Source organism: Astyanax mexicanus, chromosome 10, assembly GCF_023375975.1.
Source record: "Astyanax mexicanus isolate ESR-SI-001 chromosome 10, AstMex3_surface, whole genome shotgun sequence".
Taxonomy (NCBI): Eukaryota; Metazoa; Chordata; class Actinopteri; order Characiformes; family Acestrorhamphidae; genus Astyanax; species Astyanax mexicanus.
Window position 1 is genome coordinate 14,458,308 of NC_064417.1, and position 72,089 is coordinate 14,530,396.

Here is a 72,089-nt window from a genome sequence, read left to right on the forward strand (position 1 = left end):
TGTGTTGCTGTATTTAGAGTTTAGGAAAAGTGTCTAAAGTACTGATAAACGCTTCTTAGCAGCTGTAAAAAACTGTAAAGAATCTTAGTTAGACATTTGAAAACAAGCTAAAATGAAAAGGTACAAACTATTTTTAAATGGTACGGAGTAGAAAGTAAAAATGAAGATGTAAAAATAATTATTCCTATAAAGTGTAGATAACCTACATTTCTACTTAAGTAAAGTAACAAAGTATTTGTTCTTTATAATTTGACACCTCTGGAAATAAATAGTTCTTCTACAATAAGAGAGAAGGATAAAAAGAGTGTGTGGCAGTGTTCAAATAAAAGTAAGGATTATTTTTATATTTGTGTATTTTAATTGTGCACATATGGAACTAAGGCTAATGACATTTATAATAACATTTTTCTAGAGTTTGACAACAATGTCATGTCCCTACCTTGCTCCTTTTTTACTGAATGACTGCCACAGACTATTTTTGTCTACACAGTAGTTCTATATAATAAATATCACTCAATTACTTAAAATGTACTTAAAAAAACAAACGTGATGCATTTCTGTAATGTCACTAGCTTTTATTTTTTTCACAGTGGTTGCACAGTGATTGACTAAAGAAAAAATGGTGTCTAAAGTACTGGTAAACGTTTTCTTAGCAGCTATAAAAAAAACTGTAGTAGGAAATATGTGTAATGCTTCTGGAGGACATTCTTTAATGTTTAATGACCTGTTCCAACATAAATGTTTTTATTTGTATAAGTAAGTACTTTCTTTTGATTAATACCTAAAAAAATGTATACATGATTTTATTATGCATTCTAAATATACTGGTTTGCACTACATACACTCCGTTTGTTATAATGTCTATTTTATTATACCACACAATATACAGGATTATGGTAGCTGTAGTATGTATTTAGAATTCCTGATGCAACACTGTTTGGGTTAGAAATAAAAACTGGATCTAATAGTGTGTTTTTCTCCGTTGTAGCATGATTAATAATCTGTGTGAATCCTTTTGATTGGAATAAGTTTAGAATGGGTTTGTTCATGTTACTCAGTTGATCTTCATTAAAGTCTCCACATACCACAGCAGGTTTGTAGTCCATGATCTCCAGGAAGTTCAAAAGGGCATCTAGGTTTTGCATGAAGTCTGTAGTTTGGAGGTCTGTACACAACTGCAATCACAACCTGTTTTGGAGAATCAACCTTTAATAGCAAAAACTCCAGATCTGTGACATTCTGCACATATTGCACTGGACGGGCCTGAAGGTGATTTTTAACATAAATGGCAACCCCTCCTCCACTTTTGTTGGATAGATGAGTGTAGTTAGTGTAGGAAACATGTCTGTTACGCTGATACATTCTATAACCATTCAACTGAAGACAGTCAGGAACAGCAGAACCGGTCAGATGAGTCTCAGTCAGACACAGAACATCTGATAGGAGGAGTTCATGATGGGTTTTGATATCTTCAATATGACTCTGTAGACCCTCTGTGTTGTGATGTATTATCTTCAGTGTTGAGCTCAGATTTGGGTCTCTTGCAATGTGCAGAAGTGGCTGGACAGTACACAGGTCAGCTTTGGGCATGTTCTCCAGTGCAGCGCTGATTTCAGGATCACAGAAAATTTTCTTTTCATCAAAGTCAATAATGTGTAGTCCAGTAAGTGATGTAGTTCTGCTCAGTGCAACAAAAGCCATGCCTGGTTCAAATATTTTCTTTAGTGACACGACAGCAGAATGAGTTGTCATTCCCTGAACTTTATGAACAGTGCATGCAAAGGCTAACTTTAAAGGAAACTGTCTTCGAACTGTTCCTTTCTTTTTCAGACTTTCCTCTTCTCTCTCAATGTAAACGAGATTATCAGTTTCTCCAGGTACTTTATTGCGGTGTTTCCTTCCTGCATCAGCATTATCCAGCTCAACACCGATCATCTGAACCACAGGAACACTGTTACAGGTCTGTGTGATTATTTTAGCCACTTTACCAAAAGATCCATTCACCAGCCCAGATTCTACATCAATATTTCTGGTGATCATCACTCGTGCACCAACTGCCACCTGTAGTCTGTCCATTAGATCACCTTTCTCTCCTTTAAAAGGGGCACCCTGTTTCTGCATCTGTCCTGATCGAGGGTCTTTCTTATAATCCTCTGCATCTATATTAGTGATATCTGAAAATCGTGTGGTTATGGCTGCTGAGTTAAAATCATCCACCTCTTTATTAGTAGGAAATATGTGTAAGGCTTCTTGGGGACAGTCTTCAATAGGTTTAATGACCTGTTCCAGCATACATCTGTCAGCATCAGTCAGAGCTTCATGTTTCTGTTTCACTCTCAGTCTGTTCAGCAGCTCAGCAAAGGCAAGATCATCTTTCTGACGCATGATTTCAGTCAGTGTGATCATCTTAAAGTGATCTCTCCAGAAGTCCAGCACATGATCCTCATACACACACAGTGGCCTGGCCCTTCCTAGTGGTGGTAACTGCTGGAAATCACCGACAGCCATAATAGAAATGTTACCAAAGGGTTTATCATTTCCCTTAATCTGCTGCAATCTCCAATTTACATAGGCGAATAATGGTTTAGACACCATGGATATTTCATCAATGATCATGATCTGTAAATTAGAAAAGTTTGCTCTGATCTCATCCAGACTGTTTCCAAGTCCCTGATATGGAGGTTTCAGGCTTCTCGGGAGTTTCAGGAGTGCATGGAGTGTTTTTCCATTAATGTTATGACTGGCACAGCCGGTAAATGCACTCAGAAGCACTGTGGGTTTGGACATATCAGCTTCCTCTCTTACACATGGCAGTTTCTGTAAGATTTTGGTGGCCTCTGCAAACACAGACTTAATAAGGTGACTTTTTCCTGTTCCTGCTGTTCCAGCTACATAATAAAAAAACGGTTCTGGATTTTCATTCTGCACTTTTCTTTTACACCAATCCCTTATCTTATAGAACACAGCAGCTTGTGTCTCATTCAGGCTCTGATACATTTTTCTGATCACTGCAGGATTCACCTGTGGAGCTTCTATTACAGGCATGGCTGTTCTGTTATCAGATGTGGATGGAGCGAAATCTGGAACATCATCTGCTTCAGTTATATCAGTGGGATCTGTGGGTTCTTGCTCAATCATGCACTCTAATCTGATCAGTTCATTTGTTGGAGCCAAGTTAGTCCAGGCATCTTCAATAGGACCATTCTGTTCAAAATTCTCAATGGCCTTATCAATAGCTTCACTGTGCTTTTCATACTTCTTTCTGTTCTCATTTACAGTGGTGTAAACACGCTGCAGTGTGTCTGTTCCTGGGAGTTTAACTGAGGCAAAGGCATAAAAGGCTTCATACGTGTTGAACTGAGCAGTTTTAAGCTGTGAGCTGCTGCGGTGTGGCAGGTACAATTTTAGTACTGTTCCATAAAATTTTTCTGGATGTTTCTGTTGTGAAAAACGTGCAAATCGAATGATGGCAGGCTTTCCTCTGGTTCGCTTTTTGATGTGTCCCATGTCATTCTGCAGTGGAAGTACATTTTTACCCTTTCTCTGATCTGCATAAACAACCCGATATTCACTTGCAAATTCAGCCATGCACATGTTCTCAAACTCTGGTGTTTCAGGTCTGGCCATGTACTTTTCTGCTAATCCAGTCATCCACACATTCTCATCATCAGGGGCTTTGTCCTGTAAGCAGCTCATAGGCAGACTCATCTTTACTGCATTATCATCAGTGGGTATGAAAATCACAGCACGGGATGATGATTTCAGTTTTAGACTGCAGGTTCGAGCTACAGCTTCCTGTGCACTGACTTCTCTGTTTTTAGCATAGGCATGCATCACCTGTTTCATGCTTTCTTTTTCAGATGTGGTGGGACACATTTCTTTTATCACTCCTTTCAGGTATTCACTCATCTCATGTTCACCTTTTGAGATGTATGACAGAATGTACATTATACAGGTGTATGGGTTCAGGATGAACTGTATATCCATGTTGGCATCCCAGGCTCTGAGCAGCAATGGATTGTAGCCGTTTACCCAGCAATCATTTGGTTCAAGTTGCATTATAACTACACTTGCTGAACTGAGACTGTTTACATTGTCTTTGTACTCTTCGTACGTCATTTTTACAGTTTCTAGCAGCTGTGTGATGCTTTCAAAGTTCTGAGTCTTATCATTCAGCAGATCCCACACTGGCTGAAGCTTTGATTTAGCTTGTGTCACAGGTTCATCTTTTTCTGCACCTTCATCATCTGAGTCAGTGTCAGGGGGTGGTCTGGGGCGTGTAATGAGTGTTTTCATCATGGGGGGTTTAGGAAATCCAAACCTGCAGTGTTTATTATTCTTTTTGCATGATTTAGAGTGATTTCTGCTGTGTGTTTGAACTTCTGAGACAATTCTGTTCAGTTCAGGGTCTGTGTTTGGGTCTGGCAGTTTGCATGAGACGTGTCTGTCAATGAAATCACAAACATCCTGATCTTGGTCATTCTCAAACTCTGGAGCACCTTTTACCCAGAATAAGCAGTGAATGTGTGGAGAGCCTCTCTGTTGGAACTCAACGCGAAAAAAGAAGTCAACGATCTGACCAATGGGCTGAGCAGGAGACTGAATAAGGTTCATAAGAGCTTCTACACGTTTCTCAAACATGCGCATGGCTGTGACAGGATTACTGCGCAGTATCTCACATTTCTCTGACCAGTCCAGGGATGCAAAGTCCACAGATTCACCTTGCTGTGCTTTAATTGCTGTGATCACTTCGGGCCATCTCATTTCTGCAGCACTGAATGTACAGAAGAATGTGGGAGTTCCTAATTGACGAAGCATTGCAAAAAGGTCTCTGAGTGTTTTCTGCCAAAAGGCTGGTGTCCCACGAAGGGGTTGCATAAAACGGCTTCCCTCATTATTGTGTATGAGTTTCTCTAATTCACGTTTGTCCTGTAAGAGTGCACTGTTGATTTTCCGGCCTTCACGTGTCACTGATTTTGCTTTTCTCAGCTGGATTGACATGCTGGAAGTTGCTTGATTCATTTCAGTAACAAACTGAGCAAAGAAAATGTAGTTTGTGTCTCTTGCAAAGCGATTATCAGCAGAAAACAGCCTGGCATTAAAATATCTGCTGGGTGAGAGAGCTGTGTGTCTGTCTGGTTCATCAAATGTGTTTTCACCTGTTGGAAACTGAACAGGAAAAGCCATTGCTTCCAGTTTAGGAACTTTAAACATGCTTACTGGATTGTTTTTCTCAGCTGGGGCAATGCAAAATATTCCATCATTGAATGACAACAGATGCTGACCGAGATCTGGAGGTTGTAGACATGTGTCTAATGCAAGACCTGTGTTCTGTTCTGTGCTTTCAGCCTCATTATCTACATCATGTTCACTCTCAGGGTTCTGCTCTACTGTTTCATCATTGTCAGAGTTCGTGTTCAAGTCTAATTCATCTTCTGGAATATCATCAGCATTTATTTGGTCTGGAAAATCATCAAATAATTCATCCTGCTCCACATTGTTTATTACAATGTCTCTGTATTCAGAATGGATTTCCTTCAGTTTAAGTAAGGCAGACAGGACCTTCTGCATAGATATGGTCTGGAACTGATAATGGCCTGAGTAACACAGTCGTCTTTTCAGCTTTACTGTGAGCCGAAGCGATGGAAGGCATTCTCCCTTTACTCAAATTATCATGACAGCTGTGGCAGATCCACTCATTTTTCATTTCTTCAGGTGCACAGCTATCAGGACACTCAGAGGAACAGGTGTGAACATATTTTCCAGTCAAGCAAGTTGAAGTTATTGCTGGATTTTTTTGATAGTTTGTGTGATCACACAGACGGACCTGATCAGAAAATAATGCTCTGTGACAGACTGTGCAAATGTAACTTGGACCAGCTTTTATAATTTCCTTAAAATGAACTAGAGCTTTTAACACTTGTGGATTCAGGCTTTCATTGTTTAGTGACTGTTGTGTTTGTAATGGTGTGTTTCCCTGTAGCTGGAAACGGTTTAGTCTGTATTTCCTCTGTATTTGTTGTGCACAGTGTATCTTGTGTAAGGCATCACGTCTAGATGCTCTGTTTTTTAACCGCAGTAAACATTGTTCTCTGTGATTTATCCTGAAATGCACATCAGTCTGGTGCAGGCTTTTAAATTTCAGTTTCTTCTGCTCAGAAAAATTGAGATCGGTTCTGTATCGATAAGTAAAATACTGTTTCTGTCTTTGCCTGAAAGCCTCATCTTTTCTGTAGCTGTTTGTAATGTACTGTCTTTGTTTTTCTCTGTAATCTGGGTTATTTCTGTAGCTGTTTGTAACATACCGCCTTTGTTTTTCTCTGTAATCTGGGTTATTTCTGTAGCTGTTTGTAACATACCGCCTTTGTTTTTCTCTGTAATCTGGGTTTTTTCTGTAGCTGTTTGTAACATACCGCCTTTGTTTTTCTCTGTAATCTGGGTTATTTCTATAGCTGTTTGTAACATACCGCCTTTGTTTTTCTCTGTAATCTGGGTTTTTTCTGTAGCTGTTTGTAACATACCGCCTTTGTTTTTCTCTGTAATCTGGGTTATTTCTGTAGCTGTTTGTAACATACCGCCTTTGTTTTTCTCTGTAATCTGGGTTTTTTCTGTAGCTGTTTGTAACATACCGCCTTTGTTTTTCTCTGTAATCTGGGTTATTTCTGTAGCTGTTTGTAACATACCGCCTTTGTTTTTCTCTGTAATCTGGGTTATTTCTGTAGCTGTTTGTAACATACCGCCTTTGTTTTTCTCTGTAATCTGGGTTTTTTCTGTAGCTGTTTGTAACATACCGCCTTTGTTTTTCTCTGTAATCTGGATTACATTTGTACCTGTAGGTAATGTGCAGTTTTGCTTTGCTTTATACACTGAGTTTATTATGTAATTAAATTTCACAGACTTTTGCTTCGCAAGTTTGTAATTTACATTTTCAGTGTAAAACACTCGACTGCGCTGTTTCATCTTTTCTTTGAATTTGGGATCATTTGCATATTTGCTTGTCCGGCTTAATCTGTTCTTCACTCCCTGTGTCTGTGCGGACTCTTTTCTCTTAATGTGTTTTTGACGGTAATAAAGCCTTCTTTTTTGAGTTTTGGTTAATTTAGTCACAGGTTGTGGCACAGATTGGCTAATGTCAGCCTGCAGATCAGGACAGGGGTCTTCTGTTATTTGATTATCAGTAGCTTCTGCAGCAGTTGCTGTGTTTATGTTCACAAAAGACACGGGGAGGAGCTCATACTGATGATAATCTTTCAGTTTAAGACACACCTGGTACAGTATTAGTAATCTTTCAGTCATGTCCTCTAAATTTGCAAATGTGAGCATCACAGCAGTACCTGCATTCTCATCAGCTTTTAGTCCATCAGGTGTTCTACAGTGAGGATCAAAGAACCCGAATCTACCTGAGCGATCTCTGAACACAGCAACACACGTTCCTCCAGTGATCAGCAGAGCATCAGTTACATCACCTCTCAGACAGTTTAGTGCTCTCTCCAAATTCACATACTCATCCATCCCCTGACGGGCCTCATCTCTCAGAAATCCGTATCTCTGTGGGTGTTTAATAACACTATAACACTGCGTGTCTGTCTCTACTGTACAGGGAAGCTCATCAGATGCCAGCAGGTTACTCTGAAACCTCCCTTCATTCAGTAATGTTTGTTTAACCTGAGTATAAACAGCATCACCCTGTGTTAATATCTGGTCAAGGTTTAGGCTGGTCAGGTCGTTATTTTCACTGTGTACTGCTAGAAATGTAAGTGAATTACAGGTACACTGAACTCCTCTACTAAACAGCTCATAGCGGTCATCGTCTTGATTATGAAATGCACAGACTGTGGCCACGTGTGTACTAACGTTGTTTACCGGCTGTTCAGCACTTTCGGGTTTTACCTTTGCTGCCTCACGTTGCTTTGCTGCGACGGCTTTCTTGCTTTTCTTCGGCATTTTTTTAGTTTTAACAGTATACCACAGTAAACCTTGATATAAAAAATGTAAATCTTACCCAGTGAAATGTCCAAGAAGTTCTTGCAATTTTATTGTTCACTACTCAAATATATTGTTTAGCTACTTTTGCTTGATTAGTTTGTTACTGCTGTATAGCAAGTACCTCAAATAACAACCTAATAAAATGTCCACAACTATATGAAGTGAAATGGGTATAATTTTCTGATTGAAGAACCTTTACCCAGCTGAGATATATATCCCTTACAATGTTTTTTAAATAAAGAATTTCAGTTTTTTCCAAAGACTATGTATATTTTTCCTCAATTTAATCAAATTATTTTTCACACTTACAAAACTCAGTACCCAAGATATATAACAACCTAACAAAATGTCCAGATCTTACGCAGTAAACTCTGAAATGTCCAAGACGTTCTTGCAGTTTTAATGTTGGGTACACAAATATATTGTTTAGCTACTTTTGCTTGATTAGTTTGTTACTGCTGTAAAGCAAGTACCTCAAATAACAACCTAACAAAATGTCCACAACTATATAGAGTGAAATGGGTATAATACCTTTTCTGATTGAAGAACCTTTATGCAAATTAGATATATATATCCCTTACAACGTTTCGTTAAAGACTATGTATATTTTTCCTCAATTTAATCAAATTATTTTTCAAAACTCAGTACCCAAGATATGTGTTGGTTCAAGATATCAATTTACTAGAGTCAGTTTCTAAAAGCAAAAATAGTTTCTTATGAAACAACCTTATTTATAAGGCTTAAATAGATCTAAAATATATTCAGAAAAAAACTTAGTATCCACACACAATATTTAATATAACAATAAAGTGTACATATAATTCAAAAACAGAAGGAATCCAATCCACAAGCAATATGCAGTCTTTAATAAATGAAAGTTGGATTAAAATTACGAATAAGCAATAAAATGGCAAGGAAATTAACTAAATGTAATGATGTGGATGTTTGACAGTCTTCAAATGCAGATAAGGTCCAGATGGAGATGGTCTTCAGCTTCAGATAGTCTGCTTCTTTAGATCACCAGAACTGAAACAAATCACAAGAAAATACTAACAGGATAAATAAAGAAAAAGGTCTGTTCAAAGGATTATCTTGTCACAACAGTGTTTTTAAAGGGTTCCGTTTTCAGGGGGTTCAGTTTTCACAAATGTCTGTCTTCAAAGGGTGTTTTGTATTCACAACAGTGTCTGATCTCAAATGGTTATGGTTTTACAACAATATTATCTCAAATTGTTCTGTTTTCACAACAGTGTCAGTTTGGTGCCGTTTTCTCAACAGAGTCAGTTTGGTGCCGTTTTCTCAACAGAGTTAGTTTGGTGCCGTTTTCTCAACAGAGTCAGTTTGGTGCCGTTTTCTCAACAGAGTCAGTTTGGTGCCGTTTTCTCAACAGAGTTAGTTTGGTGCCGTTTTCTCAACAGAGTCAGTTTGGTGCCGTTTTCTCAACAGAGTTAGTTTGGTGCCGTTTTCTCAACAGAGTCAGTTTGGTGCCGTTTTCTCAACAGAGTCAGTTTGGTGCCGTTTTCTCAACAGAGTTAGTTTGGTGCCGTTTTCTCAACAGAGTTAGTTTGGTGCCGTTTTCTCAACAGAGTCAGTTTGGTGCCGTTTTCTCAACAGAGTTAGTTTGGTGCCGTTTTCTCAACAGAGTTAGTTTGGTGCCGTTTTCTCAACAGAGTCAGTTTGGTGCCGTTTTCTCAACAGAGTCAGTTTGGTGCCGTTTTCTCAACAGAGTCAGTTTGGAGAAGGACTTTCGGGACCTGTAAAAACAGAGAAATGCAAATTGCACTAACATTAGGTTTTGTTCTAACTACTTCTAACAGCTACTTCTAATAAACTACATTCAGATCAAAGTTTTATACATACATAAATTACAGTCTACAAATTATTTGTCTAACAAATGTAAATCTTAAGGCTAGTGAAGCAGGATTTAAAAAAAGACATACTATTGAATTTTGTAAAGAGTAACATTTAGCTGTTGAATATGGAACAGTGAGCTACAGAGCTGCTATAAACCTAATCTCCCTAATATGATCTGATCAGAGCATTGGCTAAATTGAGAAATATCGGCTGATCACAGATTTTACATTTACATTACATTTAAGGTATTTAGCAGACGCCCTTATCCAGAGCGACTTTACTTTCCTTTAAGATCTTAACATATCTAATTATGAATTATTTAACTGTTAGAATTGATCAATTGTTTATACTTACAAGTGCTTTCTTGTAACGCCACAGCTTTCTTGATCCTGTACAATTAAAAAAGGAAGTAATTAGTAACTCTTTTTGAGCTTAAAGCCACAATAAATAATTTAAAGTCAATTATATGTCAGATGAAAACTTATCATTACAGTACACTCCACAATTTACTGAGTAAAATTTACATTTAAAACGTCTGGCATATTTTCACTGTTGTTAACATTGTTAGTGTGTCAACAGGCAAAAACTTATTTACTTTTAGAATCCGAAAATAAATTAATTATTTTTAACTTACACTGTAACAGCAGTAACTATTTAAAAAAATATTGTTAATAATTAGTTATGAATTACTTTATTAATTTTATTACACGTCTTTTTTAAAGAAATTGGTGATATTTTAAATTGCAATGTTGAGTTAAGATTTAATGACATTTATAACAAAATAGATGTTTAACACCCTAATTTGCTATAATTTAAAATTAACATATAAGGTTTAATGCTGACTAATACAACACCCCTTAGACAGACTTTGGAATATTTTAGTCAAATACATTTATTAAAAATATTTAAAACAGAGAGCTTGTTACTAATTGTATCTGCAGTAGGTTTTGAACAGTGATGATAATAGATAACTCCAGTAAGGAACAGAAACTGTGAAAATATTGTTTAAATGCTTGTAATTGAACATACATAATAATGGAGGAAGATAAAATTTGCAGCACCCTTGCAGTAGTGTTCAGTCAGTCTTTAGAACACTCTGCATTGGTTTAAACCAGATTAAACCAGTTTAAACCAGTGCATGGCAGACTGCAGTGGATGGCTAACTGCTAATGTTAGCTAAAATACTGCCTGAAAAACTGAAAAACCCAATAATTAACTAGCTAGCTAGCTCATTATGCTTTTTTATCTTTTGTTTCTCAAATATTCAGGTGTCTGAGGTCTGTGTACGAGTGTAAATGTTAGAATTCCCTGTATCATTCTGAGGGAGCTAACGCTAGCTAGCCCGCTAACTCTGAGCTGCCTGTTAGCTAGCACGCTAGCAACCTAGGTTTGTACAAACACAGAAATAACAGTATTTTAACCTTTTTTCTAAATAATTCGGTATGATTTATATTTATTAGTCGGATTTCTAACTAAATATACGAAGAAGAAATTAAACGTGGCGTCTTTTGTTGTATTTTCACCTTTATGACACATTAAACTCATTCCAGTGACTGTTAGCCACACCTACCTCAGACCAAGCAATAAGCCGCTCCTCTGCGCGCGCTGCTAGGGCACGTCTGTGGGGCGCGTCCAGTTCACAACATGGTCCCTTCTCCCTACTCCCTATGAATCCTTAATGTAGGTAAAATACCTTTTACAAAGTGTTATTTTTATTTCAGAGAAAAAGGCACTGAGTAACACGGTAATGAGGTTTAGCACTTACAGTTAAACAGTTCAGTGCTTTTCATACAGAAACAGCTTAGCAACCATTTTAACTTTTCAACGTTATTAGTGTGCTTTTCCAAGCCAACTTAAAGTTCGTTCACGAACTTTACCTTTTCTAGTTATTAAGTTGGCTTGGAAAAGCCAACTTATTGTTCTTCGTAATCTTCTTCTTATTAAGTTGGCTTGGAAAAGCCAACTTATTGTTCTTCGTAATCTTCTTCTTCTTCTTATTATTATTATTCTTACGCCTTTTTTTCTGTACGCTACTCCTCCTAGAGCTTTCAACGTAGAATCACGAAACTTTCACGGATCGTAGGACCTATGCCAACTTAGCGTGCTTGTGCTTTTTGGAGCGATTTATCGTACGGTTTTCGTAAAAACTTCGTAAACGTACGCATTTTTTCCCCATAGGAATGAATGGGGCGAAATTTTAAACGTCCGTAACCGCCACAATTTTTGAGATACGAAGACCAAATTTGGCGAGCTTATAGATCTTACCGAGATCTTAAAATTAATAGCAGATTGCGAAGTGATACGACGTACGGTTTTCGTACAATTTTCGTACGAAGTTTTCCCATAGAAATGAATGGGGGGCCCAGAGTTCCATCTCGCACACGAGCAGCTCTGTGCACGGAACCCCTTCTCTCCCCTGCTCCTCCAGTACTGTGAGTGTATGGAGGAGCTGCTGTATGGAGCAGCTATCAGTCAAAAGTTTGGACACCCCGGCACCCCAGCCAGGGCTTTGCAACCACTCTCTCTTTCTCACTCTCTCTTTTGCTCTCTACTTCTCTAATTCTCACTCTCTTTCCCACTCTCTCTCTATTTCTATATTTCTCACTCTTTCTTTTGCTCTCTACTTCTCTACTTCTCACTCTCTCTTTTGCTCTCTACTTCTCTATTTCTCACTCTCTTTTGCTCTCTACTCCTCTATTTCTCACTCTCTTTCTCACTCTCTCTCTACGTCTCTATTTCTCACTCTATTTCTCACTCTCTCTCTACGTCTCTATTTCTCACTCTCTTTCTCACTCTCTCTCTACATCTCTATTTCTCACTCTCTTTCTCACTCTCTCTCTACGTCTCTATTTCTCACTCTATTTCTCACTCTCTCTCTACTTCTCTATCTCACTCTCTCTTTCTCACTCTCTCTCTACGTCTCTATTTCTCACTCTCTCTCTCTACGTCTCTATTTCTCACTCTCTCTCTACTTCTCTATTTCTCACTCTCTTTCTCACTCTCTCTCTACGTCTCTATTTCTCACTCTCTCTTTCTCACTCTTTTCTACGTCTCTATTTCTCACTCTCTCTACTTCTCTATTTCTCACTCTTTCTCACTCTCTCTCTACGTCTCTATTTCTCACTCTCTCTCTACGTCTATTTCTCACTCTCTCTTTCTCACTCTCTCTCTCTACTTCTATATTTCTCACTCTCTTTTTCACTCTCTCTGCGTCTCTATTTCTCACTCTCTCTCTACTTCTCTATTTCTCACTCTCTTTCTCACTCTCTCTCTACGTCTCTATTTCTCACTCTCTCTACTTCTCTATTTCTCACTCTCTCTTTCTCACTCTCTCTACTTCTCACTCTCTCTCTGCTTCTCTATTTCTCACTCTCTTTTGCTCTCTTCTTCTCTATTTCTCACTCTCTCTTTCTCACTCTCTCTCTACTTCTCTATTTCTCACTCTCTCTTTCTCACTCTCTCTACTTTTCTGTCTCTTTCTTTCTACTTTTCTATTTCTCTATTCTCTCTTACTCTCTCTTTATTTCTTGCTCTTCTCTCTACTTCTCTATTTCAGGCTCTCCCTTTTTCTTTACTTCTACATTTAACACTCTTTCTTTTTATCTACTACTGCCTAGCAACCAGTTAGATACACCTTAGCAACCACCTGGAAAACGTTAGCAACTGCCTAGCAACTGCTTAGCAACCACTTTAGAAATGGTAGCAACTGCCTAGCGACCAGTTAGATACACCTAGCAACACCTTAGCAACCACCCCAGATACCATAGCAACATCTTAGCAACCACCTAGCAATACCTTAGCAACCACCCCAGACACCATAGCAACACCTTAGCAACCGCCTAGCAACACCTTAGCAACCACCTTGCAACCACCTAGCAACACCTTAGCAACCACCCCGGATACCATAGCAGCACCTTAGCAACCACCTAGCAACACCTTAGCAACCACCCTGGATACCATAGCAACACCTTAGCAGCCACCTAGCAAAACCTTAGCAACCACCTAGCAACACCCTAGCAACCACCTAGCAACACCTTAGCAACCACCTTGCAACCACCTAGCAACACCTTAGCAACCACCCCGGATACCATAGCAACACCTTAGCAACCACCTAGCAACACCTTAGCAACCACCTAGCAACACCTTAGCAACCACCCTGGATACCATAGCAACACATTAGCAACCACCCCAGACACCATAGCAACACCTTAGCAACCGCCTAGCAACACCTTAGCAACCACCTTGCAACCACCTAGCAACACCTTAGCAACCACCCCGGATACCATAGCAACACCTTAGCAACCACCTAGCAACACCTTAGCAACCACCCTGGATACCATAGCAACACCTTAGCAACCACCTAGCAAAACCTTAGGAACCACCTAGCAACACCCTAGCAACCACATAGCAACACCTTAGCAACCACCCCGGATACCATAGCAACACCTTAGCAACCACCTAGCAACACCTTAGCAACCACCCTGGATACCATAGCAACACCTTAGCAACCACCTAGCAAAACCTTAGGAACCACCTAGCAACACCCTAGCAACCACATAGCAACACCTTAGCAACCACCCCGGATACCATAGCAACACCTTAGCAACCACCTAGCAACACCTTAGCAACCAACCTGGATACCATAGCAACACCTTAGCAACCACCTAGCAAAACCTTAGCAACCACCTAGCAACACCCTAGCAACCACCTAGCAACACCTTAGCAACCACCTTGCAACCACCTAGCAACACCTTAGCAACCACCCCGGATACCATAGCAACACCTTAGCAACCACCTAGCAACACCTTAGCAACCACCTAGCAACACCTTAGCAACCACCCTGGATACCATAGCAACACCTTAGCAACCACCTAGCAACACCTTAGCAACCACCTAGCAACACCCTAGCAACCACCTAGCAACCACCTAGCAACACCTTAGCAACCACCCTGGATACCATAGCAACACCTTAGCAACCACCTAGCAACACCTTAGCAACCACCTAGCAACACCCTAGCAACCACCCTGGATACCATAGCAACACCTTAGCAACCACCTTGCAACACCTTAGCAACCACCTAGAAACACCTTAGCAACCACCCAGGATACCATAGCAACACCTAGCAACACCTTAGCAACCACCCTGGATACCATAGCAACACCTTAGCAACCACCTAGCAACACCTTAGCAACCACTTAGAAACACCATAGCAACCACCCCGGATACCATAGCAACACCTAAGCAACCGCCTACCAACCACCTAGCAACACTTTAGCATCCACCCCAGATACCATAGCAACACCTTAGCAACCACCTAGCAACACCTTAGCAACCACCTAGCAACACCTTAGCGACCACATAGAAACACCTTAGCAACCACCCAGGATACCATAGCAACACCTTAGCAACTGCCTAGCAACCACCTAGCAACACCTTAGCAACCACCCAGGATACCATAGCAACACCTTGGCAACCACCTAGCAACACCTTAGCAACCACCCCGGATACCATAGCAACACCTTAGCAACCACCTAGCAACACCTTAGCAACCACCTAGCAACACCCTAGCAACCACCTAGCAACCACCTAGCAACACCTTAGCAACCACCCTGGATACCATAGCAACACCTTAGCAACCACCTAGCAACACCTTAGCAACCAACCCGGATACCATAGCAACACCATAGCAACCACCTAGCAACACCATAGCAACCACCTAGCAACCCTTTAGCAACCACCTAGCAACACCTTAGCAACCACCCTGGATACCATAACAACACCTTAGCAACCACCTAGCAACACCTTTGCAACCAACCCGGATACCATAGCAACACCTTAGCAACCACCCCAGATCCCATAGCAACACCTTAGCAACCACCTAGCAACCCTTTAGCAACCACCTAGCAACACCTTAGCAACCACCCCAGATACCATAGCAACACCTTAGCAACCACCTAGCAACACCTTAGCAACCACCCCGGATACCATAGCAACCAGTTAGCAACCACATGGAAAATATTAGAAACTGCCTAATAACCACTTAAAAACCATTTGGAATACGTTAGGAATTGACTAGCAACAAGTTAGCAACAGCTTAGCAACCACCTGGAATATGTTCGCAACTGCCTAGCAACCAATTAGCAAACACTAAGCAACGATGTGGACTACATTAGCAACTGCCTAGCAACTACCTAGCAACCACTTAGCAACACTTTACTTTATAAGATAATTATAAGCTTTTCACCATGTTAGCCAAAACTTTTTGGACTTCAACATTTAGCCGAAAGTCAACAGCATAGCAACCACTCTTCACATGCTTTAGACAGAAATATCTTAGCAACCATTTTAACTATTCAACGTTATTAACGTACTTTTCCAAGCCAACTTAAAGTTCGTTATCGAACTTTCCTTTTCTAGTTTTTATTAAGTTGGCTTGGAAAAGCCAACTTACTGTTCTTCGTAGTCTTATTAAGTTGGCTTGGAAAAGCCAACTTCTTGTTCTTCGTAATCTTCTTATTATTATTATTATTATTATTATTATTATTATTCTTACGCCTTTTTTTCTGTACGCTACTCCTCCTAGAGCTTTCAACGTAGAATCACGAAACTTTCACGGATCGTAGGACCTATGCCAACTTAGCGTGCTTGTGCTTTTTGGAGCGATTTATCGTACGGTTTTCGTAAAAACTTCGTAAACGTACGCATTTTTTCCCCATAGGAATGAATGGGGCGAAATTTTAAACGTCCGTAACCGCCACAATTTTTGAGATACGAAGACCAAATTTGGCGAGCTTATAGAACTTACCGAGATCTTTAAATTAATAGCAGGTTGCGAAGCGATACGACGTACGGTTTTCGTACAATTTTCGTACGAAGTTTTCCCATAGAAATGAATGGGGGGCCCAGAGTTCCATCTCGCACACGAGCAGCTCTGCGCACGGAACCCCTTCTCTCCCCTGCTCCTCCAGTACTGTGAGTGTATGGAGGAGCTGCTGTATGGAGCAGCTATCAGTCAAAAGTTTGGACACCCCGGCACCCCAGCCAGGGTTTAGCAACCACCTATTAACTGCTTAGCAACCACTCTCTCTTTCTCACTCTCTCTTTCGCTCTCTACTTCTCTAATTCTCACTCTCTTTCCCACTCTCTCTCTATTTCTATATTTCTCACTCTTTCTTTTGCTCTCTACTTCTCTACTTCTCACTCTCTCTTTTGCTCTCTACTTCTCTATTTCTCACTCTCTTTTGCTCTCTACTCCTCTATTTCTCACTCTTTCTTACTCTCTCTCTACGTCTCTATTTCTCACTCTATTTCTCACTCTCTCTCTACTTCTCTATCTCACTCTATTTCTCACTCTCTCTACGTCTCTATTTCTCACTCTCTCTCTACTTCTCTATCTCACTCTCTCTTTCTCACTCTCTCTCTACTTCTCTAATTCTCACTCTATCTTTCCCACTCTCTCTCTACTTCTCTATTTCTCACTCTTTCTTTTGCTCTCTACTTCTCTACTTCTCACTCTCTCGTTTGCTCTCTACTTCTCTGTCTCACTCTTTCTTTTGCTCTCTACTTCTCACTCTCTCTTTTGCTCTCTACTTCTCTATTTCTCACTCTCTCTCTACGTCTCTATTTCTCACTCTCTCTCTACTTCTCTATTTCTCACTCTCTCTTTCTCACTCTTTTCTACGTCTCTATTTCTCACTCTCTCTACTTCTCTATTTCTCACTCTCTTTCTCACTCTCTCTCTACGTCTCTATTTCTCACTCTCTCTACTTCTCTATTTCTCACTCTCTCTTTCTCACTCTCTCTCTACTTCTCTATTTCTCACTCTCTCTTTCTCACTCTCTCTACTTTTCTATGTCTTTCTTTCTACTTTTCTATTTCTCTATTTCTCTCTTACTCTCTCTTTATTTCTCGCTCTTCTCTCTACTTCTCTTTCACTCTGCTTTTCTGTCTTGCTTTCTCTTTCTATCTATCTCTCTACTACATCCTTTTTCTTTCTCTACTTCTTTATTTCTCGATCTCTCTTTTTCCCTAATTCTCTTTCTCTCGCTCAATATTTCTCTCTACTTGTCACTCTTTTTCTCACATTCTCGGGTGTTCTTTCTCTACTTCTCACGCTGATTTTCTCTCTACTTCTCTATTTCAGGCTCTCCCTTTTTCTGTACTTCTACATTTAACACTCTTTCTTTTTATCTACTACTGCCTAGGAACCAGTTAGATACACCTTAGCAACCACCTGGAAAACATTAGCAACTGCCTAGCAACCACTTAGCAACCATGTGTAATACGTTAGCAACTGCCTAGCAACCAGATAGCAACACCTTAGCAACCACCTGGAAAACGTTAGCAACTGCCTAGCAACTGCTTAGCAACCACTTTAGAAATGGTAGCAACTGCCTAGCGACCAGTTAGATACACCTAGCAACACCTTAGCAACCACCCCAGATACCATAGCAACATCTTAGCAACCACCTAGCAACACCTTAGCAACCACCCTAGACACCATAGCAACACCTTAGCAACCGCCTAGCAACACCTTAGCAACCACCTTGCAACCACCTAGCAACACCTTAGCAACCACCCCGGATACCATAGCAACACCTTAGCAACCACCTAGCAACACCTTAGCAACCACCTAGCAACACCTTAGCAACCACCCTGGATACCAAAGCAACACCTTAGCAACCACCTAGCAACACCTTAGCAACCACCTAGCAACACCCTAGCAACCACCTAGCAACACCTTAGCAACCACCCTGGATACCATAGCAACACCTTAGCAACCACCTAGAAACACCTTAGCAACCACCTAGAAACACCTTAGCAACCACCCAGGATACCATAGCAACACCTTAGCAACCACCTAGCAACACCTTAGCAACCACCCTGGATACCATAGCAACACCTTAGCAACCACCTAGCAACACCTTAGCAACCACACCATAGCATCCACCCCGGATACCATAGCAACACTTAAGCAACCGCCTAGCAACCACCTAGCAACACCTTAGCAACCACCCCGGATACCATAGCAACACCTTAGCAACCACCTAGCAACACCTTAGCAACCACCTAGAAACACCTTAGCAACCACCCAGGATACCATAGCAACACCTTAGCAACTGCCTAGCAACCACCTAGCAACACCTTAGCAACCACCCAGGATACCATAGCAACACCTTAGCAACCACCTAGCAACACCTTAGCAACCACCCCGGATACCATAGCAACACCTTAGCAACCACCTAGCAACACCTTAGCAACCACCCTGGATACCATAGCAACACCTTAGCAACCACCTAGCAACACCTTAGCAACCACCCCGGATACCATAGCAACACCTTAGCAACCACCCCAGATACCATAGCAACACCCTAGCAACCACCTAGCAACACCTTAGCAACCACCCCAGATACCATAGCAACACCTTAGCAACCGCATAGCAACACCTTAGCAACCACCTAGCAACCACCTAGCAACACCTTAGCAACCACCCCGGATACCATAGCAACCGCCTAGCAACACCCTAGCAACCACCTAGCAACACCTTGGCAACACCCCGGATACCATAGCAACACCTTAGCAACCACCTAGCAACCACCTAGCAACACCTTACCAACCACCCTGGATACCATAGCAACACCTTAGCAACCACCTAGCAACACCTTAGCAACCAACCCGGATACCATATCAACACCTTAGCAACCACTTGGAAACCATGTGGAATATGTTAGCAACTGCATAGCAACCAGTTAGCAACCACTTAGCAACCACCTGGAAAATATTAGAAACTGCCTAGCAACCACTTAACAACCATGTGGAATACATTAGCAATTGCCTAGCAACCAGTTAGCAACAGCTTAGCAACCACCTGGAATATGTAAGAATCTGCTTAGCAACCAATTAGCAAACACTAAGCAACGATGTGGAATACATTAGCAACTGCCTAGTAACTACCTAGCAACCACTTAGCAACACTTTAATTTATATAGGTATATATAAAGTAAAGTGTTTATATTACTTTATAAGACAATTATTAGCTTTTCACCATGTTAGCCAAAACTTTTTGGACTTTAACATTTAGCTGAAAGTCAACAGCAAAGCAACCACTCTTCACACGTTTTAGACAGAAATATCTTAGCAACCATTTTAATTTTTTCAACGTTATTAACGTACTTTTCCAAGCCAACTTAAAGTTCGTTATTGAACTTTCCTTTTCTAGTTATTATTATTATTATTATTAAGTTGGCTTGGAAAAGCCAACTTACTGTTCTTCGTAATCTTATTATTATTAAGTTGGCTTGGAAAAGCCAACTTACTGTTCTTCGTAATCTTATTAAGTTGGCTTGGAAAAGCCAACTTATTGTTCTTCGTAATCTTCTTCTTATTAAGTTGGCTTGGAAAAGCCAACTTACTGTTCTTCGTAATCTTCTTATTATTATTATTATTATTAAGTTGGCTTGGAAAAGCCAACTTCTTGTTCTTCGTAATCTTCTTATTATTATTATTCCGCGCTCAAAATTTAATCACTATCTCCTCCTAGGGCTTTTGACGTAGAACCACGAAACTTTGCAGTATCGTAGGACCTATACCCGAATAGGTTGCTTGTGCTTTTTTAAGGGATACATCGTACGGTTTTCGTAAAAACTTCGTAAACGTACGCTTTTTTTTCCCATAGGAAATGAATGGGGGACAACTTTGAACGACTGTGTAGGTAACAATTTTTGACATACAAAGACAAAAATCGGACGGTCTATAGAACTTACCGCGTTCTTTCCGAAAATTTTAACGTTTCGACGATACGTCGTACGGTTTTCGTACAAATGTCGTACGAAGTTTTCCCATAGAAATGAATGGGGGGCCCAGAGTTCTAACTCACACACGAGCAGCTCTGCGCACGGAACCCCTTCTCTCCCCTGCTCCTCCAGTACTGTGAGTGTATGGAGGAGCTGCTGTATGGAGCAGCTAACAGTCAAAAGTTTGGACACCCCGGCACCCCAGCCAGGGCTTAGCAACCACCTAATAACTGCTTAGCAACCACCTTAGCAACCACCTGGAAAACGTTAGCAACTGCCTAGCAACCACTTAGCAACACCTTAGCAACCACCTGGAAAACGTTAGCAACTGCCTAGCAACCACTGAGCAACCACCTGGAAAACGTTAGCAACTGCCTAGCAACCACTTAGCAACTGCCTAGCAACCACCTGGAATACGTTAGCAGCTGCCTAGCAACCACTTAGCAACCACCTGGAAAACGTTAGCAACTGCCTAGCAACAACTTAGCAACTGCCTAGCAACCACCTGGAAAATGTTAGCAACTGCCTAGCAACCACTTAGCAACCACCTGGAAAACGTTACCAACTGCCTAGCAACCACTAAGCAACTGCCTAGCAACCACTTGGAAAACGTTAGCAACTGCCTAGCAACCACTTAGCAACTGCCTAGCAACCACCTGGAAAACGTTAGCAACTGCCTAGCAACCTCTTATCAACCACCTGGAAAACGTTAGCAACTGCCTAGCAACCACTTAGCAACTGCCTAGCAACCACTTGGAAAACGTTAGCAACTGCCTAGCAACCACTTAGCAACTGCCTAGCAACCACCTGGAATACGTTAGCAACTGCCTAGCAACCACTTAGCAACCACCTGGAAAACGTTAGCAACTGCCTAGCAACCACTGAGCAACCACCTGGAAAACGTTAGCAACTGCCTAGCAACCACTTAGCAACTGCCTAGCAACCACCTGGAATACGTTAGCAACTGCCTAGCAACCACTTAGCAACCACCTGGAAAACGTTAGCAACTGCCTAGCAACAACTTAGCAACTGCCTAGCAACCACCTGGAAAACGTTAGCAACTGCCTAGCAACCACTTAGCAACCACCTGGAAAACATTAGCAACTGCCTAGCAAACACTTAGCAACTGCCTAGCAACCACTTGGAAAACGTTAGCAACTGCCTAGCAACCACTTAGCAACTGCCTAGCAACCACCTGGAAAACGTTAGCAACTGCCTAGCAACCACTTAGCAACCACCTGGAAAACGTTAGCAACTGCCCAGCAACCACTTAGCAGCTGCCTAGCAACCACCTGGAATATGTTAGCAACTACCTAGCAACCACTTAGCAACCACCTGGAAAATGTTAGCAACTGCCTAGCAACCACTTAGCAACTGCCTAGCAACCACTTGGAAAACGTTAGCAACTGCCTAGCAACCACTTAGCAACTGCCTAGCAACCACCTGGAAAACGTTAGCAACTGCCTAGCAACCACTTAGCAACCACCTGGAAAACGTTAGCAACTGCCTAGCAACCACTTAGCAACCACTTTAGAAATGAAAGCAACTGCCTAGCAACCACTTAGCAACACCTTAACAACCATTGGGAAAACGTTAGCAACTGCCTAGCAACCACTTTAGAAATGATAGCAACTGCCTAGCAACCACTTAGCAACACCTTAACAACCACTAGGAAAACGATAGCAACTGCCTAGCAACCACTTAGCAACCACTTTAGAAATGATAGCAACTGCCTAGCAACCACTTAGCAACACCTTAACAACCACTAGGAAAACGATAGCAACTGCCTAGCAACCACTTAGCAACCACTTTAGAAATGATAGCAACAACCTAGCAACACCCTAGCAACCACCTAGCAACACCTTAGCAACCACCTGTTATATGTTAGCAATTGCCTAGCAACCAGTTAGCAACAGCTTAGCAACCACCTGGAAAACATTAGCAATTGCCTAGCAACCACTTAGCAACCACTTTAGAAATGATAGCAACTGCCTAGCAACCACTTAGCAACACCTTAACAACCACTAGGAAAACGATAGCAACTGCCTAGCAACCACTTAGCAACCACTTTAGAAATGATAGCAACAACCTAGCAACACCCTAGCAACCACCGAGCAACACCTTAGCAACCACCTGTTATATGTTAGCAATTGCCTAGCAACCAGTTAGCAACAGCTTAGCAACCACCTGGAAAACATTAGCAATTGCCTAGCAACATCTTAGCAACCTTTTCAGAAATGATAGCAACCGCCTAGCAACACATTAGCAATCAAAAGTTTAACCAAAAGTTTTATGATTTCAGCATTTAAACAAGCGTTTTTAGATTTCAGCGTTTAACCAAACGTTTTTAGATGTCAGCGTTTAATCAAACGTTTTTAGATTTCAGCGTTTAACCAAATGTTTTTAGATTTCATCGTTTAACCAAACGTTTTTAGATTTCAGCGTTTAATCAAACATTTTTAGATTTCAGCGTTTAACCAAATGTTTTTAGATTTCAGCGTTTAACCAAATGTTTTTAGATGTCAGCGTTTTTAGCATTTAGCGTTAACAGCATATCAATGACTCTTCACACTCTTCAGACAGAAAAAGCTTAGCAACCATTTTAACTTTTTAACGTTATTAGCGTTCTTTTCCAAGCCAACTTAAAGTTCGTTCACGAACTTTACCTTTTCTAGTTATTATTATTATTCCGCGCTCAAATTTCTATACGCATCTCCTCCTAGGGCTTTTGACGTAGAATCACGAAATTTTGCAGTATCGTAGGACCTATACCCGAATAGGTTGCTTGTGCTTTTTTAAGCGATACATCGTACGGTTTTCGTAAAAACTTCGTAAACGTACGCTTTTTTTTCCCATAGGAAATGAATGGGGGACAACTTTGAACGTTTGTGTAGGTAACAATTTTTGACATACAAAGACAAAAATCGGACGGTCTATAGAACTTACCGCGTTCTTTCCGAAAATTTTAACGTTTCGACGATACGTCGTACGGTTTTCGTACAAATGTCGTACGAAGTTTTCCCATAGAAATGAATGGGGGGCCCAGAGTTCCATCTCACACACGAGCAGCTCTGCGCACGGAACCCCTTCTCTCCCCTGCTCCTCCAGTACTGTGAGTGTATGGAGGAGCTGCTGTATGGAGCAGCTATCAGTCAAAAGTTTGGACACCCCGGCACCCCAGCCAGGGCTTTGCAACCACCTATTAACTGCTTAGCAACCACCTTAGCAACCACCTGGAAAAACGTTAGCAACTGCCTAGCAACCACTTAGCAACACCTTAGCAACCACCTGGAAAACGTTAGCAACTGCCTAGCAACCACTTAGCAACTGCCTAGCAACTACTTAGCAACTGCCTAGCAACCACTTGGAAAACGTTAGCAACTGCCTAGCAACCACTTAGCAACTGCCTAGCAACCACCTGGAAAACGTTAGCAACTGCCTAGCAACCACTTAGCAACCACCGGGAAAACGTTAGCAACTGCCTAGCAACCACTTAGCAACTGCCTAGCAACCACTTGGAAAACGTTAGCAACTGCCTAGCAACCACTTAGCAACTGCCTAGCAACCACCTGGAAAACGTTAGCAACTGCCTAGCAACCACTTAGCAACACCTTAGCAACCACCTGGAAAACGTTAGCAACTGCCTAGCAACCACTTAGCAACTGCCTAGCAACTACTTAGCAACTGCCTAGCAACCACTTGGAAAACGTTAGCAACTGCCTAGCAACCACTTAGCAACTGCCTAGCAACCACCTGGAAAACGTTAGCAACTGCCTAGCAACCACTTAGCAACCACCAGGAAAACGTTAGCAACTGCCTAGCAACCACTTAGCAACTGCCTAGCAACCACTTGGAAAACGTTAGCAACTGCCTAGCAACCACTTAGCAACTGCCTAGCAACCACCTGGAAAACGTTAGCAACTGCCTAGCAACCACTTAGCAACCACCTGGAAAACGTTAGCAACTGCCTAGCAACCACTGAGCAACCACCTGGAAAACATTAGCAACTGCCTAGCAACCACTTAGCAACTGCCTAGCAACCACCTGGAAAACGTTAGCAACTGCCTAGCAACCACTTAGCAACCACCTGGAAAATGTTAGCAACTGCCTAGCAACCACTTAGCAACTGCCTAGCAACCACTTGGAAAACGTTAGCAACTGCCTAGCAACCACTTAGCAACTGCCTAGCAACCACCTGGAAAACGTTAGCAACTGCCTAGCAACCACTTAGCAACCACCGGGAAAACGTTAGCAACTGCCTAGCAACCACTTAGCAACTGCCTAGCAACCACTTGGAAAACGTTAGCAACTGCCTAGCAACCACTTAGCAACTGCCTAGCAACCACCTGGGAAACGTTAGCAACTGCCTAGCAACCACTTAGCAACCACCTGGAAAACGTTAGCAACTGCCTAGCAACCACTGAGCAACCACCTGGAAAACGTTAGCAACTGCCTAGCAACCACTTAGCAACTGCCTAGCAACCACCTGGAAAACGTTAGCAACTGCCTAGCAACCACTTAGCAACCACCTGGAAAACGTTAGCAACTGCCTAGCAACCACTTAGCAACTGCCTAGCAACCACTTGGAAAACGTTAGCAACTGCCTAGCAACCACTTAGCAACTGCCTAGCAACCACCTGGAAAACGTTAGCAACTGCCTAGCAACCACTTAGCAACCACCTGGAAAACGTTAGCAACTGCCTAGCAACCACTTAGCAGCTGCCTAGCAACCACCTGGAATATGTTAGCAACTACCTAGCAACCACTTAGCAACCACCTGGAAAATGTTAGCAACTGCCTAGCAACCACTTAGCAACTGCCTAGCAACCACTTGGAAAACGTTAGCAACTGCCTAGCAACCACTTAGCAACCACTTTAGAAATGATAGCAACTGCCTAGCAACCACTTATCAACCACATGGAAAACGTTAACAACTGCCTAGCAACCACTTTAGAAATGATAGCAACTGCCTAGCAACCACTTAGCAACACCTTTACAACCACTAGGAAAACGTTAGCAACTGCCTTGCAACCACTTAGCAACCACTTTAGAAATGATAGCAACTGCCTAGCAACCACTTAGCAACCACATGGAAAACGTTAGCAACTGCCTAGCAACCACTTTAGAAACGATAGCAACTGCCTAGCAAATACTTAGCAACACCTTAGCAACCACCTGGAAAACGTTAGCAACTGCCTAGCAACCACTTAGCAACACCTTAGCAAGCAACTGGAAAACGTTAGCAACTGCCTAGCAACCACTTAGCAACCACTTTAGAAATGATAGCAACTGCCTAGCAACCACTTACCAACACCTTAGCAACCATTAGGAAAACGTTAGCAACTGCCTAGCAACCACTTAGCAACCACTTTAGAAATGATAGCAACTGCCTAGCAACCAGTTAGCAATAGCTTAACAACCACCTGGAAAACATTAGCAACTGCCTAGCAACAGCTTAGCAACCTTTTCAGAAATGATAGCAACTGCCTAGCAACACATTAGCAATCAAAAGTTTAACCAAAAGTTTTACGATTTCAGCATTTAAACAAGCATTTTTAGATTTCAGTGTTTAATCAAACGTTTTTAGATTTCAGCGTTTAACCAAACGTTTTTAGATTTCAGCGTTTAATCAAACGTTTTTAGATTTCAGCATTTAACTAAATGTTTTTAGATTTCAGCGTTTAACCAAACGTTTTAGATTTCAGCGTTTAACCAAACGTTTTTAGATTTCAGCATTTAATCAAACGTTTTTAGATTTCAGCGTTTAACCAAATGTTTTTAGATTTCAGCGTTTAACCAAACGTTTTTAGATTTCAGCGTTTAATCAAACGTTTTTAGATTTCAGCGTTTAACCAAATGTTTTTAGATTTCAGCGTTTAATCAGATGTTTTTAGATTTCAGCGTTTTTAGCATTTAGCGTTTAGCCAAAAGTTAACAGCATGTCAATGACTCTTCACACTCTTCAGACGGAAAAAGCTTAGCAACCATTTTAACTTTTTAACGTTATTAGCGTTCTTTTCCAAGCCAACTTAAAGTTCGTTCACGAACTTTACCTTTTCTAGTTATTATTATTATTATTATTATTATTCCGCGCTCAAATTTCTATACGCATCTCCTCCTAGGGCTTTTGACGTAGAATCACGAAATTTTGCAGTATCGTAGGACCTATACCCGATTAGGTTGCTTGTGCTTTTTTAAGCGATACATCGTACGGTTTTCGTAAAAACTTCGTAAACGTACGCTTTTTTTTCCCATAGGAAATGAATGGGGGACAACTTTGAACGTTTGTGTAGGTAACAATTTTTGACATACAAAGATAAAAATCGGACGGTCTATAGAACTTACCGCGTTCTTTCCGAAAATTTTAACGTTTCGACGATATGTCGTACGGTTTTCGTACAAATGTCGTACGAAGTTTTCCCATAGAAATGAATGGGGGGCCCAGAGTTCCATCTCACACACGAGCAGCTCTGCGCACGGAACCCCTTCTCTCCCCTGCTCCTCCAGTACTGTGAGTGTATGGAGGAGCTGCTGTATGGAGCAGCTATCAGTCAAAAGTTTGGACCCCCCGGCACCCCAGCCAGGGCTTAGCAACCACCTAATAACTGCTTAGCAACCACCTTAGCAACCACCTGGAAAACGTTAGCAACTGCCTAGCAACCACTTAGCAACTGCCTAGCAACCACTTGGAAAACGTTAGCAACTGCCTAGCAACCACTTAGCAACTGCCTAGCAACCACCTGGAATACGTTAGCAACTGCCTAGCAACCACTTAGCAACCACCTGGAAAACGTTAGCAACTGCCTAGCAACCACTGAGCAACCACCTGGAAAACGTTAGCAACTGCCTAGCAACCACTTACCAACTGCCTAGCAACCACCTGGAATACGTTAGCAACTGCCTAGCAACCACTTAGCAACCACCTGGAAAACGTTAGCAACTGCCTAGCAACAACTTAGCAACTGCCTAGCAACCACCTGGAAAATGTTAGCAACTGCCTAGCAACCACTTAGCAACCACCTGGAAAACGTTAGCAACTGCCTAGCAACCACTTAGCAACTGCCTAGCAACCACTTGGAAAACGTTAGCAACTGCCTAGCAACCACTTAGCAACTGCCTAGCAACCACCTGGAAAACGTTAGCAACTGCCTAGCAACCACTTAGCAACCACCTGGAAAACGTTAGCAACTGCCAAGCAACCACTTAGCAACTGCCTAGCAACCACTTGGAAAACGTTAGCAACTGCCTAGCAACCACTTAGCAACCACCTGGAAAACGTTAGCAACTGCCTAGCAACCACTGAGCAACCACCTGGAAAACGTTAGCAACTGCCTAGCAACCACTTAGCAACTGCCTAGCAACCACCTGGAAAACGTTAGCAACTGCCTAGCAACCACTTAGCAACCACCTGGAAAACGTTAGCAACTGCCTAGCAACCACTTAGCAACTGCCTAGCAACCACTTGGAAAACGTTAGCAACTGCCTAGCAACCACTTAGCAACTGCCTAGCAACCACCTGGAAAACGTTAGCAACTGCCTAGCAACCACTTAGCAACCACCTGGAAAACGTTAGCAACTGCCTAGCAACCACTTAGCAGCTGCCTAGCAACCACCTGGAATATGTTAGCAACTACCTAGCAACCACTTAGCAACCACTAGGAAAACGTTAGCAACTGCCTAGCAACCACTTAGCAACCACTTTAGAAATGATAGCAACTGCCTAGCAACCAGTTAGCAACCACTTAGCAACCACCTGGAAAACGTTAGCAACTGCCTAGCAACCACTTAGCAACTGCCTAGCAACCACTTGGAAAACGTTAGCAACTGCCTAGCAACCACTTAGCAACTGCCTAGCAACCACCTGGAAAACGTTAGCAACTGCCTAGCAACCACTTAGCAACCACCTGGAAAACGTTAGCAACTGCCTAGCAACCACTTAGCAGCTGCCTAGCAACCACCTGGAATATGTTAGCAACTACCTAGCAACCACTTAGCAACCACCTGGAAAATGTTAGCAACTGCCTAGCAACCACTTAGCAACTGCCTAGCAACCACTTGGAAAACGTTAGCAACTGCCTAGCAACCACTTAGCAACTGCCTAGCAACACCTTAGCAACCACCCTGGATACCATAGCAACATCTTAGCAACCACCCTGGATACCATAGCAACACCTTAGCAACCACCTAGCAACTCCTTAGCAACCACCCTGGATACCATAGCAACACCTTAGCAACCACCTAGCAACACCTCAGCAACCACCCCAGATACTATAGCAACACCTTAGCAACCACCTGGAAAGTTTTTAGATTTCAGCATGTAACCAAAAGTTTTAGATTTCAGCACTTAACCAAAATTTTTTAGATTTCAACATTTAACCAAAAGTTTTTAGATTTCAGCATTTAACCAAAAGTTTCGAGATTTCAACATAAAAACAAACGTTTTAAGATTTCAGCGTTTAACCAAAAGTTTTTAGATTTCAGCTGTTAAACAAACGTTTTAAGATTTCAGTGTTTAACCAAAAGTTTTTGGATTTCAGCATCTTACAAAACATTTCTAGATGTAAGCAATTAACCAAAGGTTTTTAGATTTCAGCGTTTAACCAAATGTTTTTAGATTTAAGCGTTTAACCAAACGTTTTTAGATTACAGCGTTTTTGGTATTTAGCTTTTAGCCAAAAGTTAACAGCATAGCAACGACTCTTCACACTCTTCAGACAGAAACAGCTTTTTAAGTTTCTGTCAACCATTTTAACTTTTCAACGTTATTAGCGCTCTTTTCCAAGCCAACTTAAAGTTCGTTCACGAACTTTGCCTTTTCTAGTTAAGTTGGCTTGGAAAAGCCAACTTCTTGTTCTTCGTAATCTTCTTATTATTATTATTATTATTATTCTTACGCCTTTTTTTCTGTACGCTACTCCTCCTAGAGCTTTCAACGTAGAATCACGAAACTTTCACGGATCGTAGGACCTATGCCAACTTAGCGTGCTTGTGCTTTTTGGAGCGATTTATCGTACGGTTTTCGTAAAAACTTCGTAAACGTACGCATTTTTTCCCCATAGGAATGAATGGGGCGAAATTTTAAACGTCCGTAACCGCCACAATTTTTGAGATACGAAGACCAAATTTGGCGAGCTTATAGATCTTACCGAGATCTTAAAATTAATAGGAGGTTGCGAAGTGATACGACGTACGGTTTTCGTACAATTTTCGTACGAAGTTTTCCCATAGAAATGAATGGGGGGCCCAGAGTTCCATCTCGCATACGAGCAGCTCTGCGCACGGAACCCCTTCTCTCCCCTGCTCCTCCAGTACTGTGAGTGTATGGAGGAGCTGCTGTATGGAGCAGCTATCAGTCAAAAGTTTGGACACCCCGGCACCCCAGCCAGGGCTTTGCAACCACCTATTAACTGCTTAGCAACCACTCTCTCTTTCTCACTCTCTCTTTCGCTCTCTACTTCTCTAATTCTCACTCTCTTTCCCACTCTCTCTCTATTTCTATATTTCTCACTCTTTCTTTTGCTCTCTACTTCTCTACTTCTCACTCTCTCTTTTGCTCTCTACTTCTCTATTTCTCACTCTCTTTTGCTCTCTTCTCCTCTATTTCTCACTCTCTTTCTCACTCTCTCTCTACGTCTCTATTTCTCACTCTCTCTCTACGTCTCTATTTCTCACTATCTTTCTCACTCTCTCTCTACGTCTATTTCTCACTCTATTTCTCACTCTCTCTCTACTTCTCTATCTCACTCTCTCTTTCTCACTCTCTCTCTACGTCTCTATTTCTCACTGTCTCTCTCTACTTCTATATTTCTCACTCTCTCTACTTCTATATTTCTCACTCTCTTTTTCACTCTCTCTCTACGTCTCTATTTCTCACTCTCTCTCTACTTCTCTATTTCTCACTCTCTTTCTCACTCTCTCTCTACGTCTCTATTTCTCACTCTCTCTACTTCTCTATTTCTCACTCTCTCTTTCTCACTCTCTCTCTACTTCTCTATTTCTCACTCTCTCTCTGCTTCTCTATTTCTCACTCTCTTTTGCTCTCTTCTTCTCTATTTCTCACTCTCTCTTTCTCACTCTCTCTCTACTTCTCTATTTCTCACTCTCTCTACTTTTCTATGTCTCTTTCTTTCTACTTTTCTATTTCTCTATTTCTCTCTTACTCTTTATTTCTCGCTCTTCTCTCTACTTCTCTTTCACTCTACTTTTCTGTCTTGCTTTCTCTTTCTATCTATCTCTCTACTACATCCTCTTTCTTTCTCTACTTCTTTATTTCTCGATCTCTCTTTTTCCCTAATTCTCTTTCTCTCGCTCAATATTTCTCTCTACTTGTCACTCTTTTTCTCATATTCTCGGGTGTTCTTTCTCTACTTCTCACGCTGATTTTCTCTCTACTTCTCTATTTCAGACTCTCCCTTTTTCTGTACTTCTACATTTAACACTCTTTCTTTTTATCTACTACTGCCTAGCAACCAGTTAGATACACCTTAGCAACCACCTGGAAAACATTAGCAACTGCCTAGCAACCACTTAGCAACCATGTGTAATACGTTAGCAACTGCCTAGCAACCAGATAGCAACACCTTAGCAACCACCTGGAAAACGTTAGCAACTGCTTAGCAACCACTTTAGAAATGGTAGCAACTGCCTAGCGACCAGTCAGATACACCTAGCAACACCTTAGCAACCACCCCAGATACCATAGCAACATCTTAGCAACCACCTAGCAACACCTTAGCAACCACCACAGACACCATAGCAACACCTTAGCAACCGCCTAGCAACCGTCTAGCAACCACCTAGCAACACCTTAGCAACCACCCTGGATAGCATAGCAACACCTTAGCAACCACCTAGCAACACCTTAGCAACCACCTAGCAAACACCTAGCAACACCTTAGCAACCACCCCGGATACCATAGCAACACCTTAGCAACCGCCTTGCAACAGCTTAGCAACCACCTAGCAACCACCTAGCAACACCTTAGCAACCACCCCGGATACCATAGCAACACCTTAGCAACCGCCTAGCAACACCCTAGCAACCACCTAGCAACACCTTAGCAACCACCCCGGATACCATAGCAACACCTTAGCAACCGCCTAGCAACACCCTAGCAACCACCTAGCAACCACCTAGCAACACCTTAGCAACCACCCCGGATACCATAGCAACACCTTAGCAACCGCCTAGCAACACCCTAGCAACCACCTAGCAACACCTTAGCAACCACCCAAGATACCATAGCAACACCTTAGCAACCGCCTAGCAACCACCTAGCAACACCTTAGCAACCACCCCGGATACCATAGCAACACCTTAGCAACCGCCTAGCAACACCCTAGCAACCACCTAGCAACCACCTAGCAACACCTTAGCAACCACCCAAGATACCATAGCAACACCTTAGCAACCGCCTAGCAACACCCTAGCAACCGCCTAGCAACATCTTAGTTACCACCTAGCAACCACCTAGCAACCACCTAGCAACACCTTAGCAACCACCCCGGATACCATAGCAACACCTTAGCAACCGCCTAGCAACACCTTAGCAACCGCCTAGCAACACCTTAGCAACCACCTAGTAACCACCTAGCAACACCTTAGCAACCACCCCAGATACCATAGCAACACCTTAGCAACCGCCTAGCAACACCTTAGCAACCGCCTAGCAACACCTTAGCAACCACCTAGCAACCACCTAGTAACCACCTAGCAACACCTTAGCAACCACCCCAGATACCATAGCAACACCTTAGCAACCGCCTAGCAACACCTTAGCAACCGCCTAGCAACACCTTAGCAACCACCTAGCAACCACCTAGCAACACCTTAGCAACCACCATGGATACCATAGCAACACCTTAGCAACCGCCTAGCAACCACCTAGCAACCACCTAGCAACACCTTAGCAACCACCCCGGATACCATAGCAACAACTTAGCAACCACCTAGCAACACCTTAGCAACCACCTAGCAACACCATAGCAGATACCAGCCAGCACTGCAATCACACTCGCAGTTTCTGTAGGAACTGCAATCTAGTTATTATTATTATTCTTACGCCTTTTTTTCTGTACGCTACTCCTCCTAAAGCTTTCAACGTAGAATCACGAAACTTTCACGGATCGTAGGACCTATGCCAACTTAGCGTGCTTGTGCTTTTTGGAGCGATTTATCGTACGGTTTTCGTAAAAACTTCGTAAACGTACGCATTTTTTCCCCATAGGAATGAATGGGGCGAAATTTTAAACGTCCGTAACCGCCACAATTTTTGAGATACGAAGACCAAATTTGGCGAGCTTATAGATCTTACCGAGATCTTTAAATTAATAGCAGGTTGCGAAGCGATACGACGTACGGTTTTCGTACAATTTTCGTACGAAGTTTTCCCATAGAAATGAATGGGGGGCCCAGAGTTCCATCTCGCACACGAGCAGCTCTGCGCACGGAACCCCTTCTCTCCCCTGCTCCTCCAGTACTGTGAGTGTATGGAGGAGCTGCTGTATGGAGCAGCTATCAGTCAAAAGTTTGGACACCCCGGCACCCCAGCCAGGGTTTAGCAACCACCTATTAACTGCTTAGCAACCACTCTCTCTTTCTCACTCTCTCTTTCGCTCTCTACTTCTCTAATTCTCACTCTCTTTCCCACTCTCTCTCTATTTCTATATTTCTCACTCTTTCTTTTGCTCTCTACTTCTCTACTTCTCACTCTCTCTTTTGCTCTCTACTTCTCTATTTCTCACTCTCTTTTGCTCTCTACTCCTCTATTTCTCACTCTCTTTCTCACTCTCTCTCTACGTCTCTATTTCTCACTCTATTTCTCACTCTCTCTCTACTTCTCTATCTCACTCTCTCTTTCTCACTCTCTCTACGTCTCTATTTCTCACTCTCTCTCTACTTCTCTATCTCACTCTCTCTTTCTCACTCTCTCTCTACTTCTCTAATTCTCACTCTATCTTTCCCACTCTCTCTCTACTTCTCTATTTCTCACTCTTTCTTTTGCTCTCTACTTCTCTACTTCTCTACTTCTCACTCTCTCGTTTGCTCTCTACTTCTCTGTCTCACTCTCTCTTTTGCTCTCTACTTCTCACTCTCTCTTTTGCTCTCTACTTCTCTATTTCTCACTCTCTCTCTACGTCTCTATTTCTCACTCTCTCTCTACTTCTCTATTTCTCACTCTCTCTTTCTCACTCTTTTCTACGTCTCTATTTCTCACTCTCTCTACTTCTCTATTTCTCACTCTTTCTCACTCTCTCTCTACGTCTCTATTTCTCACTCTCTCTCTACGTCTCTATTTCTCACTCTCTCTCTACTTCTATATTTCTCACTCTCTCTACTTCTATATTTCTCACTCTCTTTTTCACTCTCTCTCTACGTCTCTATTTCTCTTTATTTCTCACTCTCTCTACTTCTATATTTCTCACTCTCTTTTTCACTCTCTCTCTACGTCTCTATTTCTCACTCTCTCTCTACTTCTCTATTTCTCACTCTCTTTCTCACTCTCTCTCTACGTCTCTATTTCTCACTCTCTCTACTTCTCTATTTCTCACTCTCTCTTTCTCACTCTCTCTCTACTTCTCTATTTCTCACTCTCTCTTTCTCACTCTCTCTACTTTTCTATGTCTCTTTCTTTCTACTTTTCTATTTCTCTATTTCTCTCTTACTCTCTCTTTATTTCTCGCTCTTCTCTCTACTTCTCTTTCACTCTACTTTTCTGTCTTGCTTTCTCTTTCTATCTATCTCTCTACTACATCCTTTTTCTTTCTCTACTTCTTTATTTCTCGATCTCTCTTTTTCCCTAATTCTCTTTCTCTCGCTCAATATTTCTCTCTACTTGTCACTCTTTTTCTCACATTCTCGGGTGTTCTTTCTCTACTTCTCACGCTGATTTTCTCTCTACTTCTCTATTTCAGGCTCTCCCTTTTTCTGTACTTCTACATTTAACACTCTTTCTTTTTATCTACTACTGCCTAGGAACCAGTTAGATACACCTTAGCAACCACCTGGAAAACATTAGCAACTGCCTAGCAACCACTTAGCAACCATGTGTAATACGTTAGCAACTGCCTAGCAACCAGATAGCAACACCTTAGCAACCACCTGGAAAACGTTAGCAACTGCCTAGCAACTGCTTAGCAACCACTTTAGAAATGGTAGCAACTGCCTAGCGACCAGTTAGATACACCTAGCAACACCTTAGCAACCACCCCAGATACCATAGCAACATCTTAGCAACCACCTAGCAACACCTTAGCAACCACCCTAGACACCATAGCAACACCTTAGCAACCGCCTAGCAACACCTTAGCAACCACCTTGCAACCACCTAGCAACACCTTAGCAACCACCCCGGATACCATAGCAACACCTTAGCAACCACCTAGCAACACCTTAGCAACCACCTAGCAACACCTTAGCAACCACCCTGGATACCATAGCAACACCTTAGCAACCACCTAGCAACACCCTAGCAACCACCTAGCAACCACCTAGCAACACCTTAGCAACCACCCTGGATACCATAGCAACACCTTAGCAACCACCTAGCAACACCTTAGCAACCACCTAGAAACACCTTAGCAACCACCCAGGATACCATAGCAACACCTTAGCAACCACCTAGCAACACCTTAGCAACCACCCTGGATACCATAGCAACACCTTAGCAACCACCTAGCAACACCTTAGCAACCACACCATAGCATCCACCCCGGATACCATAGCAACACTTAAGCAACCGCCTAGCAACCACCTAGCAACACCTTAGCAACCACCCCGGATACCATAGCAACACCTTAGCAACCACCTAGCAACACCTTAGCAACCACCTAGCAACTGCCTAGCAACCACCTAGCAACACCTTAGCAACCACCCAGGATAGCATAGCAACACCTTAGCAACCACCTAGCAACACCTTAGCAACCACCCCGGATACCATAGCAACACCTTAGCAACCACCTAGCAACACCTTAGCAACCACCGTGGATACCATAGCAACACCTTAGCAACCACCTAGCAAAACCTTAGCAACCACCTAGCAACACCCTAGCAACCACCTAGCAACACCTTAGCAACCACCTTGCAACCACCTAGCAACACCTTAGCAACCACCCCGGATACCATAGCAACACCTTAGCAACCACCTAGCAACACCTTAGCAACCACCTAGCAACACCTTAGCAACCACCCCGGATACCATAGCAACACCTTAGCAACCACCTAGCAACACCCTAGCAACCACCTAGCAACCACCTAGCAACACCTTAGCAACCACCCTGGATACCATAGCAACACCTTAGCAACCAACTAGCAACACCTTAGCAACCACCCCGGATACCATAGCAACCACCTAGCAACACCTTAGCAACCACCTAGCAACACCTTAGCAACCACCCTGGATACCATAGCAACCGCCTAGCAACACCCTAGCAACCACCTAGCAACACCTTAGCAACCACCCTGGATACCATAGCAACACATTAGCAACCACCTAGCAACACCTTAGCAACCAACCCGGATACCATAGCAACACCTTAGCAACCACCCCGGATCCCATAGCAACACCTTAGCAACCACCTAGCAACCCTCTAGCAACCACCTAGCAACACCTTAGCAACCACCCCAGATACCATAGCAACACCTTAGCAACCACCTAGCAACACCTTAGCAACCACCCCAGATACCATAGCAACCAGTTAGCAACCACCTGGAAAATATTAGAAACTGCCTAATAACCACTTAAAAACCATTTGGAATACGTTAATTGCCTAGCAACAAGTTAGCAACAGCTTAGCAACCACCTGGAATATGTTCGCAACTGCCTAGCAACCAATTAGCAAGCACTAAGCAACGATGTGGACTACATTAGCAACTGCCTAGCAACTACCTAGCAACCACTTAGCAACACTTTACTTTATAAGATAATTATAAGCTTTTCACCATGTTAGCCAAAACTTTTTGGACTTCAACATTTAGCCGAAAGTCAACAGCATAGCAACCACTCTTCACACGCTTTAGACAGAAATATCTTAGCAACCATTTTAACTATTCAACGTTATTTAACTATTTAACGTACTTTTCCAAGCCAACTTAAAGTTCGTTATCGAACTTTCCTTTTCTAGTTATTATTATTATTCTATAAACTTTTTATAAACAGTTTCTCCTCCTACAGTTTTCAAGCTAGAACCACGAAACTTCACAAGATGATAGAACCTATTGCCGCGGGGTGTGCTTGTGCTTTTCTAAGTGATCGGACCACCAGGGTCCGATCGGTGGTCCGCCAAAGTCAGATTTTTTCCCATAGACTTCCATTCACACTTTTTTCAAACGGCTCTAAAAGTCACAAGTTAGCAACCACATAGCAACCACCTAGCAACACCTTAGCAACCACCCCAGATACCATAGCAACACCTTAGCAACCACCTAGCAACACCTTAGCAACCACCTAGCAACCACCTAGCAACACCTTAGCAACCACCCCGGATACCATAGCAACACCTTAGCAACCGCCTAGCAACACCCTAGCAACCACCTAGCAACACCTTAGCAACCATCCCGGATACCATAGCAACACCTTAGCAACCGCCTAGCAACACCCTAGCAACCACCTAGCAACACCTTAGCAACCACCCCGGATACATAGCAACACCTTAGCAACCGCCTAGCAACACCCTAGCAACACCTTAGCAACCACCCTGGATACCATAGCAACACCTTAGCAACCGCCTAGCAACACCTTAGCAACCACCTAGCAACCACCTAGCAACACCTTAGCAACCACCCCGGATACCATAGCAACACCTTAGCAACCGCCTAGCAACACCCTAGCAACCACCTAGCATCCACCTAGCAACACCTTAGCAACCACCCCGGATACCATAGCAACACCTTAGCAACCGCCTAGCAACACCCTAGCAACCACCTAGCAACACCTTAGCAACCACCCCGGATACATAGCAACACCTTAGCAACCGCCTAGCAACACCCTAGCAACACCTTAGCAACCACCCTGGATACCATAGCAACACCTTAGCAACCGCCTAGCAACACCTTAGCAACCACCTAGCAACCACCTAGCAACACCTTAGCAACCACCCCGGATACCATAGCAACACCTTAGCAACCGCCTAGCAACACCCTAGCAACCACCTAGCATCCACCTAGCAACACCTTAGCAACCACCCCGGATACCATAGCAACACCTTAGCAACCGCCTAGCAACACCTTAGCAACCACCTAGCAACCACCTAGCAACACCTTAGCAACCCCCCCGGATACCATAGCAACACCTTAGCAACCGCCTAGCAACACCCTAGCAACCACCTAGCAACACCTTAGCAACCACCCAAGATACCATGGCAAACACCTTAGCAACCGCCTAGCAACACCCTAGCAACCACCTAGCAACCACCTAGCAACACCTTAGCAACCACCCCGGATACCATAGCAACACCTTAGCAACCGCCTAGCAACCACCTAGCAACCACCTAGCAACACCTTAGCAACCACCCCAAATACCATAGCAACACCTTAGCAACCGCCTAGCAACACCTTAGCAACCACCTAGCAACACCTTAGCAACCACCCCGGATACCATAGCAACACCTTAGCAACCGCCTAGCAACCACCTAGCAACCACCTAGCAACACCTTAGCAACCACCCCGGATACCATAGCAACACCTTAGCAACCGCCTAGCAACACCCTAGCAACAACCTAGCAACCACCTAGCAACACCTTAGCAACCACCCCGGATACCATAGCAACACCTTAGCAACCGCCTAGCAACACCCTAGCAACAACCTAGCAACCACCTAGCAACACCTTAGCAACCACCCTGGATACCATAGCAACACCTTAGCAACCGCCTAGCAACACCCTAGCAACCACCTAGCAACACCTTAGCAACCACCCCGGATACCATAGCAACACCTTAGCAACCGCCTAGCAACACCCTAGCAACCACCTAGCAACCACTTAGCAACACCTTAGCAACCACCCCGGATACCATAGCAACACCTTAGCAACCGCCTAGCAACACTCTAGCAACCACCTAGCAACCACCTAGCAACACCTTAGCAACCACCCCGGATACCATAGCAACACCTTAGCAACCACCTAGCAACACCTTAGCAACCACCTAGCAACACCTTAGCAGATACCAGCCAGCACTGCAATCACACTCGCAGTTTCTGCAGGAACTGCAATCTAGTTATTATTATTATTCCACCTGTTTTTTGTCCGGTTAACTAGTGCCGCAGTTTTCGAAATATCGACTTCGTCCAAAAGAGAAAACGTGCGTACATATCGGGAATGGTGGGCTTGTATACAGCTTTCCGATCGGACTTACGTTTTTCGTAAAAACTTCGTAAGTACGCGTTTTTTTGACCATTGAAAATGAATGGGCAGAACTTTGCACGCCCGTGGACGTCGCAATTTTTGAAATACGAAGATGAAACCAATTGATGACCTGTAGAACTTATTGAGCTCTTTCCGAAAATATGCGTTACGAAAAGTTACGACGTACGGATTTCGTACGATTGTCGTACGAAGTGGCCCCATTGGAATGAATGGGGCCAATCGGAGGACGGCAGCTAGATCGAAGGACAGGTAGCTAGAACTCCAGTACTGTGTGTAATGGAGCAGCTATGGGATAAAACAGCATTAGGTCAAAAGTTTGGACACCCCGGCCCCCCAGTACTGTGTGTAATAGAGCCACGGGTCAAAAGTTTGGACACCCCGGCCCCCCAGTACTGTGTGTAATGGAGCCACGGGTCAAAAGTTTGGACACCCCCGAACGGCCAAAGCAACCTAGCGTGCATAGCTGATTGATGTATTTGCACGTTGCGTAGCAACGTGCAAACACCATTTAATCTAATTTATGCATATACATCACCTAGCAACCACCTAGTAACACCTTAGCAACCACCTAGCAACCACCTAGCAACACCTTAGCAACCACCCCGGATACCATAGCAACACCTTAGCAACCGCCTAGCAACACCTTAGCAACCACCTAGCAAACACCTAGCAACACCTTAGCAACCACCCCGGATACCATAGCAACACCTTAGCAACCGCCTAGCAACACCTTAGCAACCACCTAGCAACCACCTAGCAACACCTTAGCAACCACCCCGGATACCATAGCAACACCTTAGCAACCGCCTAGCAACAACTTAGCAACCACCTAGCAACCACCTAGCAACACCTTAGCAACCACCCCGGATACCATAGCAACACCTTAGCAACCGCCTAGCAACACCCTAGCAACCACCTAGCAACCACCTAGCAACACCTTAGCAACCACCCCGGATACCATAGCAACACCTTAGCAACCGCCTAGCAACACCCTAGCAACCACCTAGCAACCCCTTAGCAACCACCCCGGATACCATAGCAACACCTTAGCAACCGGATAGCAACACCTTAGCAACCACTTAGCAACCACCTAGCAACACATTAGCAACCACCCCGGATACCATAGCAACACCTTAGCAACCACCTAGCAACACCCTAGCAACCACCTAGCAACCACCTAGCAACACCTTAGCAACCACCCCGGATACCATGGCAACACCTTAGCAACCGCCTAGCAACACCCTAGCAACACCTTAGCAACCACCCCGGATACCATAGCAACACCTTAGCAACCGCCTAGCAACACCCTAGCAACCACCTAGCAACCACCTAGCAACACCTTAGCAACCACCCCGGATACCATAGCAACACCTTAGCAACTGCCTAGCAACACCCTAGCAACCACCTAGCAACCACCTAGCAACACCTTAGCAACCACCCCGGATACCATAGCAACACCTTAGCAACCGCCTAGCAACACCCTAGCAACCACCTAGCAACCACCTAGCAACACCTTAGCAACCACCCCGGATACCATAGCAACACCTTAGCAACTGCCTAGCAACACCCTAGCAACCACCTAGCAACCACCTAGCAACACCTTAGCAACCACCCCAGATACCATAGCAACACCTTAGCAACCGCCTAGCAACACCCTAGCAACCACCTAGCAACCACCTAGCAACACCTTAGCAACCACCCCGGATACCATAGCAACACCTTAGCAACCGCCTAGCAACACCCTAGCAACCACCTAGCAACCACCTAGCAACACCTTAGCAACCACCCCGGATACCATAGCAACACCTTAGCAACCGCCTAGCAACACCCTAGCAACCACCTAGCAACCACCTAGCAACACCTTAGCAACCACCCCGGATACCATAGCAACACCTTAGCAACCACCCAAGATACCATAGCAACACCTTAGCAACCGCCTAGCAACACCCTAGCAACCACCTAGCAACCACCTAGCAACACCTTAGCAACCACCCCGGATACCATAGCAACACCTTAGCAACCGCCTAGCAACACCCTAGCAACCACCTAGCAACCACCTAGGAACACCTTAGCAACCACCGCGGATACCATAGCAACACCTTAGCAACCGCCTAGCAACACCTTAGCAACCACCTAGCAACCACCTAGCAACACCTTAGCAACCACCCCGGATACCATAGCAACACCTTAGCAACCGCCTAGCAACACCATAGCAACCACCTAGCAACACCTTAGCAACCACCCCGGATACCATAGCAACACCTTAGCAACCACTTAGCAACACCTTGGCAACACCATAGCAGATACCAGCCAGCACTGCAATCACACTCGCTGTTTCTGTAGGAACTGCAATCTAGTTATTATTATTATTCTATAAACTTTTTATAAACAGTTTCTCCTCCTACAGTTTTCAAGCTAGAACCACGAAACTTCACAAGATGATAGAACCTATTGCCGCGGGGTGTGCTTGTGCTTTTCTAAGTGATCGGACCACCAGGGTCCGTTCGGTGGTCCGCCAAAGTCAGATTTTTTCCCATAGACTTCCATTCACACTTTTTTCAAACGGCTCTAAAAGTCACAATTTTTGAGCTAGAACCACAAAATTCACAAGACATACAGAACTTGCAGAAACGTTTCAGACGATATGCTGATCTCACCGATACGATTTACGGTTTTCGTAAAATTATCGTACGAACTTTCCCCATAGGAATGAATGGGCGGAATGTTGGCCATCTCACACACACCAGCCGATCCTGCGCACGGCCCCCCTCTCTGCCCTGCTCCTCAGTACTGTATCTGTATGGAGAAGATACTGCTGAACACAACCCACACCAGAACCAATACAACACTACACACACAGCACACCACACACCCCACATCACACACAGTCCACACCACACCTTACACACATTCCACACCACACATACCCCACACCAAACACACTCCACCCCACACACTCCACACCACACGTACCCCACACCACACACACTCCACCCCACACACAATTCATACCCCACACCACACACACTTTAAAACACACACACACTCCACAGATCATATACCCCACACCACACACACTCCACACCACACATACCCCACACCCCACACACTCCATACCACACACACTCCACAGCACACATACCCCACACACTCCATACCACACACACACTCCACAGCTCACATACCCCACACCACTCACACTTCAAACCACACATACCCCACACCACACACTCCACACCACACAAACTCCACACCACACACACTTCAAACCACACAAACCCCAAACCACACACTTCCAACCACATACTCCACACACACTTCAAACCACACATACCCCACACCACACACACTCCACACCACACAAACCCCACACCACACACACTTCATACCCCACACCACACACACTTTAAACCACACACACACTCCACAGCTCACATACCCCACACCACACACTCCACCCCACACATACCACACACACTTCACACCCCAAACCACACACTCCACACCACACATACCCCACACCACACACACTTTAAACCACACACACACTCCACACACAGCTCATATACCCCACACCGCACACACTCCACACCACACATACCCCACACCCCACACACTCCATACTACACACACACTCCACAGCTAACATACCCCACACCACACACACTCCACCCCACACATACCACACACTTCACACCACACATACCCCACACCACACACACTCCACCCCACACATACCACACACTTCACACCACACATACCCCACACTCTCCATACCACACACACACTCCACAGCTCACATACCCCACACCATACACACTCCACCCCACACACTTCACACCCCACACCACACATATCCCACACTCTCCATACCACGCACACACTCCACAGCTCACATACCCCACACCACACACACTCCACCCCACACATACCACACACAGTTCACACCACACATACCCCACACCACACACACTCCACACCTGACACACCCCACACCATACATACTCCACCCCACACATACCATACACAGTTCACACCACACCTACCCCACACCACACACACTCCACACCAGACACACCCCACACTCCACACACTCCATACCACACACACACTCCACAGCACACCCCACATACACCCCACACCACACCCTGCACTCTACACACCCCATAAACTCCACACCCAACACACTCCACACCACAACCAGTAAGCAACACCTTAGCCACACCACACCACGCACTCCACACACCACACACGCCCCACACCACACACGCTCAACACCACACACACCCAACACCACACACACTCTACAACCCACACCACAACCAGTTAGCAACACCTTAGCAACCACCTGGAAAACATTGGCAACTGCCTAGCAATCACTTAGCAGCCACTTTAGAAATTATAGCAACTGCCTATCAACCAGTTAACAACACCTTAGCAACCACCTGGAAAATGTTAGCAACTGCCTAGCAACAGCTTAGCAACCACTTTAGGAATGATAGCAACTGCCTAGCAACCACTTAGCAACACCTTAGCAACCTCCCCGGATACCATAGCAACACCTTAGCAACCGCCTAGCAACACCTTAGCAACCACCTAGCAACACCTTAGCAACCACCCGGATACCATAGCAACACCTTAGCAACCACCTAGCAACACCTTAGCAACCACCACAGAAACCATAGCAACACCTTAGCAACCACCTAGCAACACCTTAGCAACCACCCTGGATACCATAGCAACACCTTAGCAACCACCCTGGATACCATAGCAACACCTTAGCAACCACCTAGCAACACCTTAGCAACCACCCTGGATACCATAGCAACACCTTAGCAACCACCTAGCAACACCTCAGCAACCACCCCAGATACTATAGCAACACCTTAGCAACCACCTGGAAAGTTTTTAGATTTCAGCATGTAACCAAAAGTTTTAGATTTCAGCACTTAACCAAAAGTTTTTAGATTTCAGCTGTTAAACAAACGTTTTAAGATTTCAGTGTTTAACCAAAAGTTTTTGGATTTCAGCATTTTACTAAACATTTCTAGATGTAAGCAATTAACCAAAGGTTTTTAGATTTCAGCGTTTAACCAAACGTTTTTAGATTACAGCGTTTTTGGTATTTAGCTTTTAGCCAAAGGTTAACAGCATAGCAACGACTCTTCACACTCTTCAGACAGAAACAGCTTAACAACCATTTTAACTTTTCAACGTTATTAGCGCTCTTTTCCAAGCCAACTTAAAGTTCGTTCACGAACTTTGCCTTTTCTAGTTATTATTATTCTCGCCACGTTTTATAAACAACTACTCCTCCTAGAGCTTTCGAGCTAGAACCACGAAACTTCACACGATGGTAGAACTTATAGCCGCGGGGTGTGCTTGTGCTTTTTGGAGCGATACATCGTACGATTTTCGTAAAAACTTCGTAAACGTACGCCCTTTTTCCCATAGACAATGAACTAGGAGAATTTTGAACGGCCGTGAACGTCACAATATTTAAGATATGAAGCTGAAATTCGGATGACCTATAGAACTTATTGAGTTCTTTCCGAAAATATGCGTTACGAAACGATACGTCGTACGGATTTCGTACAAATGTCGTACGAAGTTTTCCCATAGAAATGAATGGGGGGCCCAGAGTTCCATCTCACACACGAGCAGCTCTGCGCACGGAACCCCTTCTCTCCCCTGCTCCTCCAGTACTGTGAGTGTATGGAGGAGCTGCTGTATGGAGCAGCTATCAGTCAAAAGTTTGGACACCCCGGCACCCCAGCCAGGGCTTAGCAACCACCTATTAACTGCTTAGCAACCACCTTAGCAACCACCTGGAAAACGTTAGCAACTGCCTAGCAAGCACTTAGCGACACCTTAGCAACCACCTGGAAAACGTTAGCAACTGCCTAGCAACCACTTAGTAACCACCTGGAATACATTAGCAACTTCCTAGCAACCACTTAGCAACCACTTTAGAATTTATAGCAACTGCCTAGCAACCAGTTAGCAACACCTTAGCAACCACCAGGAAAACGTTAGAAACTGCCTAGCAACAGCTTAGCAACCACTTTAGAAATGAAAGCAACTGCCTAGCAACCACTTAGCAACAGCTTAGCAACCACCTGGAAAATGTTAGCAACTGCCTAGCAACCACTTAGCAACCACTTTAGAAACGATAGCAACTGCCTAGCAACCACTTAGCAACACCTTAACAACCATTAGGAAAACGTTAGCAACTGCCTAGCAAGCACTTAGCAACCACTTTAGAAATTATAGCAATTGCCTAGCAACCAGTTAGCAACCACTTAGCAACCACCTGGAAAACGTTAGCAAATGCCTAGCATCCACTTAGCAACCACTTTAGAAATGATAGCAACAGCCTAGCAACCACTTAGCAACACCTTAGCAACCACTAGGAAAATGTTAGCAACTGCCTAGCAACCACTTAGCAACCACTTTAGAAATGATAGCAACTGCCTAGCAACCACTTAGCAACCACTAGGAAAACGTTAGCAACTGCCTAGCAACCACTTAAGATATTAAAGCAACTGCCTAGCAACCAGTTAGCAACACTTAGCAACCACCTGGAAAACGTTAGCAACTGCCTAGCAACCACTTAGCAACCACTTTAGAAACAATAGCAACTGCCTAGCAACCACTTAGCAACACCTTAACAACCACTAGGAAAACGTTAGCTACTGCCTAGCAACACTTTAGCAACCACTAGGAAAATGTAAGCAACTGCCTAGCAACCACTTAGCAACCACTTTAGAAATTATAGCAACTGCCTAGCAACCACTTAGCAACACCTTAGCAACCTCCAGGAAAACGTTAGAAACTGCCTAGCAACAGCTTAGCAACCACTTTAGAAACGATAGCAACTGCCCAGCAACCACTTAGCAACCACTTTAGAAATGTAAGCAACTGCCTAGCAACCATTTAGCAACCACTTAGCAACCACCTGGAAAACGTTAGCAACTGCCTAGCAACCACTTAGCAACCACTTTAGAAATGATAGCAACTGCCTAGCAACCACTTAGCAACACCTTAGCAACCACCAGGAAAACTTTAGAAACTGCCTAGCAACAGCTTAGCAACCACTTTAGAAACAATAGCATCTGCCTAGCAACCACTTAGCAACACCTTAACAACCACTAGGAAAACATCAGCAACTGCCTAGCAACCACTTAGCAAGCACTTTATAAATGATAGCAACTGCCTAGCAACCACTTAGCAACACCTTAGCAACCACTAGGAAAACGTTAGCAACTGCCTAACAACCACTTAGCAACCACTTTAGAAATTATAGCAACTGCCTAGCAACCACTTAGCAACCATGTGGAATATTTTAGCAACTGCCTAGCAACCGCTTAGCAACCACTTTGGAAATGTAAGCAACTGCCTAGCAACCAGTTAGCTACACTTTAGCCACGACCTGGAAAATGTTAGCAACTGCCTAGCAACCACTTTAGAAATTATAGCAACTGCCTAGCAACCAGTTAACAATATCTTAGCAACCACCTGGAAAATGTTAGCAACTGCCTAGCAACCACTTAGCAACCACGTGGAATATGTTAGCAACTGCCTAGCAACTGCTTAGCAACCACTTTAGAAACGATAGCAACGGCCTAGCAACCACTTAGCAACCACTTTAGAAATGATAGCAACTGCCTAGCAACCACTTAGCAACACCTTAGCAACCACTAGGAAAACGTTAGCAACTGCCTAGTAACCACTTAGCAACCACTTTAGTAATGATAGCAACTGCCTAGCAACCACTTTAGAAATTATGGCAACTGCCTAGCAACCACTTAACAACATCTTAGCAACCACCTGGAAAATGTTAGCAACTGCCTAGCAACCACTTAGCAACCACGTGGAATATGTTAGCAACTGCCTAGCAACTGCTTAGCAACCACTTTAAAAATGATAGCAACTGCCTAGCAACCAGTTAGCTACACTTTAGCCACCACTTGGAAAACGTTAGCAACTGCTTAGCAACCACCTAGCAACCACTTAGCAACCATGTGGAATACGTTAGCAACTGCCTAGCAATTGCTTAGCAACACCTAAGCAACCACCTGGAAAACGTTAGCAACTCCATAGCAAACGCTTAGCAACCACTTTAGAAATGATCACAACTGCTTAGCAACCACTAAGCAACCATTTTAACTTTTCAACGTTATTAGCGTACTTTTCCAAGCCAACTTAAAGTTCGTTCACGAACTTTGCCTTTTCTAGTTAGCCACGTTTTATAAACAACTACTCCTCCTAGAGCTTTCGAGCTAGAACCACGAAACTTCACACGATGGTAGAACTTATAGCCGCGGGGTGTGCTTGTGCTTTTTGGAACGATACATCGTACGATTTTCGTAAAAACTTCGTAAATGTACGCCCTTTTTCCCATAGACAATGAACTAGGAGAATTTTGAACGGCCGTGAACGTCACAATATTTAAGATATGAAGCTGAAATTCGGATGACCTATAGAACTTATTGAGTTCTTTCTGAAAATATGCTTTACGAAAAGATACGTCGTACGGATTTCGTACAAATGTCGTACGAATTTTCCCCATAGAAATGAATGGGGGGCCCAGAGTTCTAACTCGCACACGAGCAGCTCTGCGCACGGAACCCCTTCTCTCCCCTGCTCCTCCAGTACTGTGAGTGTATGGAGGAGCTGCTGTATGGAGCAGCTATCAGTCAAAAGTTTGGACACCCCGGCACCCCAGCCAGGGCTTAGCAACCACCTATTAACTGCTTAGCAACCACCTTAGCAACCACCTGGAAAACGTTAGCAACTGCCTAGCAATTACTTAGCAACCACTTAGCAACACCTTAGCAACCACCTGGAAAACGTTAGCAACTGCCTAGCAACCAGTTAGCTACACTTTAGCCACCACTTGGAAAACGTTAGCAACTGCTTAGCAACCACCTAGCAACCACTTAGCAACCATGTGGAATACGTTAGCAACTGCCTAGCAATTGCTTAGCAACACCTAAGCAACCACCTGGAAAACGTTAGCAACTGCATAGCAAACGCTTAGCAACCACTTTAGAAATGATCACAACTGCTTAGCAACCACTAAGCAACCATTTTAACTTTTCAACGTTATTAGCGTACTTTTCCAAGCCAACTTAAAGTTCGTTCACGAACTTTGCCTTTTCTAGTTAGCCACGTTTTATAAACAACTACTCCTCCTAGAGCTTTCGAGCTAGAACCACGAAACTTCACACGATGGTAGAACTTATAGCCGCGGGGTGTGCTTGTGCTTTTTGGAACGATACATCGTACGATTTTCGTAAAAACTTCGTAAATGTACGCCCTTTTTCCCATAGACAATGAACTAGGAGAATTTTGAACGGCCGTGAACGTCACAATATTTAAGATATGAAGCTGAAATTCGGATGACCTATAGAACTTATTGAGTTCTTTCTGAAAATATGCTTTACGAAAAGATACGTCGTACGGATTTCGTACAAATGTCGTACGAATTTTCCCCATAGAAATGAATGGGGGGCCCAGAGTTCTAACTCGCACACGAGCAGCTCTGCGCACGGAACCCCTTCTCTCCCCTGCTCCTCCAGTACTGTGAGTGTATGGAGGAGCTGCTGTATGGAGCAGCTATCAGTCAAAAGTTTGGACACCCTGGCACCCCAGCCAGGGTGTAGCAACCAGTTAGCACTACCTTAGCAACCACCTGGAAAATGTTACCAACTACCTAGCAACCACTTAGCAACCAATTTAGAAATGATGGCAACTGCCTAGCAACCAGTTAGCAACACCTTAGCAACCACCTGGAAAACGATAGCTACTACCTAGCAACCACTTAGCAACCACTTTAGAAATGATGGCAACTGCCTAGCAACACCTCAGCAACCACCTGGAAAATGTTAGCCACTACCTAGCAACCACTTAGCAACCACTTTAGAAATTATGGCAACTGCCTAGCAACCACTTAGCAACCACCTGGAAAACGTTAGCAACTGCCTAGCAACCACTTAGGAACCACTTTAGAAATGATAGCAACTGCCTAGCAACCAGATAGCAACAGCTTAGGAACCACCTGGAATACGTTAGCAACTGCCTAGCAACCACTTAGCAACCACATGGAAAACATTAGCAACTGCCTAGCAACCACTTAGCAACCACTTTAGAAATGATGGCAACTGCCTAGCAGCACCTCAGCAACCACCTGGAAAATGTTAGCAACTACCTAGCAACCACTTTGCAACCACTTTAGAAATTATGGCAACTGCCTAGCAACCACTTAGCAACCATGTGGAATACGTTAGCAAATGCCTAGCAAACACTTAGCAACCACCAGGAAAACGTTAGCAACTGCCTAGCAACCACTTAGCAACCACTTTAGAAATGATAGCAACTGCCTAGCAACCAGATAGCAACAGCTTAGGAACCACCTGGAATACGTTAGCAACTGCCTAGCAACCACTTAGCAACCACCTGGAAAACATTAGCAACTGCCTAGCAACCACTTTAGAAATGATAGCAACTGCCTAGCAACAGCTTAGCAACCACTTTAGAAATGATGGCAACTGCCTAGCAACCAGTTAGCAACACCTTAGCAACTACCTGGAAAACGTTAGAAACTGCCTAGCAACCGCTTAGCAACCACTTTAGAAATTATACCAACTGTCTAGCAACCACTTAGCAATCATGTGGAATACATTGGCAACTGCCTAGCAACTACTTTAAAAATGATAGCAACCAGTTAGCAACACCTTAGCAACCACCTGGAAAACGTTAGCAACTGCCTTGCAACCACTTAGCAACTATGTGTAATACGTTACAACTGCCTAGATACCACTTAGCAGCCACTTAGCAACCATGTGGAATACATTAGCAACTGCCTAGCAACCAGTTAGCAACACCTTAGCAACCACCTTGGAAATGTTAGCAACTGCCTAGCAACAGCTTAGCAACCACTTGGAAAATGTTAGCAACTGTCTAGCAACAGCTTAGCAACCACTTTAGAAATTATAGTAACTGCCTAGCAACCACCTAATAACATCTTAGCAACTACCTGGAAAATGTTAGCAACTGCCTAGCAACCAGTTAGCAACTACTTAGCAACCACCTGGAAAACGTTAGCAACTACTTAGCAACCAACTGAAAAACGTTAGCAACTACCTAGCAACCACTTAGCAACACTATATTGACCACCTGGAATACGTTAGCAACTGCCTAGCAACCACTTAGCAACCACCTGGAAAACATTAGCAACTGCCTAGCAACCACTTTAGAAATGATAGCAACTGCCTAGCAACAGCTTAGCAACCACTTTAGAAATGATGGCAACTGCCTAGCAACCAGTTAGCAACACCTTAGCAACTACCTGGAAAACGTTAGAAACTGCCTAGCAACCGCTTAGCAACCACTTTAGAAATTATACCAACTGTCTAGCAACCACTTAGCAATCATGTGGAATACATTGGCAACTGCCTAGCAACTACTTTAAAAATGATAGCAACCAGTTAGCAACACCTTAGCAACCACCTGGAAAACGTTAGCAACTGCCTTGCAACCACTTAGCAACTATGTGTAATACGTTAGCAACTGCCTAGATACCACTTAGCAGCCACTTAGCAACCATGTGGAATACATTAGCAACTGCCTAGCAACCACTTAGCAACCATTTTAAAAATGATAGCAACTGCCTAGCAACCAGTTAGCAACACCTTAGCAACCACCTGGGAAATGTTAGCAACTGCCTAGCAACAGCTTAGCAACCACTTGGAAAATGTTAGCAACTGTCTAGCAACAGCTTAGCAACCACTTTAGAAATTATAGTAACTGCCTAGCAACCACCTAATAACATCTTAGCAACTACCTGGAAAACGTTAGCAACTGCCTAGCAACCAGTTAGCAACTACTTAGCAACCACCTGGAAAACGTTAGCAACTACTTAGCAACCAACTGAAAAACGTTAGCAACTACCTAGCAACCACTTAGCAACACTATATTGACCACCTGGAATACGTTAGCAACTGCCTAGCAACCACTTAGCAACCACCTGGAAAACATTAGCAACTGCCTAGCAACCACTTTAGAAATGATAGCAACTGCATAGCAACCAGTTAGCAACTACTTAACAACCATGTGGATTACATTAGCAACTGCCTAGCAACAGCTTAGCAACCACTTTAGAAATGATAACAACTGTCTAGCAACCAGTTAGCAACACCTTAGCAACCACCTGGAAAACGTTAGCATCTGTCTAGCAACCGGTTAGCAACACCTTAGCAACCACCAGGAAAATGTTAGCAACTGGCTAGCAACAGCTTGGCAACCACTTTAGAAACGATAACAACTGCCTAGCAACCACTTAGCAACATCTTAGCAACTACCTGGAATACATTAGCAACACCTTAGCAACCACTTTAGAAATGTTAACAACTGCCTAGCAACCACTTAGCAACATCTTAGCAACCACCTGGAAAATGTTAGCAACTGTCTAGCAACCACTTACCAACCACCTGGAATACGTTAGCAACTACCTAGCAACAGCTTAGCAAAACCTTAGCAACCACCTGGAATATGTTAGCAACTGCCTAGCAATCATCTGTAATACGTTAGCAACTACCTAGCAACCACTTAGCAACACTATATTGACCACGTTTAATACATTAGCAACTGCCTAGTAACAACTCAACAACCACTTTAGAACACCTTAGCAACCACCTAGAATACATTAGCAACTGCCTAGCAACAGCTTAGCAAAACTTTCGCAACCACCTAGATTATGTTAGAAATGTTAGCAACTTCCTAGCAACCACTTAGCAACCACTTGGAATACCTTAACAACTGCTTTGCAACAACTTAGTAACCATTCTAGATATTATAGCAACTGCCTAGCAACCAGTTAGCAACACCTTACCATTTACAAGTTTAAGATAATGGTAAAATTAAGATAGCACTGGATTGAGATGGCCAATTCTTTCAAGTCTTTTAGTTTACATTTAGTTATTTTAGAGATTTATTTACTTTTATTGATATTATTATGATATTTGTGCGGTGTGGTGTGGTATGTATATATATACACCTTAGGTACCATTTGGGTTCCATGTCAGTGTTCTACTTTACATATTTTATTCCTCTGTCATACAGCAAATACTTTTATATTATTTATGTCTAATGTATGACACTTTTTTTTACTATCTTTTAATTTCCTATTTCTTTTACCATGTTTATAGACTCATGATAAGTTATGCAGGTTTCCCTAGATTACCAGAATATTTTGGCACATTCATAATAAAGCTGAAGTAAACTTTTGCAAATGGTTTAGATTCTCGAAGATTGCACTCATCTTTAAGCCCTTTTTAATATCAGTAACAGATATCTTACACAGAAAAACAAACATTCATTGGATAACAAACATTGGAAAACATTGGAAAACAAACATCTTTATTGAGTGTAATCATATATAAAGAGATGAACAGACAAAGACAAATATCAGACTTTCATGCAAAGCTGATTTATCAAATGTGAGATTTATATATTCTTCTGTATTATATAAATAAATAAAGTCATATCTTTTTTCACACAACTTATTATTACGAATTTGAAGATAAATTGTTAACATATTAATAACATAGATTGAAGGTACTTCCACAGTTTCCCTGTTTAATTCTTGTAGTGTACATTGTGTACACTTGACACTGATTTAAAATCACAGTACTGTGCAAAAATTGTGTTGTTTGGTTATCACAGACACACACACGAACACACGAGTACTTTAAAAATAAATGTGTTCGGTAATAACACAAACTAAAACTCAACACACACACACGAGTACTGTAAAAATAAATGAGTTCAGTAATAACACAAACTAAAACTCAACACACACACACGAGTACTGTAAAAATAAATGAGTTCAGTAATAACACAAACTAAAACTCAACACACACACACGAGTACTGTAAAAATAAATGTGTTCGGTAATAACACAAACTAAAACTCAACACACACACACGAGTACTGTAAAAATAAATGAGTTCAGTAATAACACAAACTAAAACTCAACACACACACACGAGTACTGTAAAAATAAATGTGTTCGGTAATAACACAAACTAAAACTCAACACACACACGAGTACTGTAAAAATAAATGTGTTCAGAAATAACACAAACTAAAACTCAACACACACACGAGTACTGTAAAAATAAATGTGTTCAGTAATAACACAAACTAAAACTCAACACACACACACGAGTACTGTAAAAATAAATGTGTTCAGTAATAACACACACTAAAACTCAACACACACACACGAGTACTGTAAAAATAAATGAGTTCAGTAATAACACACACTAAAACTCAACACACACACACGAGTACTGTAAAAATAAATGTGTTCAGTAATAACACACACTAAAACTCAATACACACACACGAGTACTGTAAAAATAAATGTGTTCAGTAATAACACAAACTAAAACTCAACACACACACACGAGTACTGTAAAAATAAATGTGTTCAGTAATAACACACACTAAAACTCAACACACACACGAGTACTGTAAAAATAAATGTGTTCAGTAATAACACACACTAAAACTCAACACACACACGAGTACTGTAAAAATAAATGTGTTCTGTAATAACACACACTAAAACTCAACACACACACACGAGTACTGTAAAAATAAATGTGTTCAGTAATAACACACACTAAAACTCAACACACACACGAGTACTGTAAAAATAAATGAGTTCAGTAATAACACACACTAAAACTCAACACACACACACGAGTACTGTAAAAATAAATGTGTTCAGTAATAACACAAACTAAAACTCAACACACACGAGTACTGTAAAAATAAATGTGTTCAGTAATAACACACACTAAAACTCAACACACACACGAGTACTGTAAAAATAAATGTGTTCAGTAATAACACACACTAAAACTCAACACACACACACGAGTACTGTAAAAATAAATGTGTTCAGTAATAACACAAACTAAAACTCAACACACACGAGTACTGTAAAAATAAATGAGTTCAGTAATAACACACACTAAAACTCAACACACACACGAGTACTGTAAAAATAAATGAGTTCAGTAATAACACACACTAAAACTCAACACACACACACAAGTACAGTAAAAATAAATGTGTTCAGAAATAACACAAACTAAAACTCAACACACACACACACGAGTACTGTAAAAAAAGGTGTTCAGTAATAACACAAACTAAAACTCAACACACACACACGAGTACTGTAAAAATAAATGTGTTCAGTCATAACACACACTAAAACTCAACACACACACACGAGTACTGTAAAAAAAAAGGTGTTCAGTAATAACACAAACTAAAACTCAACACACACACGAGTACTGTAAAAATAAATGAGTTCAGTAATAACACACACTAAAACTCAACACACACACACGAGTACTGTAAAAATAAATGTGTTCAGTAATAACACAAACTAAAACTCAACACACACACACGAGTACTGTAAAAATAAATGTGTTCAGAAATAACACACACTAAAACTCAACACACACACACAAGTACAGTAAAAATAAATGAGTTCAGTAATAACACACACTAAAACTCAACACACACACACGAGTACTGTAAAAATAAAGGTGTTCTGTAATAACACACACTAAAACTCAACACACACACACGAGTACTGTAAAAATAAATGTGTTCAGAAATAACACACACTAAAACTCAACACACACACACAAGTACAGTAAAAATAAATGAGTTCAGTAATAACACACACTAAAACTCAACACACACACACGAGTACTGTAAAAATAAAGGTGTTCTGTAATAACACACACTAAAACTCAACACACACACACGAGTACTGTAAAAATAAATGTGTTCAGAAATAACACACACTAAAACTCAACACACACACACAAGTACAGTAAAAATAAATGAGTTCAGTAATAACACACACTAAAACTCAACACACACACACGAGTACTGTAAAAATAAAGGTGTTCTGTAATAACACAAACTAAAAATCAACACACACACGAGTACTGTAAAAATAAAGGTGTTCTGTAATAACACACACTAAAAATAAAGTCTCACACGCACACACACACAAACAGGTACTATGCTCAAATAGTGTCAAACACCAAAACTCATCACACACAAATACATTACTAAAAGCCCCAAGATGTATTTATCAACATAAAACAAACAGCTAAATCATATAATCTACAACTTTGTTCAAGAAATATAAATGCATTCCAACTGAGCCAGTCTTGAAAATGTCCAGGAATCTGTCACCTTCTGAGGGCACCTATATAAAAAAGGGGTATCAAACATTCCCCTGATTCTGCCACTGCACTGTCTGCTGCACCAATCACTGCATTGTACTGTTGTACTATTTAGGTCAGCTTAGCTGTTTTGCACATGTGCTGCCAGGGAGATTGCAAGGCTTCTCTGTGAAGCCCCAGGACTGTCCATTCTGGCAGTTAAGGGATACTGAGGCCTTTGGGGGTCTTTGGTAGAGCTCAGGTGGTGCTGGGGAGCCTGGTGGAGTTCTCTGTGCAGTCCTTGTACTGTCCAGTAGGACTTTTGGGGTGTTGCTGTCCTCTGAGCCATGTAGGAAGATGGTAAGCAGGTGCTGAGGCCTCTGGGGGCTGTGGTGTTGCTCTGGTGGTGCTGGGGAGCCTGGTGGAGTTCTCTGTGCAGAACCCTGGAATGTCCATTGTGGCAGTCAAGTTGTGAGGCCCACTGAGCCATGTAGGGAAACGTTAAGGGGATTTTGAAGTCTCTGCTTTGGTAGTGCTCTGGATCTGTGTGTAGCCTTGGGCAATTGCAGTAATGAAGAGTAAATAAAGTCTCTTGGCTTGCTGATGCCTGTGTATTTTCCTTATCCCACTGCTTCTTCTTTAGGCCCGCATCGTCCCCTGCCCCAACAACAAGAAGAGGCCTTGTGTCTTTGAAAGCGGGTTGGTGCTGCCAGAGAGTCCGCTTTTGGTAGTGCTCAGGTCCTGCCTGGTGGAGTTCTCTGTGCAGCCCTTGGACTGTCCAATATGACTTCTGGGGTGTTGCTGTCCTCTAAGCCATGTAGGAAGATGGTAAGGGGATACTAAGGCCTCTGGGGAACTGTGGTAGTGCTCTGGTGGTGCTGGGGAGCCTGGTGGAGTTCTCTGTGCAGCCCTTGGACTGTCCAGTATGACTTTTGGGGTGTTGCTGTCCTCTGAGCAATGTAGGAAGATGGTAAGGAGGTGCTGAGGCCTCTGGGGGCTGTGGTGGTGCTCTGGTGGTGCTGGGGAGCCTGGTGGAGTTCTCTGTGCAGAACCCTGGAATGTCCATTGTGGCAGTCAAGTTTTGAGGACTTCTGAGCCATGTAGGGAAACATTATAAATAAAGTTTCTTGGCTTGCTGATGCCTGTGTATTTTCCTCATCCCACTGCTTCTTCTTTAGGCCCGCATCGTCCCCTGCCTCAACAACAAGAAGAGTCCTTGTGTCTTTGAAAGGGGGTTGGTGCTGCCAGAGAGTCCGCTTTTGGTAGTGCTCAGGTCCTGCCTGGTGGAGTTCTCTGTGCAGCCCTTGGACTGTCCAATATGACTTCTGGGGTGTTGCTGTCCTCTGAGCCATGTAGGAAGAGGGTAAGGGGGTGCTGATACCTCTGGGGCACTGTGGTAGTGCTCTGGTGGTGCTGGGGAGCCTGGTGGAGTTCTCTGTGCAGAACCCTATGTCCTCTTTTTGAGGACAGCCACGTCCCCTGCTCCAACAACAAGAAGAGGCCTTGTGTCTTTGAGCAGTCTTGGGCCATTCCACTATGGAGGAGACACTTTCTCTCTCTCAAGTGGACATGGCCACTGCTGATTAAAAAAAAGGTATATGTTGATTACCTTCCAGCCTTCTGACCTTCACCAGTTTCATGTAAAATGATATATTCTTTACATTTTTGTATTGTTGGGTTTGCTGAGTTGAGGTTTCTTTACTATTAATACATTTGTTTCAGTTTATTTTAACTGTATATATTTTATTTGTTGACATCAAGTTATGCTGCATTGCAATTCACTCAATACAACTGTAAAGCTTATATAACAGCTAATTTCAGTATTGTTAATTTGGGTGTAGGCTGCTGCACACTACTTTTAAAAAACTTTGAGTGAATAAAGAGAACAACAAAAACAATTACATTAATTTGTAGTATTAGCAGAGATTAATAGTAAAGAACTACTTCACTGTAGTACTTAAGTACTAAAATTCTGTATCTGAATCTACTGGAGTATATTTTTTACTTCACTACTGTACTTAAGTAAAAAAAAACTATATTGTATCTGTATCTACTGGAGTATTTTTTTTACATCACTACTGTACTTAAGTACTAAAATACTGTCTTCTGGAGTATTGTTTTTACTTAACTTCTGTAACTAAGCACTAAAAAGCTGTATCTGTATCTAATGGAGTATTATTTTTACTTCACTACTGTACTTAAATACAAAAATACTGTATTTACTGAAGTATTATTTTTACTTCACTACTGTACTTAAGTACAAAAATACTGTATCTGTATCTACTGGAGTATTGTTTTTACTTCACTTCTGTAACTAAGCACTAAAAAGCTGTATCTGTATCTACCGGAGTATTATGTTTACTTCACTACTGTACTTAAGCGCTAACATACTGTATTTGTATCTACTGGACTATTATTTTTACTTCACTACTGTACTTAATACAAAAACTATACTGTATCTGCATCTACTGGAGTACTATTTTTACTTCACTACTGTACTTAAGTACAAAAGTACTGTATCTGTCAGGGTTGACCCAGGCAGAGAGACGAGGAGGCGGACGTAAACACAGGTAGGGCGAATTTATTAAATAAATATAAACAAATAAACAAGTAAACAAGAAACAAAGAAAAACAAGAAACAGAGGCTATAAAACTAGACAGGATGAACTTAAACAGGGCAAGGGAATAAACTAGGGATATATATATATAAGAAAATAAAACAAGAAACTAAACTAGACAGAGGATGAATACACTAAACAGGGAAATGAGTAAACTAGGGAACTAGAAACAAACAGAGATAAACACTAAACAAGGACCTAGGGCAATGACTAATGAAACACAGAGAGACAGAGAAACGCAGAGAGACAGACAACGGGGGACAGTGCAAAGACCGACAGAGGACAAGTAACAGAGGAAGTCTATTTAACTAAACAGGAACACACTGGGAGTGGAAACACCTGGGGAAGGGGTGGAGCTACAAATGAGACATGAGGTAATGGAAAATCACAGGCAGAACACAGGGGCACGCGTCACGTGGGACAACACAGGCACGAGGACAGACAGGAAACAGGGCCAGGCGTGACAGTATCTTTATCGACTGGAGTATTATTATTTTTACTTCACTACTGTACTAAAGTACAAAAACTATGCTGTATCTGTATCTTATGGAGTATTATTTTTACTTCACTACTGTACTTAATACAAAAATACTGTATTTACTGAAGTATTATTTTTACTTCACTAATGTAATTGAGTACAGAAATACTGTATCTGTATCGACTGGAGTATTATTATTTTTACTTCACTACTGTACATATATATTGTACTAATATACTGTATCTGTATCTACTGGAGTAATGTTTTTACTTCACTTCTGCAATTAATCACTAAAAAGCTGTATCCGTAACTACTGGAGTATTATGTTTGCTTCACTACTGTACTTAAGTACAAAAACACTGTATCTACTGGAGTATTATTTTTACTTCACTACTGTACTTAAGCGCTAACATACTGTATCTGTATCTACTGGAGTATTATTTTTACTTCACTACTGTACTTAAGCGCTAACATACTGTATCTGTATCTACTGGAGTATTATTTTTACTTCACTACTGTACTTAAGCGCTAACAAACTGTATCTGTATCTACTGGAGTATTATTTTTACTTCACTACTGTACTTAAGCGCTAACAAACTGTATCTGTATCTACTGGAGTATTATTTTTACTTCACTACTGTACTTAAGCGCTAACATACTGTATCTGTATCTACTGGAGTATTATTTTTACTTCACTACTGTACTTAATACAAAAACTATACTGTATCTGCATCTACTGGAGTATTATTTTACTTCACTACTGTAACTTAGCACTAAAAAGCTGTATCTGTATCTTATGGAGTATCATTTTTACTTCACTACTGTACTTAAGCGCTAACATACTGTATCTGTATCTACTGGAGTATTATTTTTACTTCACTACTGTACTTAAATACAAAAATACTGTATTTACTGAAGTATTATTTTTACTTCACTAATGTAATTGAGTACAGAAAACCGTATCTGTATCAACTGGAGTATTATTATTTTTACTTCACTACTGTACCTAAGTACAAAAATACTGTATCTGTATCTACTGGAGTATTGTTTTTACTTCACTTCTGTAACTAAGCACTAAAAAGCTGTATCTGTATCTACCGGAGTATTATGTTTACTTCACTACTGTACTTAAGCGCTAACATACTGTATTTGTATCTACTGGACTATTATTTTTACTTCACTACTGTACTTAATACAAAAACCATACTGTATCTGCATCTACTGGAGTACTATTTTTACTTCACTACTGTACTTAAGTACAAAAGTACTGTATCTTTATTGACTGGAGTATTATTATTTTTACTTCACTACTGTACTAAAGTACAAAAACTATGCTGTATATGTATCTTATGGAGTATTATTTTTACTTCACTACTGTACTTAAGTGCTAACATACTGTATGTGTATCTACTGGAGTATTATTTTTACTTCACTACTGTACTTAATACAAAAATACTGTATTTACTGAAGTATTATTTTTACTTCACTAATGTAATTGAGTACAGAAATACTGTATCTGTATCGACTGGAGTATTATTATTTTTACTTCACTACTGTACATATATATTGTACTAATATACTGTATCTGTATCTACTGGAGTAATGTTTTTACTTCACTTCTGCAATTAAGCACTAAAAAGCTGTATCCGTAACTACTGGAGTATTATGTTTGCTTCACTACTGTACTTAAGTACAAAAACACTGTATCTACTGTACTTAAGCGCTAACATACTGTATCTGTATCTACTGGAGTATTATTTTTACTTCACTACTGTACTTAAGCGCTAACATACTGTATCTGTATCTACTGGAGTATTATTTTTACTTCACTACTGTACTTAATAAAAACTATACTGTATCTGCATCTACTGGAGTATTATTTTACTTCACTACTGTAACTTAGCACTAAAAAGCTGTATCTGTATCTTATGGAGTATCATTTTTACTTCACTACTGTACTTAAGCGCTAACATACTGTATCTGTATCTACTGGAGTATTATTTTTACTTCACTACTGTACTTAAATACAAAAATACTGTATTTACTGAAGTATTATTTTTACTTCACTAATGTAATTGAGTACAAAAATACTGTATCTGTATTTACTGAAGTATTATTTTTACTTCACTAATGTAATTGAGTACAGAAAAACTGTATCTGTATCAACTGGAGTATTATTATTTTTACTTCACTACTGTACCTAAGTACAAAAATACTGTATCTGCATCTACTGGAGTACTATTTTTACTTCACTACTGTACTTAAGTACAAAAGTACTGTATCTTTATTGACTGGAGTATTATTATTTTTACTTCACTACTGTACTAAAGTACAAAAACTATGCTGTATATGTATCTTATGGAGTATTATTTTTACTTCACTACTGTACTTAAGTGCTAACATACTGTATGTGTATCTACTGGAGTATTATTTTTACTTCACTACTGTACTTAATACAAAAATACTGTATTTACTGAAGTATTATTTTTACTTCACTAATGTAATTGAGTACAGAAATAATGTATCTGTATCGACTGGAGTATTATTATTTTTACTTCACTACTGTACATATATATTGTACTAATATACTGTATCTGTATCTACTGGAGTAATGTTTTTACTTCACTTCTGCAATTAAGCACTAAAAAGCTGTATCCGTAACTACTGGAGTATTATGTTTGCTTCACTACTGTACTTAAGTACAAAAACACTGTATCTACTGGAGTATTATTTTTACTTCACTACTGTACTTAAGCGCTAACATACTGTATCTGTATCTACTGGAGTATTATTTTTACTTCACTACTGTACTTAAGCGCTAACATACTGTATCTGTATCTACTGGAGTATTATTTTTACTTCACTACTGTACTTAATACAAAAACTATACTGTATCTGCATCTACTGGAGTATTATTTTACTTCACTACTGTAACTTAGCACTAAAAAGCTGTATCTGTATCTTATGGAGTATCATTTTTACTTCACTACTGTACTTAAGCGCTAACATACTGTATCTGTATCTACTGGAGTATTATTTTTACTTCACTACTGTACTTAAATACAAAAATACTGTATTTACTGAAGTATTATTTTTACTTCACTAATGTAATTGAGTACAAAAATACTGTATCTGTATCTACTGGAGTATTATTTTTACTTCACTACTGTACTTAAGTACAAAAATACTGTATCTGTATCTTCTGGAGTATTGTTTTTACTTCACTTCTGTAACTAAGCACTAAAAAGCTGTATCTGTATCTACCGGAGTATTATGTTTACTTCACTACTGTACTTAAGCGCTAACATACTGTATTTGTATCTACTGGACTATTATTTTTACTTCACTACTGTACTTAATACAAAAACTATACTGTATCTGCATCTACTGGAGTACTATTTTTACTTCACTACTGTACTTAAGTACAAAAGTACTGTATCTTTATCGACTGGACTATTATTATTTTTACTTCACTACTGTACTAAAGTACAAAAACTATGCTGTATCTGTATCTTATGGAGTATTATTTTTACTTCACTACTGTACTTAAGTGCTAACATACTGTATGTGTATCTACTGGAGTATTATTTTTACTTCACTACTGTACTTAATACAAAAATACTGTATTTACTGAAGTATTATTTTTACTTCACTAATGTAATTGAGTACAGAAATACTGTATCTGTATCGACTGGAGTATTATTATTTTTACTTCACTACTGTACATATATATATTGTACTAATATACTGTATCTGTATCTACTGGAGTAATGTTTTTACTTCACTTCTGCAATTAAGCACTAAAAAGCTGTATCCGTAACTACTGGAGTATTATGTTTGCTTCACTACTGTACTTAAGTACAAAAACACTGTATCTACTGGAGTATTATTTTTACTTCACTACTGTACTTAAGCGCTAACATACTGTATCTGTATCTACTGGAGTATTATTTTTACTTCACTACTGTACTTAAGCGCTAACAAACTGTATCTGTATCTACTGGAGTATTATTTTTACTTCACTACTGTACTTAAGCGCTAACATACTGTATCTGTATCTACTGGAGTATTATTTTACTTCACTACTGTACTTAATACAAAAACTATACTGTATCTGCATCTACTGGAGTATTATTTTACTTCACTACTGTAACTTAGCACTAAAAAGCTGTATCTGTATCTTATGGAGTATCATTTTTACTTCACTACTGTACTTAAGTGCTAACATACTGTATCTGTATCTACTGGAGTATTATTTTTACTTCACTACTGTACTTAAATACAAAAATACTGTATTTACTGAAGTATTATTTTTACTTCACTAATGTAATTGAGTACAGAAAAACTGTATCTGTATCAACTGGAGTATTATTATTTTTACTTCACTACTGTACCTAAGTACAAAAATACTGTATCTGTATCTACTGGAGTATTATTTTTACTTCACTACTGTACTTAAGTACAAAAATACTGTATCTGTATCTACTGGAGTATTGTTTTTACTTCACTTCTGTAACTAAGCACTAAAAAGCTGTATCTGTATCTACCGGCGTATTATGTTTACTTCACTACTGTACTTAAGCGCTAACATACTGTATTTGTATCTACTGGACTATTATTTTTACTTCACTACTGTACTTAATACAAAAACTATACTGTATCTGCATCTACTGGAGTACTATTTTTACTTCACTACTGTACTTAAGTACAAAAGTACTGTATCTGTATCGACTGGAGTATTATTATTTTTACTTCACTACTGTACTTAAGTACAAAAATACTGTATCTGTCTCTACTGGAGTATTATTTTACTTCACTACTGTACTTAAGTACAAAAATACTGTATTACTGAAGTATTATTTTTACTTCACTAATGTAATTGAGTACAGAAATACTGTATCTGTATCGACTGGAGTATTATTATTTTTACTTCACTACTGTACATATATATTGTACTAATATACTGTATCTGTATCTGCTGGAGTAATGTTTTTACTTCACTTCTGCAATTAAGCACTAAAAAGCTGTATCTGTAACTACTGGAGTATTATGTTTACTTCACTACTGTACTTAAGTACAAAAACACTGTATCTACTGGAGTATTATTTTTACTTCACTACTGTACTTAAGTACAAAAACACTGTATCTACTGGAGTATTATTTTTACTTCACTACTGTATCTGTACCTAATTACACTTTTACTTCAATACATATTTTGGATGAGTTTAATACTTTGAGTGTGATATGGTTTTTATGTGCTGCATCATTACTCGTTACAATTATATAAATGTTAGGAATCATTTCAAACCCACATTTTTACTAAAGGGTTTGACCCAGTACACAGTACTGTGCTTTCACTTTCAGTACTTCAGTGCTACATTTTACAATAAACTACCTGAATACAAAAAATCCTTACAAAAAAGTACAAAATTGTTGAATACTTTAGTACTTTTACTTAAGTGTGGAGCTGAAAGAGCACTTTAACTTCTACTAAAGTCTATTTTGTTCTTTTACTCAAGTCTGGGTCTCTAGTACTATATACATGTCTAGATATTAGTTTCCAGATTTTGTCTATATCTAAAACATGATTGATTTACTGTTCTACATATACTGAATTGATCTGAATCTAACATAATTGGTAAGTTAAACTATATTTTCAATTACACCACATAATAAACAGGGATGTGATAGCTATAGTATGTGTGTAAAGTTCCTGTTGCAATTCTAGTGTTTGGGTCAGAAAGAAACACTGGATCTAAAAGTGTGTTTTTCTCTGTTGTAGCATGATTAATAATCTGTGTGAATCCCTCTGAATGAAATAGGTTTAGAATGGGTTTGTTTACATTACTCAGTTGATCTTCGTTAAAGTCTCCACACACCACTGCAGGTTTGTAGGCCATGATCTCAAGGAAAGTCAAAAGGGCATCAAGGTTTGGCATGAAGTCTGACAGTTTGTATTTTGGAGGTCTGTACACAACTGCAATCACAAACTGTTTGGGCACATCAATCTTCAACAGCAAAAACTCTAGATCTGTGACATTCTGCACATATTGCACTTGGCGAGCCTGAATGTGATTTTTGACATAGATGGCAACCCCTCCTCCACTTCTGTTGGATAGATGAGTGTAGTTGGTGTAGGAAACATGTCTGTTACGGTGATACATTCTGTAACCATTTAACTGAAGACAATCAGGAACGGTAGAACCAGTCAGATGAGTCTCAGTCAGACACAGAACATCTGATAGGAGGAGTTCATGATGGCTTTTGATGTCTTCAATATGACTCTGTAGACCCTCTGTGTTGTGATGAATGATCTTAAGAGCTGTAGTGAGATTTGGGTCTCTTGCAATGTGCAGAAGTGGCTGGACAGTACACAGGTCAGCTTTGGGCATGTTCTCCAGTGCAGCGCTGATTTGTGGGTCACAGAAAATCTTTTTCTCATCAAAGTCAATGATGTGTAGCCCACTGAGTGATGTAGTTCTGCTTAGTGCAACATAAGCCATGCCTGGTTCAAAAATTTTCTTTAGTGACACGACAGCAGAATGAGTCGTCATTCCCTGAACTTTATGAGCAGTGCATGCAAATGCTAACTTCATTGGAAACTGTCTTCGAACTGTTCCTTTCTTTTTCAGACTTTCCTCTTCTCTCTCAATGTAAACAAGATTATCAGTTTCTCCAGGTACTTTACTGCGGTGTTTTCGTCCTGCATCAGCATTATCAATCTCAAGACCAATCATCTGAACCACAGGAACACTGTTACGGGTCTGTGTGATTATTTTAGCCACTTTACCAAAAGATCCATTGACCAGCCCAGATTCCACATCAATATTTCTGGTGAGCATCACTCGTGCACCAACTGCCACCTGTAGTGTGTCCATTAGATCACCTTTCTCTCCTTTAAAAGGGGCACCTTGTTTCTGCATCTGTCCTGATCTGGGGTCTTTCTTATAATCCTCTGCATCTATATTGATAATATCTGAAAAACGTGAGGTTATGGCTGCTGAGTTAAAATCATCCACTTCTTTATTAGTAGGAAATATGTGTAATGCTTCTGGGGGACAGTCTTCAATAGGTTTAATGACCTGTTCCAGCACACGTCTGTCAGCATCAGTCAGAGCTTCATGTTTCTGTTTCACTCTCAGTCTGTTCAGCAGCTCAGCAAAGGCAAGATCATCTTTCTGACACATGATTTCAGTCAGTGTGATCATCTTAAAGTGATCTCTCCAGAAGTCCAGCACATGATCCTCATACACACACAGTGGCCTAGCCCTTCCAAGTGGTGGTAATTGTTGGAAATCACCGACAGCCATAATACAGATATTACCGAAAGGTTTATCATTTCCTTTAATCTGCTGTAATCTCCAATTCACATATGCAAACAGTGGTTTAGACACCATGGATATTTCATCAATGATCATGATCTGTAAATTGGAAAAGTTTGCTCTGATCTCATCCAGACTGTTTCCGAGTCCCTGATATGGAGGTTTCAGGCTCCTTGGGAGTTTCAGGAGTGCATGCAGTGTTTTTCCATTAATGTTATGACTGGCACAGCCGGTAAATGCACTCAGAAGCACTGTGGGTTTGGACATATCAGCTTCCTCTCTTACACAGGGCATTTTCTGTAAGATTTTAGTTGCCTCTGCATACACAGACTTAATAAGGTGACTCTTTCCTGTTCCTGCTGTTCCAGCTACATAATAAAAAAATGATTCTGGGTTTTCATTCAGCACTTTTCTTTTACACCAGTCCCTTATCTTATAGAACACAGCAGCTTGTGTCTCATTCAGGCTGCGGTACATTTTTTTCATCTCAACATCACTCAGTTGTGGAGCTTCTATTACAGGCATGGCTGTTCTGTTATCAGATGTGGATGGAGCGAAATCTGGAACATCATCTGCCTCAGTTATATCAGTGGGATCTGTGGGTTCTTGCTCAATCATGCACTCTAATCGAATCAGTTCATTTGTTGGAGCCAAATTAGTCCAGGCATCTTCAATAGGACCATTCTGTTCAAAATTCTCAATGGCCTTATCAATAGCTTCACTGTGCTTTTCATACTTTTTCTGTTCTCATTTACAGTGGTGTGAACACACTGCAGTGTGTCTGTTCCTGGCAGTTTAACTGAGGCAAAAGCATAGAAGGATTCATACGTGTTGAACTGAGCAGTTTTAAGCTGTGAGCTGCAGCGGTGTGGCAGGTAAAGTTTTAGTAGTGTTGCATAGAATTTTTCTGGATGTTTCTGTTGTGAAAAACGTGCAAATCGAATGATGGCAGGTTTTCCTCTGGTTCGCTTTTTGATGTGTCCCATGTCATTCTGCAGTGGAAGTACATTTTTACCCTTTCTCTGATCTGCATAAACAACCCGATATTCACTAGCAAATTCAGCCATGCACATGTTCTCAAACTGTATTGTTTCAGGCCTGGCCATGTACTTTTCTGCTAATCCAGTCATCCACACATTCTCATCATCAGGGGCTTTGTCCTGTAAACAGCTCATAGGCAGACTCATCTTCACTGCGTTATCATCAGTGGGTATGAAAATCACAGCACGGGATGATGATTTCAGTTTTAGACTGCAGGTTCGAGCTACTGCTTCCTGTGCACTGACCTCTCTGTTTTTAGCATAGGCATGCATCACCTGTTTCATGCTTTCTCTCTCAGATGTGGTGGGACACATTTCTTTTATCACTCCTTTCAGGTATTCTCTCATTTCATGTTCACCTTTTGAGATGTATGACAGAATGTACATTATGCAGGTGTACGGGTTCAGGATGAACTGTATATCCATGTTGGCCTCCCAGGCTCTGAGCAGCAGTGAATTGTAGCTGTTCACCCAGCAATCATTTGGTTCACGTTGCATTATAACTACACTTGCTGAACTGAGACTGTTTACATTGTCTTTATACTCTTCATATGTCATGTTTACAGTTTCTAGAAGCTGTGTGATGCTTTCAAAGTTCTGAGTCTTATCATTTAGCAGATCCCACACTGGCTGAAGCTTTGATTTAGCTTGTGTCACAGGTTCATCTTTTTCTGCACCTTCATCATCTGAGTCAGTGTCAGGGGGTGGTCTGGGTCGTGTGATCAGTGTTTTCATCATGGGGGGTTTAGGAAATCCAAACCTGCAGTGTTTATTGTTCTTTTTGCATGATTTAGAGTGATTTCTGCTGTGTGTTTGAACTTCTGAGACAATTCTGTTCAGTTCAGGGTCTCTGTTTGGGTCTGGCAGTTTGCAGGAAATGTGTCTGTCAATGAAATCACAAACATCCTGATCTTCGTCATTTTCAAACTCTGGAGCACCGTTCACCCAGAATAAGCAGTGAATGTGTGGAGAGCCTCTCTGTTGGAACTCAACACGAAAAAAGAAGTCAACGATCTGACCAATGGGCTGAGCAGGAGACTGAATAAGGTTCATAAGAGCTTCTACACGTTTCTCAAACATGCGCATGACTGTGACAGGATTACTGCGCAGAATCTCACATTTCTCTGACCAGTCCAGGGCTGAAAAGTCCACAGATTCACCTTGCTGTGCTTTAATTGCTGTGATTACCTCAGGCCATCTCATCTCTGCAGCACTGAATGTACAAAAGAATGTGGGAGTTCCCAATTGACGAAGCATTGCAAAAAGGTCTCTGAGTGTTTTCTGCCAATAGGCAGGCGTGCCTCTGAGAGGTTGCATAAAACGGCTGCCCTCGTTATTGTGTATGAGTTTCTCTAATTCACGTTTGTCCTGTAAGAGAGCACTGTTGATTTTTCGGCCTTCGCGTGTCACTGATTTTGCTTTTCTCAGCTGGATTGACATGCTGGAAGTGGCTTGGTTCATTTCAGTCACAAACTGAGCAAAGAAAATGTAGTTTGTGTCTCTTGCAAAGCGATTATCAGCAGAAAACAGCCTGGCATTGAAATATCTGCTGGGTGAGAGAGCTGTGTGTCTGTCAGGTTCATCAAATGTGTTTTCACCTGTTGGAAACTGAACAGGAAAAGCCATTGCTTCCAGTTTAGGAACTTTAAATATGCTTACTGGATTGTTTCTCTCAGCGGGGGCAATGCAAAATATCCCATCATTAAAAGACAACAGATGCTGACCGAGATCTGGAGGTTGTAGACACGTGTCTAATGCGAGACCTGTGTTCTGTTCTGTGCTTTCAGCCTCATTATCTACATCATGTTCACTCTCAGGGTTCTGCTCTGTTGATTCCTGATTATCACAGTTCATGTTCAAGTCTATTTCATCTGGAATATCATCAGCATTCATTTGGTCTGGAAAATCATCAAATAATTCATCCTGCTCCACATTGTTTATTACAATGTCTCTGTATTCAGAGTGGGTTTCCTTCAGTTTTTGTAAGGCAGATAGGACCTTCTGCATGGAAATGGTCTGGAACTGGTAATGGCCTGAGTAACACAGTCGTCTTTTCAGCTTTACTGTGAGTAGCTGTGATTCACTGCTGGGTCTGGGTAAGAAATTTACTGTTGTTTCAACATCTGAAGGAACCGACACAACAGCACCTTTAATAGCTCTCTGCTGACCTTTTGGAAGACTGATGACCTTTGCAAAGCACACATATTTAGATATGACATGTCTCTCCAATATATTTAAATCACACAGTTCTGCTGGAATGGGTGCAAGTTGGAGTTTGTTTGCAGAAGCAATGGAAGGCATTCTCCCTTTACCTAAATTATCATGGCAGCTGTGGCAGATCCACTCAATTATCCTTTCACAGTTACCAGGACACTCAGAGGAACAGGTGTGAACATATTTTGCTGTCAAACACACTGAAGCTACTCTTGGATTCTTTTGGTAGTTTTTATGATCACAAAAATGAATCTGGTCAGAAAAGAGCGCTCTGTGACAGACAGTGCAAATATAACTTGGGCCAGCTTTTGTCATTTCCTTAAAGTGAGTCAATGCCTTTAGCACTTCTGGGTTTAGGGATTCTGAGAAACACTGATCGTTATTTGTTTCTGGTGATGTCTGCTGCAAATAGATATTTAATCTGCATTTCCTTAATATATGCTGTGCACAGCGTATTCTTTTTAGGGTCTTTGCATTAGATTGTCTGTTTTTTAACCTAATTAAGTTTTGTGTTCTGCGATGAATCCTGAAAAGTTGATCAGTCTGATACAAAGTTTTAAATTTTTGCTTTTTATGCTCATGAAAAGCCGGATCAGTTCTGTATCGATTTGTGAAATACTGCTTCTGCTTTTCTGTGAATGCTAAATCTTTTGAATACCTGTCAATCACACGTTGTCTCTGCTTTTGTCTGTACTCTACATTATACTTATAATTATTAATACTGTACCATCTCTGTTTCTTTCTGTAAACAGAATCAAATTTGTATCGACTATGAACATACTGCTTCTGCTTCTCTCTGTAAACTGGGTCATTTCTGTAGCTATTTTTAATGTGCTGCTTTTGCTTTTCTCTGTAAACTGGGTCATTTCTGTAGCTATTTTTAATGTGCTGCTTTTGCTTTTCTCTGTAAACTGGGTCATTTCTGTAGCTATTTTTAACGTGCTGCTTTTGCTTTTCTCTGTAAACTGGGTCATTTCTGTAGCTACGTTTAATGTGCTGCTTCTGCTTTTCTCTGTAAACTGGGTCATTTCTGTAGCTACGTTTAATGTGCTGCTTCTGCTTTTCTCTGTAAACTGGGTCATTTCTGTAGCTACGTTTAATGTGCTGCTTCTGCTTTTCTCTGTAAACTGGGTCATTTCTGTAGCTACGTTTAATGTGCTGCTTCTGCTTCTCTCTGTAAACTGGGTAATTTCTGTAATGATTGACAATGTATTGTTTTTGTTTTTCTTTGTATGTTGTGTTAATTTTGTAATTGATTTTTATGGATAATTGTTTAGCAACTTTGTAATTAGCATTTTTAGAATAGCAATTCCGGCTGTGGCTTTTCTTTTTCTCCCTAAACTGAGGGTCATTAGTATACTTAAATAGTTGGTTTGAACATCCAGTCTTTCTTCCCTCTGTTTGTATGGAGAGATCTTGTTTCTTAGCATGTCTTTTTTGTAAATATAATTTTCGTCTGCGTGTCAAATTTAATTTATCACTGGGTTGTTCTTCAAACTGGGTATGATCAGAATCGAAGTTTGGACATGACTTTTCCATTTGAACCTCAGGGAGATGATCAGTAGTGTTTGCTGTAGTGGCTGTGTTTCTGTTTACAAAAGACACAGGAAGGAGCTCATACTGATGGTCATCATGCAGGTCAAGACACACTTGGTACAGTATTAGTAACCTTTCAATCATGTCCTCTAAGTTTGCAAATGTGAGCATCACAGCTGTACCTGCGTTCTCATCAGCTTTTAGTCCATCAGGTGTTCTGCAGTGAGGATCAAAGAACCCGAATCTACCTGAGCGATCTCTGAACACAGCAACACATGTTCCTCCAGTAATCAGCAGAGCATCAGTTACATCACCTCTCAGACAGTTTAGTGCTCTCTCCAGATTCACATACTCATCCATCCCCTGCGGGGCCTCGTCTCTCAGAAACCCAAATCTCTGTGGGTGTTTAATAACGCTGTAACACTGCGAGTCTGTCTCTACTGTACAGGGAAGCTCATCAGATGTCAGCAGATTACTCCGAAACCTCCCTTCATTCAGTAATGATTGTTTAACCTGAGTATAAACAGCATCACCCTGTGTTAATATCTGGTCTAGGTTTAGGCTGGTCAGGTCGTTATTTTCACTGTGTACTGCTAGAAATGTAAGTGAATTACAGGTACACTGAACTCCTCTAGAAAACAACTCATATGTCTCATCTGCTTGATTGTGAGACGCACGCACTGTGGTCACGTGTGCACTAACGTTGTTTACCGGCTGTTCAGCACTTTCAGGTTTTAACTTTGCTGACTCACGCTGCTTTGCTGCGACGGCTTTCTTGCTTCTCCTCGGCATCTCTTTAATTGATTTAACAGTATATTACAATAAAAACTTGTCTGATTCCAAAATTTCAATCTTACTTAAAATTCCAAAGATTAATGCTGAGATGTACAAGATGTTTTTAAACTTGTACTTATGTCTGTATTTATACACAGAAAATAGGTAACTACTGTTGCTTGTTCAGTCAGTTACTGCTTGTATATCAAGTACTTCAGATGACAACCTAACAAAACACCCAACTATATGGGGTATATGTATACAAAGTGTACCTTATTGAATAAGTAGTAAAATTATTTCTGTAAAAACCTCTGATTCAAAAATTTTAAATTTTACTTAAAATTCCAAAGATTAATGCTGAGATGTACAAGATGTTTTTAAAGTTGTACTTATTTCTGTATTTATACACAGTAAATAGGTAACTACTGTTGCTTGTTCAGTCAGTTACTGCTTGTATAGCAAGTACATCAGATGACAACCTAACAAAACACCCAACTATATGGGGTTTATGTAAACAAAGTGTACCTTATATTACCTAATAAGTAGACTGAATTTAATAAAAAACTAATCACACAGATGATAGATAAAACAAATTACGAACAAGATATAATCTCCCTCAATTTATAACCTCAAACAGTGGATGTTCTTGTCTTATATTATGTAGATAAACCACTAGCTTATGGATATGTTTAAATCTGACACTAAACCCAAGTGCAGTAATTATGTCAATTATTCAATAAATATACCTTAAAATGTATATCCAGAAGCAGTAATAATGCACACACTTTTTAATATATTGAATTTATTATATAATTTATATCAAAAACAAATTACTGAATCCACAAGCA

General features: G+C 41.4%; 2 long non-coding RNA genes across 5 annotated transcripts; both read right to left on the reverse strand.

The window, feature by feature from the left end:
• Positions 1 to 8,759: 8,759 nt before the first annotated feature.
• Positions 8,760 to 11,580, reverse strand: LOC125804850 (uncharacterized). Of its 3 annotated transcripts, none has more exons than XR_007441042.1 (3): positions 11,411 to 11,580; positions 10,195 to 10,229; positions 8,760 to 9,740 (listed from the first exon to the last, which is right to left on the reverse strand). It is a non-coding gene; the product is annotated as an uncharacterized LOC125804850 (long non-coding RNA). The 3 variants fall into 3 exon arrangements; XR_007441044.1 differs by lacking the exon at positions 11,411 to 11,580 and adding an exon at positions 11,364 to 11,402; XR_007441043.1 differs by lacking the exon at positions 11,411 to 11,580 and adding an exon at positions 10,870 to 11,310.
• Positions 11,581 to 16,648: 5,068 nt separating this feature from the next.
• On the reverse strand, positions 16,649 to 41,311 carry LOC125804858 (uncharacterized). 2 transcript variants are annotated; one of them, XR_007441078.1, is made up of 3 exons: positions 40,920 to 41,311; positions 39,998 to 40,039; positions 16,649 to 18,397 (listed from the first exon to the last, which is right to left on the reverse strand). It is a non-coding gene; the product is annotated as an uncharacterized LOC125804858 (long non-coding RNA). The 2 variants fall into 2 exon arrangements; XR_007441077.1 differs by lacking the exon at positions 40,920 to 41,311 and adding an exon at positions 40,627 to 40,692.
• Positions 41,312 to 72,089: the final 30,778 nt, after the last annotated feature.